General features: G+C 42.9%; 2 protein-coding genes across 2 annotated transcripts; one reads left to right on the top strand and one right to left on the bottom strand.

Moving 5' to 3' along the window:
• Positions 1-599: 599 nt before the first annotated feature.
• On the bottom strand, positions 600-26,004 carry ANKRD13C (ankyrin repeat domain 13C). Its single transcript, XM_035124120.3, has 13 exons — positions 25,376-26,004; positions 21,486-21,527; positions 18,607-18,711; positions 16,420-16,505; positions 15,015-15,060; positions 13,341-13,407; positions 11,513-11,657; positions 10,668-10,799; positions 10,188-10,349; positions 9,497-9,576; positions 7,264-7,362; positions 5,641-5,741; positions 600-4,549 (listed from the first exon to the last, which is right to left on the bottom strand). Exons 1-13 carry the CDS (start codon positions 25,731-25,733, stop codon positions 4,419-4,421), a joined length of 1,554 nt encoding a protein of 517 aa, XP_034980011.1. The 5' UTR covers positions 25,734-26,004; the 3' UTR covers positions 600-4,418.
• Positions 26,005-32,446: 6,442 nt separating this feature from the next.
• CTH (cystathionine gamma-lyase) lies at positions 32,447-55,746 on the top strand. The gene is made up of 12 exons (XM_035124127.3): positions 32,447-32,815; positions 37,547-37,628; positions 38,184-38,279; positions 40,700-40,809; positions 41,628-41,759; positions 44,264-44,321; positions 45,676-45,753; positions 46,542-46,694; positions 47,499-47,620; positions 50,380-50,432; positions 53,073-53,211; positions 54,887-55,746. The coding sequence occupies exons 1-12, from the start codon at positions 32,648-32,650 to the stop codon at positions 54,911-54,913; spliced, it is 1,218 nt and encodes a 405-aa protein (XP_034980018.1). The 5' UTR covers positions 32,447-32,647; the 3' UTR covers positions 54,914-55,746.
• Positions 55,747-60,948: the final 5,202 nt, after the last annotated feature.

Below are 60,948 nucleotides of genomic sequence, written 5' to 3'. Positions count from 1 at the left end.
GTGTGGTGGACTATATTCTGATACCCACTAAAATGATGCCCTATGTGGTTGAATTCTACATAGGTGATTCTATGCTTTGTGACCATCTCCCTCTACATTGCAAACTTGTCTTTCCACTGAGACAGTACAGTTAATTAATCCATCCCCCCAGGAACAGAGACCCCAGCACTCAAGGATACGAGTCAACGAGCACACACTCTCTCTTTTCCAAAACTTTGTGAATTGCGACCGTGTGATCCAATTGTTCTTGGTATCGAAAGGTGGTCTTTCCCCTGTTGTTGGAGTCACTCGGTTTGAGGAATTTATCAACATTTTAATAACTGAACTGTCCCACTTGCACTTGCATGGGCCACCTAAGGAGAGGTGAATTGCCTTGGCTCCCACGTTCTGTGCCAAAATATAGCTTTCGTACCCATTTTTGAAGCTGTCGTCTTGACTAGAATCCTGCTGAGGGGGAAAAGAGCTCACTCTCCTTTACAAAGTCTCTCCTTGACTAGTCTCAAAAGGAAATAGTGTCAATAGAGTACTGCTCAGCTGATTTCATCTTGACGAGTATAAGGCTCACCCCATAAGGTTAGAGACTGAAAACAACAAAGATGCACTGAAAATTGAGGATTTTATTGAAAAATTGACCAATAAAATGTCCTTGTGAAAGTGATACACTGTAACATCCTTTTTCTTTAGCCTTCCTCTAATAAGGAGGAAGTGTCCACACATGGTAGAATATAGATTTCTGAAAACGTCCATATGTTCAGTCTCAAAAGCAAACAGCATATTTTGGTCTTTATTCTAAGTGGTACAACCAAAAACACTATTAGTGAAGGTGAGTTTAGATTAGACAAAGAACACATGAAATATACCAAAAAAATGACTTTAGGTTTTCACAATTATAAACTGTCAAAAGAAAAATTGCAGCATTATAGGAAGTTTGTTAATAAAGTTTAAATAATGTAATTAACTTTTAATGAATCAAAATCAACAAGTCTATATTTAAAAATGAACTTTTTGAATATATTATGCTTCAACTTAAAGTAGGTTTCCAGCACAGATTTATATCCACAGTTGTACTATCTGATAAAAATTGCTAGGTATCCATCAATTGCAGTTTAAAACTTAAATAAGGAGACAAACATCAGCTGCTTGGAAAGAAAGATTATTCCCTTTGCCACAAGTTAAAGCAATAATTTGGAAGACCAGTAAAACTGAGTTTGGTTAAGGAAGAGTTCAGGGTTTTCTTTTTAAAAGGATTCCATATTTATGCCTACCAATACACATCGCTTGGTTTCTCAGAGGACATACTGTACTTCAGAGAAGTTTCAGAAGCCTCAAAGAAAAGTCAAGTTCATGTATACTTTTGCACCAGTTTAAAATATTTAGGATGCTACTTCCTTTACACTCGTGCTTCCCAAAGATGTTATATCCAACAATGACCTATAAGCATGCAACTTAACCTATAACCTGGCCTCTTTCTGGTTCTTCTATTGCAATACTTTAGCACAGTTTGCATGAATGCTGCTTCACAATGCACCCACCCCGCTTTCCCAATACCCTTGTGAGATTAAAAAAAAATCCTTGAGAAAGATTAAAATGTTCTCCAGGACACAGTAATAATGCCCAACTGAAGTTCCTAGCTGTGCCACTGCTATGTCAGAAAATATAAGTGCTTAACTACTAAGTGCTAAATTATTTTGATTCATTTATGTCTACTCTTCTTTAATAACCAAGCATCAAATTCTCAGATCCAAGACTTCCTAATCCAGCAGTAAACTCTTGGGAATATTACTGCGGGTATGGAGCTCCCTTTACTGAGGTTTCTTTTCCCAGAGTCAATGTACAACATTCCTATTGCATGGGTGGCTAAACTACCTGAATTGACATACCAGGAGCTTGATGCATAACAAAGATCTGCTTGTATATGCATCTGTTTTGCCAGACTGGGACCAGCAACAATGGGCGCTGCTTTTTCCTGAAAATCCACTACTGGAACAAAACCAAACTCCCTTTATGTAGCTACATTTTTTTTTAAACGGGATGAAATACAACATAATAAACTGAAATATTTAAAGTAGGTGTGTAACAGAATAACATTGCTCCGAAATCACTTCTGTCCTCCAAAATGGTGCAGCACCTCCACCCAGTATAAGCCCTTCTTCACAGAAGGACAAGGTTGTGACTTGAATAGCACAAAGTTCATTGTTTGTTACCGTGAAAGGAGACCCACTTGCTAGACATTAGTCTGACAGTTCATGGGCTAACATTTATTTTTGTAGAACTCTATAAAAACAACTTTGGCATTATTTACCCAGTAATTTTACATATGTAGGAGATGACCAATTGCATATTTCCACAGTTTAGTGGCCATCACCTATCAAGCCCATACCACACACCATTTGTGTGAGAACAGCATTGTAAATATCCTTTTAAGCATTTCAGTTGTTTTATGAAATACTCCCAGGATAGGTAACGTGAAGTGTCAAGCACCTTCAAATCCAATGTCTCCTACAGAAATTATCTGGCAGGGGAAACACCATGATTTTTTTATATTAAAAAATATTGACAAAACAGCTCTGCCTTCAAAGTTCATTTTCTATTTACAGGCAGACAATATCTTCTGACAGTGGATACTGGTAGTGAAATGGTACTTTCCACAATATGGCAGCTACAATGATATACTAAGCCAACAGACTGTGCTCACACAGAACTGTCAGTCTTCATTGTCAACATCAATCAGGATTGAAGCTTTAAACAAATTTACAGTATTTGTGGAATTGGGCCCAACATTTGGGCCCCTATTTTATTTAGGTCATGAAGATTTTTCTTCTCGTGAGTTTCCTCTCTGCACACTGCAACAGTACAAAGCTATAGGACTTGGGAATATGCTTGAAACCTTTTTCCTGGCAAAGCTTATGTGGCTCAAGAGCCTGGTTTTACTGTGCACTATGACTCACCTCGGCCCATTTGACATTCCAAGTTATCACCAGCACTGGGTGTGTGAACTAGCATAGTGGCTTAAGTCTGAAAGTGACTTGAGCAGTTTCCAAAAGAAGAAGAAAAAAAGACTAGACTGCACAAAGAATATACCTTTGAAAATATTTACATTTCTGTACATTTACACATCACTGGAAGCTAATAAGCTTTGGAATACAAATGAACATAGTACTGACAATTCTGGACACATTCTTTCCAGTAGACCAAAAAGGCTAGTTTATCTTCAAGTTTCATACAGTGGAACCATATGAAGATTCTAATTTTTTTTAAAAAAACAAAACAAACCCTTCTGAATAAAAATGAACATTCTTCTTTCTGTAGCTACCCGTGCTGGAAATACCTTAATTATTCTTGTACTTTCATTTTTGAACCCCCCCCCCCCCGCCGCCGCCCAATCTATTGCAATCCCTATTCACATCTAGGTTTATGAAAGCATAAACCAAGATTATTGTAGTAATATATTCAGTATATTCCCAAATACTACTGGATAACAAATACAAGTTTAGTAGGTTTGATGGGCAGCTTTTATGACTCTGAGGAACCCAAAAGAATGTCAGTGATTCAACCTGCGGGGTGTTTAATAATCTCCAAGCATGCTCTTCAACCAACACAGCAAGGACATTTCTGACCAGCTTGGGTGGGGTAGGCAGATGGGATATCTGCAGATTTATATATTAGTAACAACTTTCACTGGAGAAATGATAGGTTGCTGGGGGGGGGGAGAGAATATGAATAGCACCACAATGAATTGCACTAAGGTGCTAAACGAGGTACCTTATTCCCTGCAGAGTGAAGGCTCTAATTCTGAAACGTATTGCAGTAAATGAATGCAACTGTTTAAATGCTTACCATTTGGTTCATTCGTCTGCAGAAAAGCAATTCCTTCTACTATATGCTCAATTTACTGACAAATATTACAGAATTTACAATATATGAAAACAATGCTTGAAGGAAGGTTATAAGAGCAGCTTAAGTAAGATGGGTATTTTAAAGGGCTAATAGCCAGGTAAGACATTTTAGTTCTTTATGCTAATGGTCCAAGAGTGCTTTTATTACCGAAAAACGTAAAAAAAAAAAAGAAGAACAAATTACAGTCCTTATAGCTGTTATGTAAGTTTTTTTGGGGGGGGCAGGGGGAACTTACTGAGGTGCCAGGCTATCATGCTTGCAGGTCTGGATGTATAAATGCATGTGACACAGCAGGAGACCAGCTTTCGTTTAGACACTAGATGGATGCTTGCTATATGGTACAACTGATTGAGATTCACGGTGTGTTCCCTTTCTGGATTCATTTTAGCGAGTTCTGTCCCTTCGTACTTCACCCACTTTTAGACAGATGTCTGTGGGCTATCTGCATCCTCTCTCTCCCCGTCTCCCTGTGACATGCTGGTATTTTCTTCTTTTTATTTACTCCCAACTTTCCAGTTAAGTTAGAGATCAGGAAAGCGGCTAGGGTCCTCCTTGTAGTCATCAGGAATTGTGAAGATTGATTCATCAAACTCATCATAGCGAAACTCCTGAAAAGTCACAGTGGCTGTGATGGTTGGAAATACAGGTATATCTAGGAGGAACAGAGCAAAGGATTGGGAGATTAGAAAAGGCACAAGGCACAATGGGAAAAGGGCATTTCTGAGGCAGAAAAGGATTCACCAGCCCACTTGCTCAGCTTCCTGGTAATCTGTCTGGAACAGCATATCAGAGGAGGGGTTGGAGGCACTGTTCACAGTGGTTCTGGTCCTTTCTGGAGGGATATGTGTAGATTGTTTTTAACTTACTGTAAAGTAGCTTGAGATTGCTTGCCCTTAAGGGGCAGAGTGAAAATATATTTTTAAAAAATGTTCATTGTACAACTCTGTTCACACTTCTAGCAAATACTTGCGCTCCTCACTGTTCTCATTTGTTAAGAAAAGAGCACAATGTTAGCCTCCAACAATGTTAAAGCACTGACAAACTCGGTTTAACTCTGTATCATCATAACAAAGCAAATCCCTGGGCACTGACTGTGTGACTTCCGTGTTTTCTATGATACCCAGTAAGCTTCTGCAGAAACTTTGGGTAGCAGGCAGATGAATTTTGTTCAAGAAAACTGAATCGTTGCTTGTGGTGTGTACTCATCCCGTTTTTGGATTTTGGATAAATAGTTTGGCAGGTTTTTGTATATTTGGGAAAACCTACTAGCCTGCTTTATCAGAGGGGACAATGCCCTAAGATATTAAACCACTTTTGCCTCTTGTGAAATGCTGTCTCCAGCCTTACTCTATTGCCACACTTCTCATTGGCTAAATTCACTAGCTTTGAAGTAAGACTATGAAGAAAACAAGTGATTTTCATCAGAGACTATGGGCATGCAGAAAAGGGTTAATCTCCCTTCCATATACACTGTATCTCCAAATGCTAAATGTGTTTCCTATGTTGCCTACTTTTGCTACACATGCAATAACTTCACTTTCTATTATTGTGTACATTCCACTCAGTACACTATGAAGTGGCATGCTAGCTTCTCTCCAGGATCTGACTATCTTCCTGTTAAAGCCTGAGTGAAAGCCCACTGCATTTCTCACCACAAAGATTAAAAGACTTTTAAATACAATCCATGCTCTTGGCAGGGCAGACAGTCACTTTTAATTGATGAAATACAAACTGACAGCTCACCTAACTTTACAGGAAAACCTGGTGGTAGTTTCATCTGCACAAACTCCCGCAGTTTGTTAAAGTGCTTGAAGGGTGCAATTACTTCTAAAACATTCAATAACCTGGAGGGGGGGAAAACACACACACATACGTAACAATTTCATCTCTTAGCAGCTTTAGGATTTACCCACACACTCCTAATCAGTGCACTGTAAGAAAAAGAGAGATGTCATCTCAGCAAATCACTGCAAACCGAGCCAAGACACATGCCGAGGGAAAGATGCTATTGTTCATGGCCACTGAATCAAATCAAGTAATTACATTGAACCATTTTTGTTAGCACAATGTAGGTGAAGAAAGAATAAGCTAAATAGTCTCATATAACTTTGGTCCAATGCAGCTCAGAGATAGTCACAACTGAGCATCCAAACTGCAGCAGGCTTCAAATGACTTGGTGGGAGGATTTCCAGGTTGTTTCTACTTTGGGTAAAACTGAGTTTTAGCACTCATTTATTTTCTGTTAGGTGAGTTTTGCATCTCAGGATTTCAATAGGTTTTGAAACTAAAACTTATTAAGAACTCCAGTAGTAAAGCTTCAAGCTTAAAACAAGCTTCCTTTTGAATCATAACAGGAAGACTCTTCCAAAAATTCCAGTTTAGGGACTGAGAACAACATCTTTAGAGATGTTGGAAAACTTCTCATCAGGGCACACAAATAATAAGAGATCTGGAAAAGCATCACACTTCAAAAACTAGACTTTTCCAAGTCACTATATATTCACCTGAATTATTCCAAATATCTGTCATTCATTTTTTTCACATCTCCTCCACAGCATTGATGTTAAGTGGCTAACTTATTCAGATCAGAAGTACAGTGGTACCTCGACTTACGAAGACGATCCGTTCTGCGGCGCTCTTCGTAAGTCAAGGTTTTCGGATGTCGAAGCGCCCATTCTGCGCATGTGTGAAGCGCGATTTTGCGCTTCTGCGCAGGTGCAGAACACACGCGCGGCAAAAGGACTTCCGGGGTTGTCGACTTCGTAAGTCGAAACCTTCGGAAGTCGAAGCATTCATATGTCAAGGTACCACTGTACAATGAATGTACTAGTATGGGTACACCACTGAAAGGATTCAGAACCCAACATCTTGCTTACAAGGCCTCCAGTGCCCATTCTTACAGGGGTTCATTATCTTCCGTAACTTCAACCCCACCCTTACGATTCCTATTCCTTGTCCCACAATCCTACTAGCCAAAGTTCAACCTCCTTCACCCCAGATTTTTCTTCTACTTGACAAATCTGCCAAAACATGGAAAGCTCTTTGGCTCGTAGATGCAGAATAAATCAATCATACACATTTCTTTTCTTTTCTTTTTTCTTTTCAGATTTGAGAACAGAATACAGAGGACTTGAGATGTCTGGATAAAATTGGAGAACTTTACATTTAAGAATATTGGAGAAACTACAACAAAATTGGATCACTGTAAAGGTGAACCTATGGCAGGCAACATGTTTTTCCATTCATTCTATGGCAATGCATTATACTGCAGTCTTTGGAACAAGCAAAATTTTATACATATCAGCATATTTTAGATTCATCACATGCCCTTTCACAAACTTTTGTAGTGGACAGTTTGAGACTTACGATTCAATTCCTAGAGGAAATTCTTGGCTCATGGCTATTGTGGCTTTAAATGTTTTCTTGCTTTCTTTGCAGACCAGTTCCCTACCCAAATGAGGTGCTCTAAGTTAAAGAAAATAAAAATTAAAACCTCCCTAGAGACATAATTCATAAAAACAATAAGAAATTGGAATGCATTTCTCTTGTGCAGGAAAACAGGTTAACAGAAGTTGTTTAACGAAGCCTGGAAAAGTTCAGATAGCACAAACTGCCAAATTGGGCAAGCTGCCCAGGCACTAACAGATTAAAGCAACTGAATAGAAGTTTGTAAAAAAGAGAAAAATATAAATACACATACACACTTTGGCCATATGATTTCACACAGTTAAGAATCTAGGACTAGGATCTAAAAAGCTATTCAGATGAGCCCAAGGGGGATTTGTCTTTTGACTTTGAAGAGCAAACCCTCATACCATTTCAAAAACATTTTGCAAGTGTGACATGGAGCCCAATGGTCATGAGAACTAGTTTCACAGTTCTTTGGATACTGGCCATTGGAAACTAGAATGGAAATAGTGTGGAAGCCTTTAAAAAAAATGAATAGATACCAGCATATTACTTCCTAATTTCTGTGATCAAACAACTTCTGCTGGACCAATGTGTAAATATGGAAGAAATTCATACTGAAACAGACTGTCTTCCTTGAGTGCAATTTTGTTTAGAAACTTAGAACTGTTCCTTAATATTTACATTTAAACTTGTAAATTTTGGGTTGGATCCAGAGTTATCTTTCCACAAAGAGAAGGGCTCCCTCAAACCTTGGAAGGAAGTGAGATCCAGCAAAAGTCTCATCTTCCTCATGAAGCCCACAGTGCCATATTCCATGGTGGGATAATTTTTGGGTGTCTCCCACCCTCCAGAGCATTTTTCCATGGGGCTGTGGGAGGGTGGGAGGAATTGGCAAAAAGGCCTCCCCCACCCTCTCCAGTTGGAGATGCTGCTGGAATGCTGGAGCCAACCCTCTGAATAGTGTTACGAAAGATATTGCATTCCAAAATTTGCAAGTAAGGACATGTTGAGGCATCTGAAAAATCTCCAGTCATCCAAAGCTCTCCAAGTCCATCAATATTAGAGACTTGTCATCTTATGTTTAGTCAAGCCTTCATTACCATTTCACCCCAAACCCATGAAAGTCCAAAATGAAGAGACCACTTCTGATTTGGTCAAGCATGTGAAAAAGTAAAAACAATGAGGCATATATAATCAGTTTAAGATGTTATTAAAACAAAGAGAAGAGCATGAATTGAGGGTTAAACAGTAGTGTTGACACAGTTAAAATCTAGGATGAAAAAGGCTTTGATTTGATGCCACTAATATTGACCAAATTCGAGATAGCTGCTTTAGCTCTAGTAATCTTATCATACTACTTTTCTTCAAGATAAATCACACCAAATATAAAGGACATATTTGATTCCTGTGAGAAAAGGATTGATTTTACACCATCGAAATCAATGGGACCTAAACGCATTGGGGTCAGTCTAAAACCTGTGTGTGCAACTTTAAGCAGATATTTCTGTTTTCAAATTAATAAGGCTTTACTGCAGCAATAGGAAGAATGGTCTCATACAGGGTCCCCAAACTAAGGCCCGGGGGCCGGATGTGGCCCAATCACCTTCTAAATCCGGCCCACGGACGGTCCAGGAATCAGCATGTTTTTACATGAGTAGAATGTGTCCTTTTATTTAAAATGCATCTCTGGGTTATTTGTGGGGCATAGGAATTAGTTCATATTTTTTTTCAAAATATAGTCCGGCCTGAGGGTCTGAGGGACAGTGGACCGGCCCCTGCTGAAAAAGCTCACTCTGCCTACCCATGAGAAGGGGTGGCGGTGGCAGCCCCTGGGAAGGTAAGCACAGCGGCTGGGGCTGGGGAGAAGAACTACTTGCCCCCCCTCGCCTCTTCTTCCAGCTCCCCCGCCCCTCGTGCCGCTTCTCCGGCCCACCACAAGGTCTGAGGGACAGTGGACCAGCCCACGACTAAAAAAATTTGCCGACCCCTGTCCTAGAAGGTCCTCCTGGGTGACATTTCACAGGAAAGGAGGAATTGGTGAAAAATAATCTCCCTCCTCCCAGTGGAGTGTCCTGTGAAAAGAACCTCAATTCATGTCAAGACTTGATCCACCCCATTATGTTTTGAAAACATTAAGTATATACGTAGCAGCGGCTATATACACACACTATATGTATTTAATACTCACTTTCCATTTTCAGCAGATATGTACTCCTCCCATGTAATTGTGTTTGGTGGAGGTGGAGTAAGGGACTGCCTCCTGACAGGCTGTTAAAGAAAACAAATGGGAATTATTTGTAAATCAAAAGCACTTTACTACTTAGTAAGCTACCATCATCTTGTCTAAAAGAACATCTGTGTCTCGTGCTTTCTCCAACATTTGCCAATCTGAAGAAGAGTAAATTGGGGCTAGTCCAAAATTAGAACACTGCACTCCTGAGAAATGAACAACAACCAATCACTTAGGCATGAAGCAGAAGTCTACACATGTTAGCATGCCTGAAGAGCTGTGCACAAAAATATAAGCATTTCTTAAGGATAGCCACCTGCTAAAGAAATACTTTTTGTCTCCCCCAGATAAATCACAAGCATCAGGACAAGAGCAAACCTTGGCTATAACTCCTGGAATGTCTTGAACAAGACATACCATGTGCGTAGGTTTGGCTGTAATGCTAAGCCAGGCCATGGCTGAAGCTCGAGCTAGTGTGGCAGCAAGAGGACAGGGAGTGGACCAAAGTGATCGCGATTTCTGCTGTGAGTACCTGCACACTTGCATATTCACACTCAGCAATGGCTTGGCTTAGCATTACGTGTGAACTAGGCCAGTAAAAGGCCATCTGTTGTTAACGGTTCAATTTAAACAGAACTTTTAACTGTACCTCAAAATTTTGTTCCATCAAGTTTCCACCTTTACTCAAGCTTTCCATAATAGCCTTGTTTCGAAGAATATCTTCCTCACTGAGATGTTCCCGTCTTTTCCTTGATTCTAAGACAAGTCCATTAACCAGGTAGAAGTCTGCCAAAAAGTTTCCTACCCTTTCCTGCAAACACACAAAAATAAAACACATTTGAGCCAAAATGCAAAACTTCTACTGAAACACATCTAGTCTTTTCATTTATTGCCTACCTGCCAACTGCTTATGTCCTTGCCTCTAATGTCTCGTTTCTATATATTTCACTATTTTTTCTTATAACCGTAACTTTTAACATCCACCCTTCTCCCAATCCGGATGACTGGGAAAGCAAAACTGACAGCCTATATGTTTGTCCCACATTTCACCTGCCTTACAGCCATTTTGTCTAGGGCACACTAGCACAGGATGGATAGATGTCTTAAAATAGTTATTTAAAAGTCTTACTGTTTTATCTTCTCGAAAAAGCCATCCTGTTTGGGCACGTGTGAAGGTGATTGATTTGGTTGATAATGTTGCTGAATAAATATCGCTGCTCATCAAAATGTCAACTTCCTCCTCTGTTTCCATCTCAGATTCCTGAAAAAGCAACAATATAATTCTGTGGTTTGGGGTTTTTTTAAAAACCCAAATTATTTAAACAGATTTGTTATCCTCTCCCTGTCCAATTTCTGCCTGAAATAAACAGAAGCCTTCCAGTAATAATTCCATTAGGTAGCAGTCTTAACCACTGCAAGTATGAGTACACCATGTCTCCCACTGATATACATTCTCAGGTACAAGATTACTTTCCATTTGATTTCAGCTTCTTTCTAAAGCTACACATTCACATGTTCCCTTTGGAAACCTTCAGTGTAAATTAGTCTTCTGCAGCCTTCTGAATTCTCAAACCCTAGATGTACATCATATTACTGTCACTGCTACGTAAGTAATAAATATATTTTGGGAGGACAATAGCAATCTATACAGAAAAGGGGTTTAATATTGTTTGCAGCAGAACTGTTAACCAACTACGTATCCTGCAAGGCAATATTAAACATAAGAGAAAAAACGGCAGTGGAATTATAGCCCTCCTCCATACATGTCTACTATGTTCAATGGAAACGTTCCCAAGTAAGGGCACAGAGGACTGCAGCCTTACGTGTCTGATACCAGACTAACACTATCTTGCAACTACCTTGTACATTTTTAAAAACAAATCATTTATTTGGGGCACAAAACAGCAGGAAACATATTTTGCTTTGTTTTTGTGTAGCGTTGTGAAATATTTTACTTGCGGTGCTGCAGCTTACCTCGTGGTGTATTCGCTGGTAAACTTTTTGTTCGTTGTCTAAAACTACAAAGGATTCAGAGGGTGCAGCGTCACCATTGAAAATGAAGCTCAAGTCCCCTCGTTGGCACTTCATGTCAGTAAAATCTATGAGTGTTGTGTCAAGCCTGGGGGAGGGGAACATTCCAATACTTCAGCTGATCCAGAATATTAGTTCGCAAAATTGTACAAGTCAAGGAACCAGTGAGATATTTTTTTTTTTTAGAAGCAATATTTGAACCAGAGATCAGCCCTGTCTGGGTGTGCTATTTGTGTGCAAAGGCAACATACAAGCAGGGATGAGTGTGCTAAGATCTGCCCCTTGTATCACTCTGCCCATCACCCTCCAAAAGAAGAGGGTGAAGTATGAAGCAGGGAGCCTCCTCTACTCATGGAGTAAACTTACTACTTATAGAGTAGACTTACTGCTCATGGAGTAATTTAGAACCCTGCACAACCAGGGTCACCTACAACCCTTGGAATGACTTTTAACCATCTGCTGAATGGGATGGGCTAAAATGTGACAGAAGCAAGCAAAAATTGTGTGGCCACCTTCAGCAAGAAGAGCTTCTGCTTACAAGATACCTCTACCCAATTTTCAGCAATCATTTCCCTTGCCTGCTTTCCCCACAGCATCCTGTGCTACAGCCCAGCAAGTTCTCCTGACTGCTGGGAGAGGCAGGGATGGGGCAGCTCACTCCCTTCCATGTGCATTTCATTGCGTACAACCTAAAATAGACAACAATATCTTGTCCTATCAAATCTTTTGAGTCTCCACCAAAAGAGAGAAAATATTCCTACAACAGAGAACTTCTGCCACCACTACTATGCAAGTTCTGTTCAGAGAATTCTAGTGAATTCACAAGATCAAAGCAGGTAAGTCTGAGAAGTTTAGCTTTAGCAGAAGAACAAACTTGCTGATAGTACATGTCTGAATAGAGAATTCCTGTATATGAAAAATTCTCCACACACAGTACAATAAGGTGAATTTTAACAGCTAACAGTAGTGCTGAAATCTCACTCAGATAAGAAGGTAGTGCAAAATTCCCATTAGATTAAGTATGTAGCCAGACTGAAGAGTTTATTTTGCTTCTTTCAGTACTACACAGAATATATATTCCATTTAATTTAAAAGTTAGCAAGACGTGGAAATTTCCCTTTGACAAAAACCTGCTTAAATAGCAACATCTTTAGTTAAAAAGAAACCCAAAGTCATCTTCACTTGTTTAGAATCATCCAATCACCTAACAGGCAGCTATGCCAATATTCGGCTACAGGTAATCACAGCTATGCAGACCACTGGTAACTCTTGTAGACTTATCTTCTTTAAATAATGTTTTTTGTAATAAACTCCAATACTTGTACAGTTGTTCAAGCTCATGAGCCCAACTCCACACATGCAGGTGGCTGTGCAATTTCCCCTCTTAGTTGCAACTCCTTGCACTATGTTGGATGTCACTCTGCAGGGCAACGTTTTGGAACATTAAGGCGACTGCAGAGGAAACACAGATCAAAAGGCTCTGTGAATGTGCATCTTATCCTTTTCACCCACACCACAACAGGGTCTGAAATTTGGAAATACATGACGACATTGGCAATAGAATTAAAACTCAATATTTAAACATCATTACGTTTAGTATAGTCCAGGGATGGGTAATTTGTAGTCCTTCAGATGTTAACTACAACTCACATCAACCCCAGTAAGCATGCTTTGTGGTAAAGGATCATGGGAGTCGAATTCCAGTAGCATCTGGAGGGCCACAGGTTCTCCATCCCCGGTGTAACCCTTCCAAGGTGAAGACTATTCTTACCTGATATTTATACCTTGTTTGTATATTTTACATGCATCAGAAGGCAGGATTCGGGAAAGTAAAGGCACTGCATTTAGGGTAAAAATGACACCCTGTTACCATTAATGTCCTTCTAATGTATCCATTCAGCATACAGCACACAAAATAAAAACTATCAACCAAATCATATATAAACACACCCAACAAAGCAACTAAAACAGAGCCATCTGTAAAGCTATTAATCATGATAGCTGTATAGTACACCCAATCACTGGCGGAGGAAGAGGAGTGCGGGGGGAGCGCACCACCCTCGGCAGCGCAATCCCGGTGGGGTGCCATCGCGGCTGTCCCCCACCCGTGCTGAGTGCCACGCCCCCAGGACGTGCGCCAGCCCCGCCCCGCCTGCTTTCCACACCCCCGGGTGCTGGAGCATGAAGCTCTGCCACTGCATGCAATGCCCACAGGCACCCTTCCTCCAAATACCAGTCACTGCAGATTAACAACACAAGGGGCCTGTTGCTCCATGGCCTGCTTATGGGGTTCCTAGAGGTTGACCACTGTGGAAAGCAGGATGCTGGATTAGACAGGCCTTCAGTCTGATCCAACAGCTCCACTAGAATTGAAGCCGATAGAACTGTAACTGATTTAAAGAGTGTAATCTCTTCCACCAAAGAGTGGCAAAACACATTTCAGTTGTTTGAATTCTGACAAGCAGGAAAGCACTTTTGATATTTTATGCTCAGCTGTCCACGGAGGGGCAGCTCAATTCTGTGTCCAGGGCGGCTGTCTACCAGCTCCATCTGGTACACTGGCTGAGACCCTACCTGCCTGACCCTACCTGCACCACTCTGCCTCGCCAGAGAGGTGCATGTTCTGGTTATCTCCTGCTTGGACTACTGCAATACACTCCACATGGGGTTACCCAGAAACTACAACAAATCCAGAATGTGGCTGCCAGAATGGTGACTGAGTTTACAGGGAATCTAGAGAATGCTCCCAATCTCTTAACCATGGTTCGAGGATCAAGAAATATTACATCACCATCAAGCACTACAAAAAGTAACAAACACAAAGGGGCTGGATCCAGATGTCTTCGGTGGAACTCAAACTACTTGATGGTCCTGCAGGGAGGAGACTCTTCTTTTCCTCTGCAGCACCCTATGCCCCCTGAAAATATGATCCAAAAGGTTGGGTGACCTTCTGAAACAGTGTAGGAAGTGGAACTGGGCATGTAGGGGAAATCAGCAAAAATTACATTTTCCTTCCATCTGCAGGTATAACCCAGCCACGAGTCCCCACGGGATCAGAGTCCCATCTGTGAACAGAAAGAACCTTTCGATTTGTAGAAGATGTCTGGATTAAATTCCAACTATGTTTGTGCTTTTGCATAACTATGCATGCACACAAAAGCTCATACCAAAATAAAAACTTAGTTGGTCTTTAAGGTGCTACTGAAGGAATTTTTTAATCTACAACCTGTTGAGTGCTGAAAATCCAATCATTCCAAATAAAAAGTCTATTCTGGAGAAATAAGTATTTAGACTGGATAGCTCAGTCGGCAGAGAACAATACTCTTAATCTCAGGGTCATGGACAAAAAGATTCCTGCATTGCAGAGGGTTGAACTAGATGACTCTCGTGATCCCTTCCAACTCTACAAATTCTATGATTTCCATAAAAATCTTTAAAATCTTACCCCAACTTTGAAAATCCCAGTGAAGTTCAAGATAGAAGTCACCTAGCTGGAGAGAAACAGGATTTCTGTTAAATGTTAATAAACTGATGACGACTTTCATGTCCACCCACCCAGGAAATGCTAGCAACCATAACTTTCATTTGGACATGCTAAACTTTGGAGTATGTGTGTATTAACTGAAGATTCGATTTGCACACCTTTCACATTAACAGCTTTTTAAAGAAGAAGAAAAAGTGTAAATTCGTTTTTCTTGTTTTATCTACTGAATTACAGAAGTAACACACTCATAATAACAGCCCAAACTATACAATATCTGAATCGACCTAACCTTGCAATCAGATATAATGTGTAAATTATTCTACTACTACAACTACAACAGCTTGGTTTGATTTTTCAAAGAATAACTATTTTTTTAGCAATACATTTCTCCTTTGAAAGCAGTCAGTGTAGGTGATAATTTTTGATAGCTGCTCCTTAACTGAGAGCTTATGTTTGTAGAAAACATCCTTCTGTGCAAGATAATAATCGCTATATGAAGCCATTCTTCTGAAGAACTAGTTATTTCTGAAGCAAGGGAATTAATCATGAAATGCTAGCTAAGCTTTACAACTTTAAGCCAGATCAACAAAATGAGGAACCTGTGGCACCTCTTAAAGTACATGGGTGAGGAATACCCAGAAGCAGCCCTTGTAGCTGGAGAACGCATGATGTAACAGAAAAACCTGCTTTGAATTGGAGCCACTGAGTTTATGTACCCAGTTTATGTACCCAGTTCCAAAACAGGCCTTCTCTGTCCATGGGAATTAGCATGACAAATGGAAACTGTGCAAATGCAGTTTTTCCTTCCCTCAAATGGAAACTGTGTCTCTCCTTATATCAATAATTATGGTATGTTAGGAACTGATCTCTGGCTCACAGTTTAAATGCTATTCAAATATTTTAACATATTTACATCAGCTTCCAATTTCACTGTAACTTCAAAATGCAGAAGCTACATACAGTATAAACGAAGCATTATGAACCCAGCTTGACTTTAAAACCAAAATAGAAACATAATTTTTTTCACAATGAAGCTTAATTTTTAAATTGTGATCCATAGCAGAGACTTAACACTAAAACTCTACACCCCAAATTTAGAACATACAACCCATAGGCCACATCCAGTCACCAAACTCTTTCTCTAACTAGGTAGGGGTAACTGCTGCAAGGTAAGTCACCTATTTTCAGTCATTCTAAGACACAACTAGCAAGCAATATGTAATTCAGCCAGCAATTCCCAGAAATAAAGGCCTGTGTTGAGTTGTTTGCACTTAATGAAGACACAATGGCAATCACACACAAATTGTTTGAAAAATAATGACTCCATACTCTCCAATAATGGATGGGAAAATCCTTACAAACTTACCTCTTTCAGAGCTTTTAATAACCGAGGTCGCTTTTCCTCAACACTTTCCCTAGACTGTTGTTTCAGTTTCCTTAGTAGTGCTGTAACTAAATAAATATACTGTAAGTCCAATATAAAGGCAATCATGTTAAGCATCCACTAAGCTGGGAGCTGCCTTTACAACCTTTAGTAATGGCTGGTGGCAAAAGAGAAATCAGCATCAATTGCAGGGACGGTGTGTCCTGTTATGCAGCTTGAGGCAAAACAGGAAGTGCCACCTTGTCTTGCCCCTACTGCCATACCTGCTGGTGGTGGTGCCACTTATTCACTCACTCTGCCGCCTCTACTGCTGGCAGAGAAGCAGCATCAGCATCAGCGACAATTACAGGTGAGATCCTGCTGAAATCGCACAAGATCTTACACCCTCCACAAGATTTCACATAATTTTGGATGATACCAGCGCTGCTTCTGCACTTTGGGGGCTTCTGCCACCTGAGACAGCCACCATAGTCTGCCTAATGGCAGAGCCGGCTCTGGTCAATTAGTACCGGTAGTTTTTCGAGCTTTTTGTTACGTAAGAAGTATTGTCAAATAAATACCAGTAAATAAAACAAATTCAATCAAGTAAACTGACAACAATAAGCCATATACTACCATTCAGAGAAAAATATACAAAGCTTTCATAGGGGCAAGTGAAAGATCTCAGAATACTAGATGTTCCAGTGTTACTGAAAGTGTGATCTAATCAGTAATCTGGATCGGAGATCATTCGGAGTCTCATAAACACACACAAAGCCAACATGTGTGCTTTTCCTGAGAGTTTGCCTTTTGGAAATGATGCAGTTACAGCAATGTTGTTTCCTCTTCAAAACCTCTGGCATACAATTCCCAGACTGTTTTCTGAAGGAATTTAAACAGCAATTTGGGGCTTCTGTAGAGGAGTTTTCATTAAGACATTTCCAAATTCAGGTACAAACATGCTCCTCTCAGCTTTGACCATAATGCTAATGCTCCTTATGCTTAAAATAGTCCCTTGTTTAAGTTCTGGAGCTGTACATCAACACACCATTGATCAGGCACACTCAGCTGCTAACCTACAGCGTAACATTTCATATGCCGTATTCTGTTGCACTTGTATATAATTAAATGAATAAATCACCCATCCTGAACATTATATGTAAGTAGCAATGCAAAAGTTGTAAATATAGCTTTGGAACGATACATGTAAATAAATAAAAAATTGATACGTACGTTATATTAAGCAAGAGTAACTTGCATCTTAAATCAAACACTCAGTAATTTGTGCCAAATAAAACTAAAAGTTTATATTTGAACTGAAAATGTTATTCATAAGTCATGAAAGACTTTGTCTTTACAAAAGCTTGAGAAGCAAGGTAAAACAAGCAAGTCAGTTTTTTAAAATTTGGGAACGTTTCAGTTGAGAAGCAGGATAATATAGCACCACCACACTGCCTTCTTAAAGAAGAACTCCAAACAGCATAGATTTCAACACTTGTTGGTTGACCAACTCCTACCTAACAATAACAAAAGTACAATGCCACTCTTGATTTAGTCATACTTATTGCTAGTGCCAGTATAAACCTTAAACTATGATTATGACTGGGGATAATAGATGAATGAGGAGGAAAGCTCCTGTGAGCAATTCCTGATCTAATAACCATAGTTAAGTGGTAGACAGCTTTACCCTTGCACCTATCCTAGTACAGTGGTACCTCTACTTACGAATTTAATGCGTTCCGAACGCACATTCGTAAGTTGAAAAAATCCTATCTAAACCACACCCAAGATGGCGGACGGAGCTCTGTTCGTAAGTAGAAACATTCGTAAGTAGTTATTCGTAAGTAGAGGTACCACTGTATTGGTATTGTTGTTGCAATTTATTAACTGCCTTTCACTATGAGGTCCCAGGGTAGGCTACAGCAATTTAAAATACAATAATAAAAACAGAAAATTGGAGCCTAGATCATTTAAGGCTTGAATCACTAATGTGAGCAGCTTGAGCTAGGCCTGGAATTATCCCAGACAATCTGCAGCAAAGCCTAACATGAGCACTGGCCTTTAAAAAATATCTCAAGATCAGATGTTCATGATCTGCACATTTCAGTCACAATTTGCAGTAAGCTGATCTTAATGACTAAATGGATTTCCTGTATTTATGTCCAGACAACCAGAGTGACAGTTTCTTACTCATTTGTCTATCTCCATAGCTGATGGCTTCTGCGAGAGGACTCCATCCCTGAGCGTTTTTCACTTTCACAGGAGCATTGTGGGCCAAAAGCAGGTGGGCACATTCTATAACAAAGTATGAGACAATAATTATTTTCCAAATAAGACCATCAGATTGCTTCTCTGTGAAAAGCCACTTAACAGTTTGACAAAAATACTGATGTAAACAAGTTTTGAACTTACTGAAGTTTGAGCAGCACATAAAATCAAGCTAACCAATGACCTATTTTGTATTTGAAACCATTTATGTAGCATTTGGTGCAAAGCAAAATCTATTGGGTGGTATTTAAGTAAGTCATACTCATGGCTAACATTAAGTGAATGTGACTTCAATACATCTGTTCTATTACTCAGGCTGCATTCTTAACTGTATCTACTCAGAAGACTATTGAATTCAATGGTAGTTACTCACAAGTTAAGTGGGGTTAGGCTTGCAGTCACAGCTAGATACAACCTAGTGTTTGAGTTGTATCCAAATGATGTTGTTCTGCTGACAGAAGTCTCTTTGATCCAACAGAGCAGGCATAGGCAACCTTGGCTCTCCAGATGTTTTGGAACTACAATTCCCATGATCCCTAGCTAACAGGGGCAGTGGTCAGGGATAATGGGAGTTGTAGTTCCAAAACATCTGGAGAGCCAAGGTTGCCTATGCCTGCAACAGAGGCTTCCATCAGGAGGACAGGGAGGTAGACAGACTTTCAGCAATTCCCAGAGTCCCCAGAGCAGTGTCCCCATCGCACAAAGTACACTGAGCAGATGGGATTGTTTGGCGCTATATCTTAACTAGGCAAGTAAACCAACGAGTCCAGTGGAAAATGAGGAATGGAGACAACACTTATGGCTTACAGTTTTAAATTAATTGGGAATTACAAAGAACTTTATATCCTATACTACACTGCTATTCTACTTGAACAAGAAATAAAAGCTGCCATTTTAAACAAAAAAAGTAAACTCAAAACAACTTAAAATGAAACAAATATAAACCTAAAACAAAATAAAAGCCATGGTACACCTGCATCAGCACAACCAGACACTTTCAACTACCCAAAACAAAACATGCCTCTCCCATATTGATTTCCAATGGTTTGACTTAGTCTTGATGGCGTACTCTTCCAGTGCCTCCCAAGACAGGCGGATGCCAACCAACATAAAGGGCAGTCAAACACATCCCACCCACTAAAGCCACAGTATCTTAAAATAAGATGCTCTGGTGCAAAGACTAAATATGGGTGCAAAGGAGAGAAAGGAATCAAATAAACCTGAGTAGCACAAAAATCAACAAGAGGGTGGGGTGGTGACATTGGCAAAAAAAAAAAAGGCACACGCAATGCAAATCAGAGGAAAGATAACAGAGCACGTAGAATGAATCTTAGGTATCAGACTGAGAGGGTGAAAGCAGAAAGTGAGAGCTTCTCCCCAGCGGAAATGCTGAAAGAGTGATTAGATTAGTAGGAAGAGTCAGAGAAACCTCAGGCATGAAGAGTGTTAGGCACAAGAGGGTAATCAACAGTATCAAAAGCAGTAAAGTCAAGGATAAGTAGAAAAGGGAAGACAAAGCAATTTTGCTGAGGTCATTTGACAATAGGGTACTAAGTGCACAAGACAGACTGTAGTGGCTCTATACAGAGTTGAGCCTCATAAACCAGTTTGATCCTGGAGTCTGAGGGTAAAGGGTGGAAAGGAAGTTAATGGAGAGCAACTGATTTCACAGTAAGGGATCTACTAATCCAAGAATCAATTCCCAAAGAATATCCGCTTTCAGTGTTGATTGTTATGACAGCAATGCCTTCGGGATAATAAATGAACTTTCCACTAAAATTGCTTAACTGGCAAATGCAGGAACCTTTTTGCCCAATGTTCTTCTGACTGAGCTATTCTGCAGGGTCTGCATTACAAATTTCTAATAACCTGAGAATCTTCTATCCAACACCTATTTAATACTGAAAAGGCATTTCAGTAACTGGAGAGGCAGAGGGTTAGAAGCTTCCACATCTGCCAGCAATGTACACTGCATTATGTTGCACTGGTAGGGCTTGAACAGAGAATGAAGGCGCTTGTGCACCTGATAGTAGCTATCTTATCCTCTCTGAAACAGCCTCTCTCATAGTCCACAGTCCCCTGCTCTACAAAAGCTCTGATATGGCCTTTGTTGAATTCCTTTAATTTTAAAAGAGGGAACAGTCTTATTCCATTATTAATATTCTAGCTTTTAGGACCAATTATTATAACTAGCCTGGTTCCTAACTTGACTGGATCTGGAGAAAATGAAATGAAGGCAGCAGCCTTCATTAATTTTTCTGAACTTTTGCAGATAGTTCTGAATAGCATCTCATAGCTTCTCTGCCTACCAAACTTTGTTCCAATTTACTTGGAATATTCTCTTAAGCAAGACAAGCAAGGGGCAATACGGACCCTTTTCTCCGTGCGCCTTCTTGCCCCTTGCAATAAAGTAATAATGGCAAGGATTCAGGACTGGGCGTGGTAGACATGTGCAGGGAACTCCCCTCCCCATAACCTTCTGAGCAGCTCTTGCCATTCAGAAGCAAAGGGCACTGAAAAGCACAAGTGTGACCATGCCCCCAGCTCACAGTAAAACAGCACTGGCTGCATTTTCACATGAGCTCTGTGAATGAGATGTATTTCTCCTTTATCCAACTGCAGTTCCCAACAGCCACGACCACCATGATCTAGGGAAAGCTGTGAGAAGGTGAATTCTCCCCTTGTGTGCTCTGTTATTCCTTTTTCCGTGTTTTGAGAAATATGATCTGGAGACTCTAGTTGCTACGTTTGATGCTGCAAACATATATTTTTTTAGCAAATATAAATGAAGTCTTACCAACCTTTATGCCCCAGCATCACAGCAAGATGTAAAGGAGTGTTTCCTATTTAAACGAATAAACAAACAAAAAAGATTTTAAATCAGTAATCAGACTGAATAAAACATCAAGTTTCACACTGATAAATGATCCTAAAATCAATTATGAGTTAAATATAGCAAACCTACTATTGTAAATTTGACAATAAAGAATAAGCAGTGTTAAATCATATGACAATTCACTTTGATACATTATCTGTATTGGGTCAATCTTCAGTTTTACTCCTGGGCAATTAAGAGGACAGGAATAATTAAAGAATATTGGAAAGAAAAAGAAAGAAACCAAGTGACATTCCGTCACTCTAAATTAATTAAGGCCCGTAAAGTCTCCAATGTTATCAAAACTGATGTATGTAGGTCACTACACATAAGGGATATATTCTAATAAAAAATTAAACAGCACGTTTTATTTATTCATTGCATTGATCCAGTTTTACAGACAAGGTATGTTATTAGAAGTACCTTAATGAAAACCAGAGAGCTTGAAGTCACTCAAAATACATAATTACTATAAAATATTACAGCTTACAGTTATGTAAAAACAGAATAATGAGTATTGTATTGTTGCAATATACTTGTACAGAATTTCACACTGGACAGAGAAATCAGCTGCTTCAGAACCTTAACTTTTATTTTTATGGCAGTTAAGAAATGCAATGGCTGGAAAAATCAAACAAGAATGATAAGATAAGCAGGACGCTTATACCACCCTAAGGGTGGTGTCCAATATTGAACTGTGATGAAATGCCATCTGCACAAGCATTGTAGTTTGCCAGACAGAATTGTCTCCCCACTCCTTCTCTGCATGCTGTTCTTGGGTATCTGCTGAGCCCTCCCCCCAAGGGTTTCACTGGGGGAGAAGAGGTTTTACAAGTGACAGTACTTGAGCAGGGATTCAACCAATGGTCACATAAAATAACCTGCCCCCAGTTAATAATATCCGTAATAGCTGCTGATAGCTCATGCCGCTGATCAATCAGCAGTTTATTAAAATATTGTCTAATTGTTCATACAAGTTATAAATGACAAGCAACATCTTAGAAGATATATTTCCCCTTCTCTCACACTATAATAGTCATTCACAACTGACACATTTAACTTACGTTTTGATTTTACGTGGTTGACAGCCAGCCAGTTGAATTTGCACAAATTAAATGCACGGAAGGCGGAGAGCTTAAACTTTTGAGTTCTCCGCTTGCTTACCAGGTTCTGGGAGGCTCTGGGAAGATTTCGCAGGAACACAGGTGACTACATGAGATCTTGCAAGGGCCAGCCAGAGCCCAGTAAGCAAGGCAAAGAGCTTAAAAGCTTTCTGCCTTGTTAAGGGGGGCAGATTTTAAGACCCATTTGACACACCGACTCCGAAAAGTAAGATTGCTAGCATGGGGGTGTTTCCAAGGGAGTGGTTTGACTATACTGTACACATTTTTGCACATACACACCACCCCTGGAATATAACCCTCTGTCTCCCCTTGCACAAGATGTGAGATGCTGTATATAAATCAGAACATATAAACACTTTTCTTTAAGACTATTTTTAGTAATACATGCAGATTTAATTACTTGATGAAAATGTGCAATAGGCTAAAAATCAGGGGTCAGTTTTTGCTGGAATATCATTGTGCACACAGCCTCAGCAGTGCTGATTTAACCCAGGGCAGTGTTATAAACATTGCACATGCAGCTCTCTCTCTCTCTGTGGCTGTCAGATGTTCTAACACACACTAGTACAACAAGGCAGGTCAGATTCAACCACATTAAGCCATCTCTAGTCTAACCAAAAGGCTAGTCTATCTGATTATCAAGCTCCCTGGGTTACAACTACTGGTAAATCATCTTGTTATGTGCGAAACAATCTTTCCAAATATTTCTTTTGTTCTGAAACTGTTTTGATTGTAAAGCTTTTGCTCTGAAGGGCAGTTTGAAGTTCATTACAACTCCAACCGATTATTTTTTGGCATCCTGGGGCATAATTTTCTGGGGAAATTTCTAAACAAGAAAATGCATGCTGCCAGGTCTTCACTGTAATAGCAATCTGAGCTTTTTACCCAACAGAAAATCACCTTTGTGCATGCAACACTAATGTCTCACAACAAACGAAACTAATCTGTGGAAAACATAACTTGAAAAAAGAGACAATGCATGTATTTTTGTAAACTAAGAAATCTTTAATAAAAAGAAAGAAAATCACCTTTGTTTCCCTAATCCAGGCATAGGCAAACTTTGCCCTCCAGATGTTTTGGGACTACAACTCCCATCATCCCTAGCCAGTGGTCAGGGATGATGGGAGTTGTAGTCCCAAAATATCTGGAGGGCTGAGTTTGCCTATGCCTACCTTAGTCCCTGTGATATATTATTGACCAAAGACCTCAAAATGCCAGGGTGCATTTGATGTAAAGGAATAGTTCCTAATCTATATGCTTTGTCCTCTGGCTTTCCAGATGTTTCTGAACTATAAGTCCCATCATCCCTGGCCACTGGCCATGCTTGCTGGGGTTGGTGGGAGTTGTAGCTCAGAAACATCTAGAGGGCCAAAAGTTCCCCAACCTTGTTTTATATGAAGGTCCTTCCAATGGGAAGAGAGAGAAGAGATTGCATGTACTGTACTCCAATATAACTCAGAATGCAATGAATTCAACAGGTAGTACTTCCGAAGGTGCATCTGACTGCAGCAGAAGAGCCTCCCCAAATAACACTATTTGCGCATTGGGAATCTCTTAGTAAAGGAAGCATTTCTGCTAACAACTATGGTTGACTACAACTGTTTCAGATCAGAAAGTGTTCATTCCTACTTCAGAACTAACATGATACTTCAAAGTACTGTATATTGTTATTAGACTCACACAGGCCTGTACAAGAATCAGAAGCATCACAAATAGAGGGGGGTGGATGGAAAATAACCATGTCTGCACTTTTGATTGGTACATCCACTCTGAGAGAAAGGAGAGATCCTATACACATTAGCTGTTTTGTTTACATGAAAAAATAATTCCTCCAGTTCCGCCTTCAAAGGCAGGGAAATTGTATTCATTCGGATAGCCAATGACTAAGTGAGTCGTCAACCTTTACTCCAATTTCCACTGGATAAAATAAAAGCATAATATGTTTTTCAAGTTCAGGAAGTACACTGCCCCATCAGCATTCTTGTAGGCAATTTAGAAATCAGCACAGGAGCCAATTCCTCTCTAAAGCGTATTAAACAAGCATACGTGTGCATATACACATACCATAGCTGCCAAGTTTTCCCTTTTCTCGTGAGGAAGCATAAGGGAATTTCCCTAAAAAAAGGGAGAACTTGGCAGCTATGACACATACACAGGTTTGATCAAAGTTTCTTATCACATTAAGAACTGGGATAGCAGTAGTTCTGTCACTTACTTCGTGCTATTTAAAACAGGCTTATTAACATCCCCCCCCCCCATTAGACATGACGCTCCAGAAGCCTTTCTGAACTAAAGCTTCTTTACTGGGTCAGGATCGGTTTAGGGCATGAGATGCCCAAGCGTAATAGCAGACACAGGTGCCAAGGGAGGTGAAGAGAGATCTCAGGTCGATCCACATCTAGGATAAGATGATCGCGGATAGAGAGGTTTAACCGGTAGCAAGCCGGTGCGCAGCCGTCCCCCGCCACTGCAGAAAAGATCGGGATGGGGAGATGCAGTGCCGAAAAACACATAATAAGGGCGATGACCAGCGGAGGGGGAAACACAAGGCGCCTATAACGGGGGCGTTAGACACACAGCGCGCTGAGAACGCGCTGGAAACAAAACGGAGCTCGAGAGACCGGGCAGGAGGATTTCCTTAACTCCGGGGAGGCCCAGGGATGCTCGACCTTCTCCCAGGGTGGCCGCTTACCGTGGCTGTCCTTCTGACCGATGCCCTGCGTGCGGATCAGAGCCGACAGCCGCCTGACGTCCCCCTTGAAGACGCACTCGTGCACGGGGAACTGCGCCGACGGGCTCTTGTCCAGTTCGGCGGCGGCCGACCCGCCGGTTCCCCCCTTGAGTGGCAGCCGGTGGTGGTTGGTGGTGAAGATGCGGTGGCTCCCGGCGCGGCCGCTTTTGCCGGCCCCCGGCCGGCCCCCTGTGAAGGCGCCCCCGCCGCCGCTGCCTGGCGCGGCTGCCGCCTCTTCTTCTCCGGGCGCCAGCAGGTCCCCGTCCTCCTTGCTGGGCTTGTGGTCCCTGCGCAGCGAGCGCAGCTTCTCTCCGGTCATCGCCAGCGGCGGCTCCGGGCGCTGGGGGGCCCCGGCGGGGAGAAGCGGCGCCGCAGTCGCTGCTGCGGGGGGCTTGGCGAGCTCAGAGCCTCAGCGGGGGGTCTCTTCCGGGCTGCATCCCCCCTTGCCGCCACACACACTCGCCGCCCGCCGCCCAGGGACTCCCCGTAGGCCGAGGGGGCTTAGCGCTCCTTCCGAACCGTCTTCCACCTGCCGCTCCTCTCAGCGGCTAGACCGCGCCGCCATCTTGTCGGAGGGATCTCGCGAGAGCGGAGCGGATCCGCCGGGCGAGATCGAGGCGCTCTCGCGAGATGGTGACCTCCGGCGCCTGCCGTGGGAAGAAGGCGAGAGTCCCGGCGGGACGGGCTGGGCTGTTTTGAAGGCTCTGAGCGGCGAGGTGGGACGGAGGGGGGGCAGCCCTAGTGAGCTTATTGGGGAGACGCCTGGGCTCCCCCCCCCCGTTGAGTCCTGACAATTTACCGGCCGTGTTGAGGTTCTGGCTAGCTCACCTGTGGCCGTCCAGGTGTTGCCAGACTCGCAGTCCTCGCCACGTGTATGCACGTGGTGTGCTGGTGGGAGCCGGAGCCCAGGAACAGCTGAAGGTCTTGCAGGATGGGAGCCAAATGCAGGGGCCGAGGTCACTTTGCCCCACCCCTAAAATATTTAAGGGACCGGGGCCCCCACAAAATTAATAGCCATTGCCAATCAAATGATGTTCGTGTGCGCAACATCTTGTGATCGATTATTCAAGTTGGCGCCCCTGATTTTGCAGATGAGTCTCTCCCAGGAGAGGAAGGGATGAAGGTTGCATTTGCCTGCTTTTCTCCGTGGCACAATTTTCATGGGAGAGGGAGACGTGCACATGGCCAGTGGCAGTGGAAACGGGTGCAGAGTGGGGCTGCGGAATAGAAGACAGGAAAGGCGTTGGGGTGGGGAAAAGTGAGCTTAGTAGGTAGTCGCATGGTGTGGGAAGGGGAAAGCTCTGGCGGTTAGTGTTGGCGAGTGGAGTGAGTCCCCTAGTTTATTCAACATTTCTTCTCTCTCCCCCCCCCCCCTTTTAGGACTGCAATACGAAACATACAGTACTGGGAAGAAAGCCTCATTATTTAGTTATTTTCTACACCACGCTTTATCCGAGAATCACAGGGCTGTTTGCAATATAAAAACACAGAAATGCATAACATAGGAACAAATAAAAACACCCACACCCTTTTAAAAGTCCTGGGAGAAGAGGAATGTTTTTGACTGGTGCATAAAGATCTGATATCAATATGTAGATGTTAAGATTTCAAATGCTATTATTCCTTTGGTTCCAAGAATCATCCTTCAATAAAACTTAATCCTGGTTTTGTTCATTTTTAATACATTTGAAATGGTCTATTCTTACTTGGAAAATGGTTGATTTTATCCATGCTAACCTGGAAGGGGACGCGGGTGGTGCTGTGGGTTAAACCACAGAGCCTAGGGGCTTGCCGATCAGAAGGTCAGCAGTTCTGTCATGCTGGCCACATGACCTGGAAGCTGTACGCCGGCTCCCTCGGCCAATAACGTGAGATGAACGCCGCAACCTCAGAGTCGGTCACAACTGGACCTAATGGTCAGGGGTCCCTTTACCTTTAACCTGGAAGTACCACTTGGTTCAGTTTAATTTTCTTCCAGCTATGTATCATCAAGTTGCAGTCTATACAAACTTACTTTCAATAAAGTCCACTAAAATCAGTGGGACTTTTGTAGTATCTATGTATCAAATCTGGTGGTTCTATTTTTTATGTAAACCAAAAAAAATTGTATTGAACTGGCACTCTCGAATCCCTCATTTCATTACTCAAAATGAGTTTTGAAACTGTACTAGAATGCTCCATTTCCAGTTTATCCTAGTAGATCACAGGCAACATGATTTCTGCAGTTTCCTGAGTCATACAAACACCAGGAGATTTAGAATGCTGACTCTGTGGCAGGTTGATGCATCCACTAGAAATATGAGTCAGCTGAGATAAAGAGGTTCACCTCAGAATAGTCAGAAACAAACCTGCACTTACCACCTCGCCTGTAATTCATGGATGCTCATAATGCATTAAAGTATTTATGAATATCCTCCCATGCACATGCAAATATTGTATTCAGATATACAGAAGCATAAGAAACTGCCTTATACAATTTCAAACCATTGATCCATCTAGTATTGTCTACACCAGGCACCCCCAAACCCAGCCCTCCAGATGTTTTGGGACTACAATTCCCATCATCCCTGACCACTGGTCGTATTAGCTAGGGATGATGGGAGTTGTAGTCCCAAAACATCTGGAGGGCCAAGTTTGGGGGTGCCTGGTCTACACTGACTGGCAGCAGCTCTCCAGGGTTTCAGATGGGGTCGCTCTCAGCCTTGCCTAAAGATGCCAGGAATTGAACCTTGGCTCTTCTGCATACACAGGAGATGCTATACTACTCAGCTATCCTGTTTACTGGTTTATGGAATCAAAGAGATGGAATCATTATGTCTGCTTTATAGTTTCTTCCAGTTCTTCACCATGCTATGAACATAGGCCATGTGATACTTGGGGACTTAGGGGCTTCAAAGGCCTAAAAGTTTTTAGGATCATTCCAGAAAGCCAAAGAACCCAACACAGATACAGCACCTAAGAATTGCCACTTTTCCCTTTGTTTTTTTTACTCTACTTTTTCAGCTGGGGGTCGGTCCACTGTCCCTCAGACCTTGTGGGGGGCCGGACTATATTTTGGAAAAAAAAAACAAATTCCTATGCCTCACAAATAACCCAGAGATGCATTTTAAATAAAAGGACACATTCTACTCATGTAAAAACATGCTGATTCCCGGACCGTCCGCAGGCCGGATTTAGAAGGCGATTGGGCCACATCCGGCCCCCGGGCCTTAGTTTGGGGTCCCCTGCTCTACTGTGTTGCAAACCTCAGCTTCAGCTTCAAGCATTAGCAGGAGGCAACTTCTGATTTCTTGCAGACCAAGCTGCTGTTAAATGCACAGGAACAAGCCAGAGTTCTTTTCTGGTTAGTTGATGGCCTTACAGATGTTGAATCTCAGAAAAGTAGATTTGTTAAAGGGGCGTGTTATTAATAGAATAAGAATTTGTCCAGTAAACAAACAAAAACCTAGTAGCTCTTAACTCATTTTCAGTTGGAACACACCTTGAATTCAGCTCAACAATGCTGAACCCCTGCATTCCCCCCCCCAGTATTTAGATTAGATTAGATTAAAGGTTAGATAAGTAGTAATTAATAAAAGTACACCTAAACACGTGCATATTGCCTTTCTCTTAGCGCTTAGTAACCACAGCTATTGCTAACACATCTGAGGTTAGAGGAAAGGGATTTAATATCAGAGGCTGTTGCTTAAAGACTTAAAGTTTTCCAGCACTGCTCATTGTCATTTTAAAAATGAAGTAGTGAGCTGGACAGCACCCAATAGACAAGAGAACAGCATGGTCATGAACAAAGCTACTTTTTAGAACAATCCTGAAACAAACTCACCTGCTTGTTCACTAAAGCTGCAATCATTTAACCAAGTCTACAGGATTTGAGTCCCAGTTTGCAATGCAAATACTGTATTGTTAATGGAAACAAGCTGGCTGAATTTGCCTCATGATGACATACTTAAATGCATGTAACTGCTTAAAAAAATGTAATCCCATTCTTTCTATCTTTTTTAACTTTGTACTCCAAATAGCAGGACGCAGGTGGCGCTGTGGTTTAAACCACAGAGCCTAGGGCTTGCCGATCCAAGTAGATAAATAAGTACCGCTCTGGTGGGAAGGTAAACAGCATTTCCGTGTGCTGCTCTGGTTTACCAGAAGCAGCTTAGTCATGCTGGCCACATGACCCGGAAGCTGTCTGCGGACAAACGCCGGCTCCCTTGGCCTATAGAGCGATATGAGCGTGCAACCCCAGAGTCGTCCACGACTGGACCTAACGGTCAGGGGTACCTTTACCTTTTTTTACTCCAAATGGCAAAATTGTACAGAGAAACAGCCCCACCCTAACCATGTTTACTTGGAAGTGAGTCATGGTGGGGGGGGGGAGTGATTCATTTCCAAGTAAGTTTGGTTAGTATAAGAGCCAAAACAATTTAAAGCACAATTCTATACATGTGTTCTTAACAGCATAAATGAGTACAGTACGGCGTACCCCCAGATAAGATTGCAGTATGAAGGTTTTGTGTGTGTGTGTGTGTGGTAAATTGTCTCTTATCATCAAATGACTGGCGGGATTAGTGGTTGTGGGCATTGAACTCCCATGGTTCCTGCATTGCTGAGAGGCTCTAGAAAAGGGATGGGGAAGTTTTTTTAAACCAAGGGCTGCATTGCCTAAACTTTCCACGCTCCTGTGTTAATATCTACGTGAAACTTCTGGGCATGGGCATTCCGGGATTTGGAGTGGATTATCAGTATTATATCCACTTTTCTTTTCCATGTGAACCACATGAACCAATCTCCCTACAAAGCTCCTTCTAAGCATCCTTTAGTGGAGTGGTGAAAATGCCTGTCTGAGATGAGCACATACTGTCCCCCAAAATATGGGATTTGTAGATTGGGATCCACTTATCCTTGATGGTTGGGTTAAGGCTGTGCCCAAGACCATGTTCTATCACCTAACCTGCAATAATAAGCTTGCTTGTTACTGATCCCCACCAAATTGCTAGTGGGCTTCCTATGAGCCCCCGGCTGGCCACTATGACAACAGAATGCTGGACTTTATAGGCCTTTTGTGTAATGCAGCGGGAGTCTTCTTATTATGATTGCCAGGTTGTTTACTGTCCCTGGTTCATATTCCTTTTATCTCCTCACATGCTGTTTCCTGCAGTCCAGCCTCCTGTTAAGAACACAGGAGCAGGAGAGTAATTTTCCTCCTTGTTTCTTGATATTTGGAAACCTTGCTACTAGGTAGTAAGTGCCATTGAACACATTTTGGAGCTACAATTAGAGGGGAAGTTGCCATTTTTAAGGAACAGAGACTTTAAAGTCTTGGAAAATGTGGCTGTATGGGACCATATCAAAAATCCTCCCCATCTCCCCTCCCAACAACCAACACCATTAGGCAATTTCCAGAGGGGTAGCCATGTTCATCTGTTGCAGCATAACCAGTCCCCCCAAAATAGGCTTGGATAGATCCATTGAATTCAATGGATATGCTAGGGTTGCCATACATCTGGAAATTTCCAGACACAGCTGGTATTCAGTGTCTCTGTGGAAATCGCTGAAATGTCCAGGAAAATCCAGACGTATGGCAACCCATGTCTGAAGTATAGATTTTGCAGAATTTCCTTAAAAACAGCTCAAAAACTTCATTTCCCCCCAGGTTTTGCAAAAAAACAAACAAACAAAAACTCAGTAACTTTTATTTTAAAAAAAAGTGCTCCACAACTTTTGTGTCCAGATTTTCACTTTTCGAAATATGGCAACACTAGGATATGACCAACATTGGTCAGTGAGTCTGCTCTAACCTACCTGGATACAACTAATATGAACAAACTGATCATAGCAGAAGCTTTTGAGAACTACAGTCTATATATACATATAAGGGTGGTGGTGGTGGTGTCTAACTGTAAGCAGTGGGGTCAGAAGCAAAGGAAATGCAGGAAAATACATGGCGAGAAAAACATACCGGTAGTTCATTTCCTTTGTTTTTAACGTCAAGTTTAAGAAGCAGCTTTGTCATGCTGGCCACATGACCCGGAAGCTGTCTGCGGACAAACGCCGGCTCCCTTGGCCTATAGAGCGAGATGAGCGCCGCAACCCCAGAGTCGGACACGACTGGACCTGATGGTCAGGGGCCCTTTACCTTCAGGCCTGGTCCCAGATTGGGGGTGGGGTGGGGTGGGGGGCTTGGAACAAGTTGCTCCCCCAGTACTCTCGAACCGCTTGCAACTTGTGAACTTGATTGGTGCTGGTGTATATTTCAAAATAGAAAATTCCAGCACTGCATTTGCCCTTTTCTTTTTCTAGGAGTTGGGGGGGGGAGGGGGAGGAGAGACACATGTTCAGAGAATTCAGGGAGGCAAAGGAGCCAACTCCTAGCGTCGGAGACATAGCTGTCAACTTTCGGATTTGAAAACAAGGGATCAGCAGCAGCCTCACCTGTCCCGGGGACAGTCTACGGTATATCTAACAATCCAGGATAGCAGTGGGAAACGGCGCTGGAATAAGGGAATTTCCAGCAAAAAAAAAAAGGGAAGACTGACACCTATGGTCCGAGATCCCAATAAAATATTTGAGGGCGACGGGGTTCCCCCCAAAGTTGATGGGCAATGTCATTCAAATAGTGTGCGTCTTGTGATCGGTTATGGGAAAGGGGCTTACCTAGCCCCCTCCCCTCAAACTTTTATTCAAGATTCCCTTACAGGGAGGTGTTCAGGGAGTTCTCTTGCCGCGATTGGACGGGCTGTTGTTCTCCTTCGCCAAAGCTTGCTTGGCTCGCTGGCGATGGCAGGCAGTGCACCTTCGCCCCAGGCCCCAGCCGACGGCCCCGCGGCGCCCTCTCCGCTCCCCGACCCCGAGTCCACCCCGGGCGCGACGCGACGCGCCTCCGCCGCTCGCCAATGAGGGGCGCCCGCCGGGCTAGCGCGTGGCGGGATAGGGCTGCCCCATCTCCACCCACCGCGAGGCGAGGCGACTCACTGGCCGGGCGGCTCGCCGGGGTGGAGCTTCTTCGCCCGCCTTAAGGCAGCTGCCCCTGCCAGACACAGGGAAGCCGGCGAGCCGCGGAGGAGAGAAAAGGCAATTCCGCCTGGAGATTGCACCAGCGCTCAACCTCGCCCTCGCCCTCGGACGTGCTCGAGCCAGCAGCATCCGCAGCAGCGACCCCAGCTCACCCCGCGGAGCCAAGATCCCAGTGCCGCCGCTCCTCCGACACGCAGGAAGGAAGGATCGCTTCTTGTCGCCGAAATGGAGAACGCGAAGCAGAGGCACGCCGGTTTCCTGCCGCCTTTCAAGCACTTCGCCACGCAGGCCATCCACGTGGGGCAAGAGGCCGAACAATGGAAGTCGCTGGCCGTGGTGCCCCCCATCTCCCTCTCCACCACGTTCAAACAGCAGGCACCGGGGGAGCACAGCGTGAGTGAGGAGGATGGGGCCAGCAAGGCTTCAGAGCCGGGGATGTGGGGGGAAAGGGAGGGACCTGGAGGGGGGGTCCTTCGCTGTCTTCACAGAATCGTAGAATTGGAAGGGGCCTCTAGGGTCATCTAGTACACCCTCCTGCGATGCTGGAATCTTTTTGCGCCACGTGGGGCTCGAACGCAGGACACTGAGGCCAAGAGTCTCATGCGTCTACCGACTGAACTGTTTGCTTTAGTTAGGGGCTACCCTGCCTTATATGCTTCTGGATGCAACCTCACAACTCCCATCTTCTTTCTGCCAGCTCTCCGAAAACATCGCCCCCCTCCCCATCTAGTCAAGCGGACTCTTTCTGCCTCCCCCAAGCATCACACCTGTCTGTTCTGTTCAGATGTCTCACACACACACACACACACACACACACACACACACACACAAGAGAGAGAGAGAGAGAGAAAGATCCTAGCTTGCAGTTTATGAAGATTTTCAGTATATGTCTGTTACTGATTCCTACATCAAAAAGGCTAGCCCGTATTGGCTGAATTGTACATTTCATTATGATAATCCTCACTGAATTGTGAAAGTCCAGCAGAAGCACCTGTTGCCTATTTATGAGGCAAGAGGATGACATCGCCTCCTTTTTTTTTATAATTTTGCCTTCCCGCTTTGCATTTTGAGGGCCAAACAAGACAATCCTGTCTCTTGTTTTTCCGCAGAGCAACTGCAGGTGTGTGATCATGATAAGGACTTTGGCTTGTGGGGAGGACCTTGTACCACAGCCCTGGTGAAAATTGCTCTCCTGCACCTGCCTTCGAAGCTGTTGTGCTTTGTTGCATGGTTGGCCCCAGGGGCAGCTTCCCTTCTGGGACAAACAGTGCTTCAAGAGGGAGAGATTTTAATTGGGACAGTAATATTGGGGGTGAGGTTAACCCCAGTCCTAACCAGGCACACTCTGCTGCTAGTTTGAAAAGCAAGAGACATGGGCATTTCAATGTGCATAGGAATGTACAGTTGTATTCAGCACACTTGAGTAAACCCACTGAAATTAACTGACCTAACCTACTCAGAGAAGGACTAACTTTGGATACAAACTTCAATGTATCCTTTAGTGTGGAACCTGGCGCTGGGTGAATGCAGGGGGGGGGGGGAATTTGCAATAATTGCTTTGATCCCCTTCCATCAGTGAAAATCATTTCTATGCTTGGAAGGAGCGCTTTCATTAACTAAAGGCCAGATCAGGATCCAAGCCAAAGTCTTCTGAAGTAGGCCTATGTCTTGCTTTCCCAGAAAGGCAAGCTGAGGCGGCTTGCACACCTATGGAATTGACAGTGCTTGTTCACTTAGAGAATCTAGATAGCATCTTTGCATTCTAGTGTTTTCCCTGTTCTATCTTTTTTTTAAAAAAACAACCCACCCATTCTGTAGCAATGCGTTTCCAAATGTGGACTGGTATAGATAGCTCTGTTGACACAACTGGCAGGAGAAGTGACCTGTGATGTTCCACTTATCTGAATTACCTGTCCCACACCTGTCTCATAAAGGCTGAAATTCTGTAATTGAGCTATTCAGAAGATGCAGGCAGCAGTGAACTGAATAGGACTGGATTCAGCCTCTTCTTTTCTATTTCCCCACCATGGCTGATGGACAGAATCTTAATCTCGCCCTGTTGGATGGTTTTTTTCTCCATTATTTTTCCACAGCTTTTTCTTAATTTGACTCCTCCCCCATTTTTGCAGTAAAGTACAAGTGAGCAAATGTTTAACCTTTAAAGAACAAAAAACAAACAAACTTGGAATTGCTGCAAAATAATGCACTGTCCGTTTTTGCCTTTGCACAGACATGCTAGAATTCAAATGGGTAGTATGCAACACTATTATTAAGTGTCATGTGGAACCTCTGATATATTTTGGAAGAGTAAGATGCTCATGTGTGGAAGGGGGCTACAAAGGGTGTGTGTGGGTATAAATGTAAGTGTAAGCAAGCAATGGAACTCCAGACAGGAAGTGTGTTGCATCTGTACTATTTCATACACAGTTCTGTGTATAAAGTAGATACTGATTCCCTCTTTCTTTTTTCTTTTTCTTTCTTTTGCAATTTAGGGGTTTATTTGCTTTCTTCAGGCCTGTTTTGTTCTTCTAGGTATGGCAAATTTGGCATGTTATTTGAAAACGTTTTAAAAGCAGATCCTTGATTTAGTTTTGCCCAGCACATTCAGGCTGTGTTGAATTTCTGGACTATCATCCTAGTTGGGTTGCAAGAAAAAGCTGACTCATTTTTAACTCTGCAGATTCTAGTGGGCAGGGCCAAACAAACCCGCCTTGCTACACTGTCCTCTGCATGACACAAGACAATATGGAAATTGCATAAGCAAGCCGGCAGCTTTCCAGAGTATTGCATTACTCATTATGTATCTTGGGTTGAAAAAAACCTGTGTGTTTTAGAAGCAATGAAATGCCACGTTTCATAAAACGAACGAAGAGTCTCATGACATCTTAAAAGACTAAGTGGTTTATTTTAGCATAGTCTTTAAAATGCTACAGAACTCTTAGTCCATTGTAGCAAAAACAGCTATTCTTCTGTATACTGTATTCAGTAAGATACTTCATACTTTACTAGTTGACGTACAAGAGTTTAGCCAAGCAGGAAGTACAAAACCACAGGCGGAAAATATGTACAGTACATGACGTTCTGTTCAGAATAATTTGTTTCACTAGAAAGCATTGCTCTCTCCCCCACTCCAAGGCTGGTCAGCTTGGATTCCTAATTTGTAATTTTTCCCATCAAATATATTCAGGCTTTCAAGTAATCAATGCTAAGGCAAGAAGGCACTGTAACTATAATACAGTCGTACCTCAGTCTAAGAACAGTCCTTTTAACGAACAATTCAGGCAACATACTCTGCAAAACCGGAAGTAGCTACAGAACTTTGTTCCGGAAGATGAACGGAAGACGACCGGTGGAAGGGGACTGGTGGTGGGGTGGGAAGCCTCATTGGGGAAAGTGCGCCTCAGTTTAAGAACGTTTCCAGTGTAAGAATGGGCTTCCGGAATGAATTTAGTTAGTAAACGGAGGTACCACTGTGTATATATGGCTATAATGCAACAAAGCAACACAATGTACATGTGTGAAGATTGACCATGCAGCCAGAGAATTCCTTTGAAGTGTTGCTGCTGCAGCCATTCCCGTTGGCCAATGAAGGAAGCTGGCTGTGGTAGAAAACTCTGGAGATGATTCAGTTGCCTGTGGTTTTTGGCTGCTCTTGCAGTTCTCACCTACCTGCATTTCGTGACCCTGCCAAGGAAACAAATTCGTATGAAATTCATAAGCTGTTTTAGTTTTATGATTAGTGGACAGAAAAGGAGGCAATTAAACATTACGGTCATTTGGTTCCGCTCCTGCTCCTATGCTAAAGTCCTCCAGATGTTGTTATTCTACAGATCCCATTATCAGCTGGAGGTGATGGAAGCTGGAATCCCAACAACATCTGGAATTCCTCATCCTTGCTCTGAAGAGAATGGATCTGACTGGCTTGTGTGATAACCTAGAAGACAAACTGCTTCCCTAGCAGTTTTACTTCTGCCGCATTAAGAAAGCTTCCGCTGAGTCTCATCTTGGCCCTGAGCTCTCTATATATGTATTACCCCCCTACCAGTCACAGAACACTGACTTGCAGTCTAGGTCTTGTTTCAGTAACCCATTCCAATACCTCCTGTCCACTCTAGGAACACGGAAAGCTGCCTTCTACTGGGTCAGTCTGTCTAGCTCAGTTTTGCCTATCCTGACTGGCAGCAGCTCTCTGGGATTTCAGACAGAGACCGTTCCCAGCCTATGCTGGAAATCAAACCTTGGACTTTTGTGCCATGCAAAGTCCAACCACAGTAATTATAGCATTATCTGCAGGGCATGCAAGGTGCCTTACAAAACACAGGAGATTCAGCCTTGTTTTTGCATCAAGGTGTGTTTTCTGCATCCTCTTCCTTCTGCATCCTCTTCCTTCTCCCTTCTCTGGTCTCCCCCATTTTATACCTGCAAGAGAATTGTACTAGGAATGTGTGCTTTTTGAAATAAATCCTCCATTAGCTCTGCTGATGTTCTGAAGAGCAAACATTTCAAATGAGCCTTGCTAGGGGAAATGCAGGTCTTATAAATTGTCAGACTGGCACATGCTGCTTCCACAACCTGTCTTTGAGCCAAGTGATTGTTTGGTTTTGCTTTCATCCCAGCTGTCTGCCATCGGTATGGAAATTTCTTTCGGGAGAAAACTCAAGTGATAGCCATAGGACGCCCGGATGCAAAGAGGGATGGAGGACTTCTGTACCTTTAGTTGTTGTTTAGAACTGTTAAAGGGGCAGTAGCCCTGGGACTTTCAACTTAACTGTGTTGAAGCATTTATTAGATTGCAAGATTTAATCTGTTTCCATGATTTGACTTTTCATATAACATATTTTTTCCAGGTAATAAAGGTAATAAATATGGTAATAAAGGCAAATGGAAGGAAATATATGGAAACATTTTCAGGATTTCACAACAAAGAAATCTTAGAAGCCGCTTCCTTTCTCTTTTGATTTTTTTAAAAAAAGGGGAAACAGAATTCCTAATTTCATCTTCAGTTGGAGAGTCAGTATTTGTTTGGCCAAACTGCAGGTGTACATTATAAATAATTTGATCCCTAATAATTTGATCAACTATTGATGTATATTTACATTATTTTATTTTTGTTCTCTTTCATAGGGCTTTGAATATAGCCGCTGTGGAAATCCAACCCGCGATTGCATGGAAAAAGCTGTGGCAGCACTGGATGGTGGCAAGTATTGTAAGTTGTCAATATTTTCATTACAAAAAAAAATGATGATTGTCTTCAGCCAACAGTACACATAAGGTGCAATCGTAGTGTCTTGGAAAAGAGAAACTATTGATTTTTGGTTAGCTCTGATTCTGGTATCATGCTATGCAACAATGCAACTATCTTTGTATTTTATCTGTTTCATCAAACCTGGATAAATTACTTTTGGCCACGTTATTAAGGTATAATCCACATTTTCAGGTGTGGAATGCTTAGTTTGACACGGCTCATAACGTAAATGTCCACAATTATCTCCATAATATAGTGTTTTTTTCTAGACTCTTGAAATTATGGGTTCTAGATAAAATTGTTTGTTCTAGATAAAACTTTAATGGTTCTAGATAAAGTTGTTGTTACCTATTGTGTCAAAGCCCCATATCTAATCCTAGGTTTAGGATTAGATATTTAGGTATTCACAGTAAACTCTCCTTTGAAAGTGAGTTAAGTGCCACAAAACTGAAATATATTGAAGAATTCATTTGTTCACCTGTCAGATGTTCTTTGTTTATTTCCTTTTCCCGTTAGGTTTATCCTATGCGTCTGGGTTAGCAGCTACGGTGAACATTGCACACTTGCTGAAGGCAGGAGATACTGTTGTTTGCACAGACGATGTCTATGGGGGTGAGTGCTGTACTTGCATATGGCAGGTCTTAACTGTCCTAGATGTAATCTCAGGGTTGTAATCCAGAAGCATTTCGAAGATAATTAGCCGGAGCCTGCACACTTCAGCACTAAGGATGGCTTGAAAGTCAGAGTTATAACAGGTCAGACACCACAGGTGTCACTTATTATCTTAATTAATACTTCTTAGACAGAGCTAGTTGACACACCCGGCAGTGAGGCACTAACTGGTGTTCACATATTTGTGAATTAGTCCTCAGTCACATTGCATTCAGAGTCAATATTTGTCCCTTTCAATTGCTTGTATGCCAAATAAAACTTCCACTTTGGACCCTTCAGTAGCCTGTTTCCTGGGCATAATAATGGTTTCAGTTATTTTGACACCCAGCACTATCTAGTCCTCTGTCACACATGGATTTGCTGCACCTATTGTGCCCTTGAAATTAATAGATTTTTGTGCTCTCTCTTTCATTTTCCAAAGTCTTTAGATTGGTGTTCTTTCATGCAATGCATTGCTTCGTCATTAGTTGATCTGAACTTGCTCAGAAGCTTTTTTCTTTTTAAAAAATACTTCTTAATAATTCAAACCTATGCCCCATTGGGTTTTATTTTCTACATTGTATATTTTGCAAAGTATGGCTTGCACCATCCTTTCCCAAACTAGTACCCTCCATATGTTTTTGGACTGCAGTTCCCATCATCCCTGACCATTGCCAGTGCTGGCTGGGGCTGATGGGAACTGGAGTCCAAAACATCTAGAAGCCACGAGTTGGGTTTGGCCGACTTTAGATGCTATTGTAGCATACAACCCTGAATCTGTCTCTCTTCCTTCAGCTGCCAATACCAGGTTCCTTGACTTCTACCTGACGTGGAGTTCTCAACCCCAGTTGTCCTAGAGAGCCAGTGTGGTGTAGTGGTTAAGAGCGGTAGACTCGTAATCTGGCGAACCGGGTTCGCGTCTCCGCTCCTCCACATGCAGCTGCTGGGTGACCTTGGGTTAGTCACACTTCTCTGAAGTCTCTCAGCCCTACCCACCTCACAGGGTGTCTGTTGTGGGGGAGGAGGGGAAAGGAGATTGTTAGCCGCTTTGAGACTGCTTCGGGTAGTGATAAAGCGGGATATCAAATCCAAACTCCTCCTCTTCTTCTTCCTGGGACACAGTGGGGTACATTACACTCTCTAGATGTTGTCCCATGTATAGGTGTGCCCAGGAATTGGATCACCTATAGCGAGTTGCCTACCATTATTTGCTGTGTGAATCAGGAACTACTGATAATTACTGATTTTCACCTAAGACAGTGTTTTCCCTTTGAAATAAAGTGGTGTCACTAATGTGTGTGAGGATACTGTGAATAATGCTTTAATATGGCTAAAGAGCTGCTTAAAACATAAATTGTCACAAGGTTTTGCTCTGCTGAACTTTAACACATACCCTTTAAAAACAAATACCTCGTAGGCAATAAACAGGAGTTGCAGGCGTTTACTGTATGATTTCATTGGGTGAAAGGTGGAGATCCCTTACCCGGAATCTCTGTGCTGTTGACTTTGCAGCTGCTGGTGCATAAACTTTCTGGGAGGACAGCCAAAGATAGCTTTAGGGGTAAGCAAAACAGGTATCCATTTACCATAGCTAAAAGCGAGGGGTAATCTAGGAATGAGTTCCCTTGTGACTGGGCCTCTCACATAGCAGTTCAAGCAGAGAAACATGTTTTCTACAAAAGCGGAAGATGGCATGGCTAGCCAAATGTTTCCTTCTGTCATGTGATATCGGTGGTTGTGCCAGTTTTATTCCAAGGAGCTATGATAAGTCAAATAGGGTAGGACTGAAGTCTAGCATGGCAACAGGAAGAGGGGATTTATGTAATCTTCTAAATTCTCTGTTAAGCAAATTTGTTAGCTTGGGAAACAAATATTCTTTCTAGGAATACTTAATGAAATCTAGAAGACAGGCAACATAGAGAAGCCAACATTCTTTGTTTAGACCAGTGTGGCTTGATAAAAGGATTCCATCCACGTTTGCAATGTTTGCTGAACTTTCAGAAAAGAAGAGATGCAGGTTGCAACCCTAAGCATTTTACCAAGGAATTAATCCTGGTGAGATTTGTTTCTTGATTTATTTGATGAAGAGGCCACCTTAGAACAGAAAGCAACCTTGTACCAGGTCACACTATTTACGCATCTCTTTTGAGACACAAAGGCAGGCTGCAGACATATTAATAACAAAAATATTTAGGATTGGGCTGTAAATCTGCTTACATGGAAGTGAGACCCTTTGCAAACCAGTGGGGCTTGCTGTCAATGCTACTCTGGACACAGCTGTTGCTAAATGCCCTACCTTGTGTTGGTCCTTCTCTTTGTTCTGGTTTCCATTGCTTTCACCTTTAATTAATTGATTAAATGTGGGTCTTTTCATATCTTAGGTACCAATAGGTATTTCCGGGGGATAGCATCAGAGATGGGCCTGAAAGCTATTTTTGTTGACTGCACCAAACTGGAAAACCTCAAGGCTGCAATTACACCAGAGACCAAGGTAACAGAGGAATGCTCATAAAACAGTGTTTGCAACATGCCTGGGATGACTTTATTATATCAAGCCTCCTCGGTTTACAAGGTTTACAAGATTAAAGTGATAATGCTACATATCACTTATACTGACTGTGTTGGAGCAAACTCTTCTTTGCTTTAAGAGGCAAACACAACTGTATATCATGTAGCTGTCACTCCTGATCTCTGGCAAGTGCATGGTGGGCATTTGCCAATGTAAGCAGGTATGGTGTAAGTAATATGAAGATTATTTTTAACAAAACATTATTGGGTATGATAGGAATTGGGGCAGGATCGTTTGGATCTTGTCCATCCCCTCATGACAGCCTTTGGAACTCATTTGATGAACAAAACATGCACGATTGGTTCCTCAATTCTGGCAACAACAAGATGATCATTGGATTCAACCCAGGGAGTTTTCTGGGTTGGTTCCAGACACTTGAGGCTAGCACAGCTCACATCCAAATGGCTGCAGGTGAAGTTGAAAAGCAGGTTTGATGCCCAGGATTAAAAGTCCAGAAGTTATTTCCATGGAGCCACTTGTGATTGATTAATATGGAATAGTGAATATGCCACAACAACAGAAAAATTTGTTCAGTGGCGGGGTGGGTGGGTGTGCACACATGGATGGGTGTGTAAGCAAAAGACAAGCTCAGATTCTAACATATGTGATAACCTTTCCGTTCAGTGTTTCCTTGAAACATAGAAGAGAAAGGCAAGTTATTGGTGATATCACCAAAATAATATACACTCGTGTATCGTTGCATAACTTTCACTGACTGTCTGTCTTCTCAAAATAAACAGCTTGTCTGGATTGAAACTCCTACAAATCCAATGCTGAAAGTTGTTGATATTCAAGGTTGTGCTGACATTGTCCATAAGCATAAAGGCGTTATTCTTGCAGTAGACAATACCTTCATGTCTGCATATTTCCAGGTAAGCTGATTACCCAGTGCTGTCCCAGAAGTGCTTCATGCATATAGTAATTTTTTCCTTCTCAAAAAAACGGTATCGCAGGAGGGAACTAGCAGTGATGAACTCTTCTGTGTTAAAGTGACTGGCTCTGGTGCTGAATTTTGGGTATGTGGTTGACTTTTCTAGGGTGTGTAGGCATTTAATGGCTCTTCCGCATGACATGACACAGCCTGAGACATTTTCTGGCACACAAACCTGCTCAACAGGGGACACAGAGTTAATCTGGTAGATAGAGGGATATGTTTATTGTTTTCTAGAGCAAGCTGCAGCATAGTTCTATGCATGTTTACTCAGACGTAAGCCCCACTGTGTTTTTACTTTACACCCAAGCAAATGTATTTTGGATTGCAGCCCTTCCATTCCCATGTCACTGATCTGGTAAGAAGATGTGTGGAAGGTGGGGTGGAAATTCCGTAATTTTATGTGGAGTATTGGCTTTTTATTGATGATCCACTGATCTTTCATTTCTTTAATGGAATATCATATTTTTCCTGTTATTAGTAGATGAATACTCCTTTCAAAGCATAAACCAATTTTATATTTTATCTATTACTACAGATATATTAACTTCAAGGAGCTCAGTTAGGCTTACGTGGTTCTCTGCCTCTCCTTGTTAGTTTCACAACAACCCTGTGAATTAGCTTAGTAAAGAGACTGTGGTTAGACCTGAGTGCACTTAGTAGCTAAGTGGGGATTTTAAACCTGGTTTCCCGGGTCCTAGTCAAGAACTCTAACCACAACACCACACTAGTAGCCCTTGAAGTTATCTTCAAATTAGCCATGTGCTGGAGTTCTTGTCTCCCATTTGCATCAGATCTCCCTCCCCCTCTTTGCTGTATATAAGAATCTGCTGAGGAAATGAAGGTGTCCAGTAACCAGCCTAGCTAACATTTCTTCTGTGGCTATACTGAGAGGAGCTGCATTGCATTGATTAACTCTGTAGTGTTATATGGCAGTTATTAATAAGTAATGGCTTTAGCAATTCAATGACCCCCAGAGTTGCTGTGCCAACAACTAGACCTGTGGTGTGGAACAGTCAACATACTGGGCCAACTGCATAGTGAAATGCTGGAGACTGCTGCCGTGTGCACTTCGAGGACTTCACAGCACAAAGAGAAAGTGTTTCAGCTCGATAGTTTCAAAAGCAACAGAAGGGTCACTGCTAGTACATCACGCCAAGTTCATGTTACTGTTACTGTTACTGGTTTTGAGAAGTTGCAAAGTGTTTCGAGTTCAGCAAGTATTGGACTAACATGTTCCTTTTAAATTTTAATTTATACCTTGTGCATGAATTCCAGCAACCACGACCAAAAGATAAAAAAACAAACAATAACCTAGATATTGACCTAGCCATCTAACCATATATTTTAGCACCACTAATGTAAAGCCACTAATAACACAAAAATATCCACAAGAATGGAGAAACTGGTATGATAGAGTAAGAGGGAGAAAACATTATCGATTGAAGAAAAAAAATTAAGCAAACACCTCTTTGATTCATTAACTTAACAGTAGTGTTCATATTGGTTTTTTAAACAGTTGCATATGGTAGCATGTGATCATGTACTTTTAATTCCAATACATGCCAAACATGCACCATATTTCTATTAAGGTACCAACCACCTGTCTTCCTTCCCTTACCTAAGTTAGTGAACCCGATCATACGCAGGACGCACCAAATTCCTGATAGCTGTTGAAAACCTATTTGTATTTTCAGGCCTGCTTCCAGGTTGGTGGAGGGCCTTGGGGTTGGAAGAGCCCCTCAAGCTGCATTAGATGCAATGGCACTTACTTCTGAGTAAGCATGCCCAGGATTGCACCGGGAAGAAACAAAATACAGGGTTTAACTATGAAGGCGCAGAGTCTGTAATTTACCAACCTATTTGAAAACAGGAAGAGCTGTCATGGTTAATAATAATAATGCTACACTGAGACAGTGCTTGGGAAAAATACAAGGGTGGTAAAGTTGAAGGCCTTTATTCCATGGAATTAGAAGTCTGATGATGACGTGGGTCTATAATCTAGCCCCATTCTCCCTTACTAATCCTCCATGACCAAACATTCCAAATAGATTAGCCGATATAATAGAGGGAAACAGTGTCCAATTGTACAATTTCCAGTGTGCCAGAAGCAGAGGATAGAAAAGAGGAAGAGATGCTATGACAGTTACAGTATTTCTTGGGAAAGAATGCAATTATTATTATTAATTAGGTCAGACCCTAATGGTTGGCTAAAACCAGTTGTTCTACATTAATTCCCTATGAGAATTTAGGGCAAAGGGAGAAAGAATACTTGCAAGAAGATACTTTAGCATTAGTCATCTTGCTTAAGAAACTCATATCCAGTTACGTAGGTAGTTCCCAATGAACAGGGATATGCAGTGTAAAATTCCTACAGCTTCTGTTTACAGATAATAAAGCAGTACTTTTTCATTCTGAATTCCTGTGTTTATTTTGTTGTTTCAGCGTCCTTTATCTTTAGGAGCAGACATCTGTATGTACTCGGCAACCAAGTACATGAATGGTAAGTGTCTGAGTGTTGTTGGAGAAAACTTCCATGTTATATTGATATTTACCAATCAACATTACAAACAGTCAAGGCTACCAGACCTAAAAGGCATTCTATTGTTTCTTTCTACTCTCAAGTTTTTATTTTCTTCATGCTGCCTTGAGGGGTGGGTGGGAAGGTTGTTTTATAGTAGAGCCCATAATGCATCTGGCCATCTTCTAAACACAGTAGACAAGGGCGTACCCACCATGCGGCAAGTTAGGGCAGCTGCCCTACTCTAGAAGCAGGGCTGGTGGGCAGAGGCGGAGCACAGCCCGGCGGAGCGCGAGTTCGCCATTCCCGCCGCACCGCGCCGCACCCTCCCTCCAGCTCCCCGGCGCGCCCTCAGGCAAGGCCAAGCGCGGCGGGGAACCAGGGAGCGCGGCGCGGTGGGCGGGAACGCCGAACTCGCGCTCCGCTGGGCTGGGCTCCGCCTCCGCCCACCAGCCCTGCTGCTAGGGAGGGGCACAGCCCGGCGGAGCGCGAGTTCGCTGTTCCCGCCCACTTTGTGGCCCCTCCCCTTCCGTGCCTTGGCCCCTCCCCTTGCCCCTAGTTTTGATCCTGGGTACGCCCATGACAGTAGATGTACACAATGGTTATTGTCTAGACTGGTCTCTCTTCTGAGGACTTCGTTTGATGTTAGTTTAACAACAACTCCACAAGGCAATATTGTATTGGATATATACTTGCCGAATGAGGAGCTCTTTCCTTTGAAGACTTTCTGCATTTTCATTCTTGCCCCGGGGTAGAAAATATTCCTCAAATGTTTGAAAAACTCATTGTGTCCAACTAAAAATTGCACCGTACAGGTGTGAAAGGAATCGTTTTGAGATGCTGAGGGGCTTTGCCAATGAGCATTAGGGTTCCAGCCAGTGCAAGCCTCTTACCAAAGAGTATTCACCATCAAGAAGAAATGTGGTGTCGTGCTTTGCAACAGGAATGCCCTCTCAATAAAAGGCTGCCTGGAACCCTCACCCTGGCCATTTAGGTTTCAGAAAAAGGCATTTCCTGACTTTTAAGAACTAACTGCTAATGTAAGCATTTTTAAAGCTTAGGCCATTTTCATTTGAATGGGCTGTTGTGTTTTAGTTTTCTTTTTGTGTGTTTTCTTTATTGTTTTTATCATTTAAAAGATGTGTGGTTTCTAACCACATGGTTAAGCGCCTTGTCGACATAGATCTATGTTGACATGAAGGCTATAAATTGGGTATAATTAATTACACAGGAAGCACGTAGAATGAAAGTGGGGAAAACAGCTACAAATTTATGTCTGACTTTTCTACTTAGAGGGCTGATTTGCCATTTTTCATCTGCCTCCTTGTTTTTTCAGGTCACAGTGATGTTGTAATGGGACTGGTTTCTGTCAATGACGATAATCTCCATGAGAGGCTCAGGTTTTTACAATATTGTGAGTACACAAAAAGATGTGATGAATGCAGGTTTCTGATACCTGCCTACTTAAATTCAGAACTGCAATTTTTGTGGTTTACGTAGTGCATTTGTTTTACGTGTCTATTTTACCCACAAAAAAAGATTTTGTGCAGCCTTTTCTACCATCCCACTTTCCTTGGGCGCAAAGAGATTTATTCTGACACCATAAACCAGTTTGCTTTCATGGGAAATTTGAAACTGCAGTGCTGAAGTCATGTTTCAGGCCTTACTAAGGCCTTCAGTTGAGTCACTCAATGTAGTGGGTGGATAGATTGTTTAATTTTGGGCCCTGGAGATTTAGATCAAAATCTCACAAAATCTTGATGCTCACTTTCTATCTCTCAATTTAGCCTTTCTCAGAGTTGCTGTAAGGAAGCATACATTACCTCAGAGGCCTTGGAAAAGCAATATGATAAAAATATATATAATATTGTTGTTTCCTTCTTTGCCTGGAGAGGATTCAAAGACCTAAATTAAAAACCACCAGGCAAGGTATCAGTTCCTGAATTTGAGGTTCCTGCTTCAAAACTCGGAAGCCTTAATAGCTGCAATGCTACCTGAATGCTATATTTTAACTTTTTGATTAAAACTCTGCTGGGGTTTGGGATTCTGTTCTGAACATGTGTCTATATTTTGATGAGCCAGCAGTACTGTCTTGCTGAGTTCCTCCTTATACTTTCCCCAACGGTGCTGAAAAACCTATTCAGCAATAAAGCCATTAGCAAAGAGGGTTACCTCTGTGTTTCCTTCTTTTTTCCCCCCTAGCTCTTGGAGCAGTTCCATCACCTTTTGACTGCTACCTTTGCAACCGGGGTTTAAAGACACTGCCAATCCGCATGAAACAACATTTCCACAATGCGCTGGCGATTGCCAAATACCTTGAGTCAGATCCAAGAGTTGAGAAAGTCCTCTTCCCTGGTAAGTTGGCTTTGCAGAACCTGGCAGGGGATATAAGCTCTTGCAAAAAAAGTGCCGCTGGCTGTAATTGGAGCAAGGAGGGAACCAAAGGAATCTGCATGACTAAGTGGGCTCTTCCAGCCCAGTAACTCTGAAGACTCAAATGACTGATAAAGGGTGGAAACAAGAAGTGCTTGTGAACGATTTGCTTCATATCTGCCTAGGGCACAGTTTGTTATTTGAATTTCCCTGCCATGCTCTTCTCCCTTTCTTCCTCTTTCACATATGTTCCCCACACATTCACAATCTTTACATGGTTCAATTGGTTTATTTCTTTACACACACTCATCCCAGGCAAGCCATTCAAAATCCTAGTCTTGTGCGTGAGGTTTTTTTCAATCAAATCTCTTTGAAAGTAAGATTTTATCTCATCTTTAATGAAAGCTCATCAAATTATGATACAGGGAAATGAGGTTGTAAAAAAGTCATCACCCTAGTGGACCCCTTGAAAGGGGTGGCAGCTGCCCCTTGGAATACGTAGTCAGCATGGGGTCAGGGGTTGTAATAGCAGGCCCTTGCTCCACCTTATGGAAGTGAACCTTGCAGAGAGACTTGTATAATGCAATTTATATCACTTTTGTAACCAGAATTCTTTTATTTTTGAATAACAGCATTTTGAAACTTAACTCACTTTGAACCATAGCAATGAACAAAGTACATTTTATGTCTTGGGACTAGCCACTTCATATTTTAATAGATGGTGTGTGTTTTAAAGCAATGATAACCTAAATCTGGGTGCTTTGAATAATGCATAACTCATTTCAGGATTGCCGTCACACCCGCAGTACGAGCTGGTGCAACGCCAGTGCACAGGCTGCCCAGGAATGATCTCCTTTTACATTAAAGGAAACCTTGAAAGTGCCTCCACATTCCTCAGAAGCCTAAAGGTAAGAAAGAGGCCTGACTTGCATTGCTTCTGAAAGAGGAACGCTCCCTGCCCCTCACTTGTCAGGATATGGATGCTGTAAAAAACTTAGCAAGATGCTTCTTCCCTTAAAGGAAGCTTTAAAGGACGGGCTGTCCCCAAATGTAAATAACCCACCTCGTTATGCAAAGTGGCATTAATGACAGGGAAGGAAAAGGAGTATCTTAGAAATGATGTGTTCATTCAGGCAACTGCTGCTTGCCTAAGATATCACGTCGTGCCACCCAGGGCCAGCCAGCTCTCCTGTCTGGAATTTTGGAAGCAAGGGAGCCCTTGCTTATGTAACACTGGCATGGTGTTTTGAAATGCCTGGCATTAGTGCTGAGTCTTCAGAAGACACTTGTCAAATCAATGCCTCATCCGCATGTATCACTGGAAAAGTATGCTCCTGTAAAGACAGCTACGCAGTCATTTCTCCTGAATTTCTGCCAGCGGCGTATCATTCATCCTGGCTTGCGCCTGCTGGCTGTGAACAGGCATACTTTGGTTTCACCAAAAGTTGGCACCTAAATTAACAACAATGAATGAGCCAAGAGCTTTACTGTACTTCAGCAACAACAACCGAAGATATAAACATCCCACAAACTAGGGCTGGTTAACTTTTCCCTCCCTGCTCATTAAATGATCAATCTGATGACCAGGGGAGGGGGGCAGTTTGTATCCCCGTCAGGCACCGGACTGGGCAGATAGGTTTAAATTAGTACCCTACAGTGCGGGTGGCGCTGTGGGTTAAACCACTGAGCCTAGGGCTTGCCGATCAGAAGGTCGGCGGTTCGAATCCCCGTGACGGAGTGAGCTCCTGTTGCTCGGTCCCTGCTCCTGCCAACCTAGCAGTTCGAAAGCACATCAAAGTGCAAGTAGATAAATAGGTACCACTCTGGCGGGAAGGTAAATGGACTTTCCCTGCGCTGCTCTGGTTCGCCAGAAGCGGCTTAGTCATGCTGACCACATGACCCGGAATCTGTACCTCCCTCAGCCAGTAAAGCGAGATGAGTGCCACAACCCCAGAGTCATCCGCGACTGGACCCTAATGGTCAGGGGTCCCTTTACCCTTTACCTTTACTGTGCTATGTCTAGTGAATACCTTTTTGCTGCTTCTACAAAAATTATTGGGGTCTTGCTGAGGAGGGTGTAACGGATTAGCCCTAGTATGGAAGATTTATTACACCCTGGATTAGAAAGAGTTAATCCATCTCCAACTTAACGGACAACGCATCTTTTAGAGGTGGGACGGTTCCCGGTTCAAAAGAGGAGGGGATAGCCATTTGGAGAGGGAGAGGGGAGTGTGGGGACAAAGGAGGGAAGGAGAAGGGTGTGAAGTGAGGTTAGTGGTGGTTTAGGTTAGGCTTAGGTTAACTTGGAGTTAAAGTTTGACAGAGTTAGTGTACAACTGTAACTAAGTTTGTAACCTTATGAATCGTTAATGGGGGGGGGGAAAACCTATGTTCTCAAGAAAATAAAATTCAAGGAGAATCGTCTCAGTTGTTCCAGCAGCGTATCATAACTCACAGAGGTGGAGACTCAGAAGAGGGCAAAACTTACCTCAGGGAAAAGGGAGGGGGGGATAGTTTGTGTCCTAGAGTCACACAAAAGGGGCAATAGGGTGAAAACCTAGAGTGCCACGAAAGCTGGAATTAGACTCTCATTACTAAGAAGCCCAGAAGTAGTGAGGGGTTTATTTTAAGGCGAAAGGAGTTGGGTGGGGGATTGCTCCACCTCCTGGACCCCTTCGTCTCATAATTTACTGACAGCATCGGAGTTTCGTTGCAGAGGGCAGATTGGGCACCCCAAACCAGGAGGTAGCCACGCAGTCCATAAACAACTAACAGGAAAGTCATAATCCACCTTTGGGGGGCAGGTGGTAATATGTTCATCATAGTCATTTACCTCCATATTGCTTTAATTCTATCCCTGGCTGCTATAAACCAACCAAGCAAGAGGAGAATCGTATATCACTCCCAGAAAATGCTCAAACGCAGGTTTTTGGAGAGTCTCTAGGGAACGGAAATTTCACAAAAGCTCCTGAGAATGCCTGTTATTGTTCCCCTGATTGATTGATTGATTGATTGATTGCTCCTAGGTGGAAAAACCTGAAAAGCTTTTCCTGGCCTGTATCTGAGATTGCCATGGCACAAAGAGACAAACGTGGTCTCTGGGGCTGATGGGAGTTGTAGTCACCAGCTTGGCCAAGGCTGCTTATGCAATTACTATTAGTTAACTAGCGAGTTGTGCTCACCCCTTTTGGAATCCTGGGAGCTCAGGGGCCCATAGGATTTAGTAGGGCAGGGCTGTGCTGAATATAGTGCTGCCTTCTCTCCTTGCCACTGCAGACCCATCCTTCCACAGCAGAGCAACAATTCAGTGCAGGCGTGGCAGCTACAGTCTCTTTCCCATGCCCTAGTACAGGCTTGCGGGAGAAGCCATATTTTGCCAAAAAAGATCTCCATGTCATGCAGAAAGGAAGGCACATTCTGGCATCTGCCATTGGCCAGGGGACGAATGCCACTAGGAAGCTGCTCCCCTTCGCTCCCAGGAACAAGTTTGCTTCTGCTCCTCTCTGCCGGAAAGAGCATTCAGCCCCAGCTGACTAGAGAGCCGACAGCAGCAGACTCTGGCCTTTGCTATCTGTATAGGGAATGAGCTTCAAGTGAAAAGTTGAATGAATGAATGAATGAATGAAAGCTGAAATATAATGCTCTGCATTCTTCTTCCTTTCTTAAGCTTTTTACGCTGGCTGAAAGTCTAGGAGGATATGAAAGCCTGGCAGAGCATCCGTAAGTGAAGTTAATCTGAAATCTCTGTTGGAATCAACTATCCTTATTTTATTTTAAATCTCTCTTATATTTAATACAATTCAGACTATAACGAACATAATAATAATTTGGCCACAATGGCCAAATACTGTACTGTTCCCCATCATTCTTTCAGTGAAGGGAGTTTCTTTTTTTAATGTAGTAAATATATAACTTATTAATTCTTTATCTGAAGGGCTGATCCTTCAATGTAGTTGAAAACAATTTTTAAGGTTAAACTTTAGGTTAGGTTAAACCTTATTTATTTTGACTGCCATCATATCTTGCCCTTTTACGAAACAAGATTATTTACATCAGAAGTATTTTTTAATTTCTTTTGCTATTTAAAAGTCTTTATTAGTATCTAATTTCAAGCCATCTGCCAATACTCTTGATGGAGAGATAGAAAATTCTACTAAGCCCATAATAAACCCGTATCTATCCCAGATCCTTAACCAGTTAGATGTTTAAAGAAAATCATCTTGGCATGAACAGTTCTACCATTTTTATTCCTCCATAATATGGCTGTGTAGCGGTACTCAGATGCTTTCTCAAATAATGAACTGGCAATCTGCTGTTTTAAGCTGTGTACAGAGGAGGGCATGCTTGGTACAGGAAACTCTGCTGTAGAGCATATGACTTTGTAAAAGTGTGTGTTTTAACGATAGACATGGTACAGATCAGAAGCGTCACTTGATCACTTCTAAATTACTGCAGCTTTCAAATTACAGGAGTTTGGCTCTAGCATTTCTCTGCCTCTTAGGGAGATTTATAGCCAGGAAAAATGACTGGGCTAGTGAACACAATCTTTTTCCTGGATGTCATCCTGTGGCCATATTAAACTCTCTGGTTAATGAGATTGGCCTGTCCAAATTGGATAGAACCACCGCAGGTTCTGCTGCCGCTGTAGATATAATTGTATGTTTTAATTTTGGAAGTCCCTGTGAGACCTAGATGTGATGGAAAACAAGGTACATTAAAAAAATATAAAAAATTGCAAGCTGGACATACCCTGTTCCAAATCTCGTGGCAGGGCCTCTCATTTATCAGGGAAAACCACATTTATTTCTGGGTCTTCCTAGACCACCACAAAAGCCATGCCTCATAGTGTTCCACCTCTCTGCTGAAAACCTGACAAGAGTTGGCAGACTTGGCTGACAAGACACACCAGTATCCTTTAGGGTCTTGGTAGGAGTGAATATGTTTACTGTTGTCCTTGGAAGCTTTCTTGCTGCGTTCTGTCAAAATGTAACTTTTCCAGTCCAGGGCTGAGCTCTGGGAAAAGCTGAGCTTTATGGCAGAAGGATGAAATTGCTTCTAAAAGCAAGTGTATGGTATCAGTTGACTAACCATCATTACCCCCACCCCCAATTATGTTGCCAAGAAAACTCCCCCATCAAAATAGTAGTAGTAGTAGTAGTAGTAATAATAATAATAATAATAATAATAATAATAATAATAATAATTTATTATTTATACCCCACCCATCTGGCTGGGTTTACCCCAGCCACTCTGACCGGCTCCCAACAGAATATAATAATAAAAAAGCGATAAAATATCAAACATTAAAAACTTCCCTAAACAGGGCTGCCTTCAGATGTCTTCTAAAAGTCAGATAGTTGTTTATTTCCTTGACATCTGATGGGAGGGCGTTCCACAGGGCAGGCGCCACTACCGAGAAGGTCCTCTGCCTGGTTCCCTGTAGCTTCACTTCTCTCAGTGAGGGAACCACCAGAAGGCCCTCGGAGCAGGACCTCAGTGTCCGGGCCTTACGATCTATCTATCTATCTATCTATCTATCTATCTATCTATCTATCTATCTATCTATCTATCTATCTATCTATCATCTATCATCTTCAAGGCAAACAAATGCAGGACTATACTTTAATACAGTTTCTTTAAAGGCAGACAGCTTGCCTCAAGAACAGACTGAACACCACACGAGTGTTTTGATGAGCTGGTGTTTAGGTCTACTTCACTTGCAAATTGGGCTCAACTGCAAAGAATTTGCTGCGAGACATGTTTTCATACTGCACCTGTCCTCTCCCTCTGTTTTCTGTGGCCGCCTGCCTGTTTGATGCAGTGTGCCAGTTCAGAAGCTCTCAGAACTGGCTGCCGTCTAGAAAACTGCTTGCTTCTAGCATAGCAATTCCACAGCCTTCAGGAAGGTGTCAGTGCCATCATCCCAGAGCACTTGGCATGGATTTGAGGCCAATAAGGATCAGAGTCTGTCTCTTAAAGGGAATGCATTGGTATTTTGCCCGTGGATTGATAGCCGCCTCTCTCCTGGTTATGTGAAATTCTTTTTAACTGTTGCATCTGGAATGACAGGCCATACCCTCCAACATTTCTCTCATGGAAATAGGGACATCCCATTCCATGTTGAGAATTTTACTTTTTAGACCCCACACATCTTACTAGGTTGCCCCAGCCACACTGGGCAGCTTCCAACATATATAAAAACACAATAAAACACTAAAAAAACACCCTTCCCTATTCAGGATTGCTTGGAGGTCAGATAACTCCATACCCTCCAACATTTCTGCAGTGAAAATAAATCAGGTACGTCCCTGGAAAATAGTGACACTTGGAGGATCTGACAGACTATCTATTCTTGTTTAGTGCCATCATGACTCATGCCTCAGTCCCAAAGGCAGACAGAGATGCCCTTGGGATCTCGGATACGTTAATCCGCATGTCTATCGGTTTAGAAGACTCGGAAGACTTGTTAGAAGATCTGGACCAAGCTTTGAAGGCCGCGGTAAGTGATTTCAGCTATGGAGAAATGTAGAGGTATGGTTTTTGCTTTTTAGCTCCCCCACAGCTTGAGACGTCAATAGTAATTCTGATGAACCCTCAAGTTACATTTGTCAGATAACTTGACAAAACACAGCTAGTAGCGAGAAATGAAATGTTTTGCAGTAAGCTCCCGTACTATTTCTTACTATGCATACTACTGTGTTTTCCCCTTTTTAAGACACCGTCTTATAACTTTTTTTCTTCAAAAAAACACAGGGTGGCTTACTTTCGGTGGGATGTCTTATTTTTTTATTACTGGTATGGTTTTTACGGCTCAGGGCACTGCTGGGCTCTCTTGAGTGCTCGGCGCTGCAGCAGCCACTGGTTTCGAGTGGCGGGGCGGCAGGCGTCTTTGGCCAGGCGGAGGCCGCTGGCTCAGACGCTCTGCCCGCCACTGCAGGGCACTCCAAGCTCCTTGGCCGGGCCAAACAAGGAAGAAGCAGTGAGCCCAGCGGTGGCGGCAAACACGGAAGCGGCAGGGACGGCAGTGGACGAGAAGGCGGAGCACGGGGATGCAGCCAGCAAGGCGGGAGTGCGATCAGCTGTTAAGCGGGAGCTTTTGGAGCGCTGCTTCACAGCTGATCGCGCTCCTGCAGTGCCGGCCGCATGGAGTGACTCTGTGAGTGGAGGTGCCTGTGGGGGTTGGTTTCCGCGGCGCGGAAGTATGGCTTATTTTCGGGGTATGTCTTATATTTCTCAAATGCTTAAAAACTCTGCCATGGCTTACTTTATGACTACGTATTTAAAAAAAAGGGGAAACAGGGTATATAGCTCCATGATTACTGAGCAGGCTAGCTGAGCATATTAGCGAGGTGTTGGGGTCAAGTCCCTGCCCCACTCCATGCCATGCACACATTCCAACTTATATTCACACACAGCCCATACACTCCTATAAATACGCATGCAGGCACACTATTCTAGGGGCTACCAGCCTTCTGAGGCCAGCAGGCCCATTTTGAATTTGGCTGCCATGGGGCCATGATATAATGGCGGATGCGTTGAAAAGAACAGCAGGCGAGGCACAACCACAAAGAGGTGTGGGCATGCAGATGGGGGGGGCGGGAAGGCACCTACATCTGTCACCACTGGACTTACTCCCAGAGGGAAGCTCTTTTGCACTTCTGCTCTGTTCAGAATAGGAGGAAGGTCGGTGTCCAGTCCTGGAAGACAATGAAATTTGGGCATGTTTCAGGGGCACCCTCAGAGTAAGACAGGCTGAGCCAGTGCAAACAAGGAACTGAGCAGGAAGAGCAATTTGTGGATTTCTGAGGGGATGTTTACTAGACCTGTTGCGGGTGCCATAGGACTTTATGCCTACCGAGCATGAGAACTTGACAAGAAGGGATTACTTGAGTGATAACGGCACTGAAGACTAGCTTTAGGCTAAATGACTAATAAAAAGCCTGCTGAATTTTACCGACAACTACACTTCTTTTGCAAAGCGACCGAGATGCCTTCCTCATTATTCTGCCAGATTCCTTTCCCTTTCACATAGCAGAAAAAGGCAGCTGGGAGTTTGAAAGCTTCAACAGTGGATGAGTAGCACAGTGTGTTCCAATATGAATCCGATCTGCGATTAGGTTGAGTCATTCAAAGAACAATAGCGATAAAATTTCACTTGCTTTCTCTTGCCACAGGTTCCCGATTACAGAATCTATAACTAGGAGTCTTGGCATCACATTTGATTCCTGCACATCTGTAGTACAAATAAACTGGATGATCAGCTGCTCATGAACTTCGATTGGATTAGATTTCCTGATGAAAATGAAAACGTTGGTGTTTTTGGCGCCCGGAAAGGAAGCCTAGGATATCTGTTGACTCCACAACCCCCTTTTTTTCCAAGAAGTGTCTTCCGGGGTCATCTCCTCATTGTCTGGTTCTTCTGATTTGAAAACAAAAAGAAAGCCACCTTTCTTGACAGCAGTAGTTCCCAGGTGACTGTGGTCCACACTCAGGAAGATTGTGCTCAATCATACATTTATATTTAAATATAAATATATTTAAATTCGTGTGGCCTAATAGCTAAAAGACTGTGCTGTGAATCAGGAAGTCCCTGGTTTGAATCTCACCTCAGTTTGAATCTTGCCGTAGGGAAGCCATTCACTCTCGGCCTCAGTTCCCCCCCCCCCCCAAAAAAATCCACAATACTGGGTTATTGTAGGGATCACAACTAGATAATGTTTGTGAAATGCTCTGAAGTATTGAAAGGGCTATGCCAATATTATTATACTTGATTATTTTGATAGAAAATTGGCATTGTGCCAGCATACTTGGTCTCTTCTTGTCACTGTTATACAGGCTGCTGATTTATATTATTGATTTTAAATGTTAATAACCGACTTGGAAAAAAGACTGCTGCAGATGCCAAGTGTGGATTTTAGATTGGTTCCCGCTGTGTTTCTCCTGTGCAATATTGGAAAATGAAGCAAAAAAAAATCGATTGCATGGCACCCTATGCATTAGGTTTTTATCTAAAATAAATAAATATTGAATTTGCTTTGGTTTCTGCTTTTAATTTCTGTTAATATAGATCTAAACGAACTCTACAACCCTATGATTCTATAACCACCTTTTACGGTAGTTACATTTTGTTGTTGACAGTTCTAGTTTTGAAGTCTAAACTTCTTTTTTTTACAATATCCAAGAACGTTTCCATAAAAGACAAATTTCATGGTCATCTGCACTATTTTTGTCGGTTTTATAAAGTTGAATGATTGCTTGGGCCCATTTTTCTGAAGAAACTAAGAGGAAGAAGGCTTGGGTAAAAGCTCAATATTATAGAGGCAGAATATTTTTCTGTGGGTGTGGCTGCATAAGATTCATTTGCAACTGACCTTACATGTGGGTGTGCTTTAGCTAAGCCTGTGGTTCGTCCTGTAGACACACCTGCTGTTCTGGGAGCTGGTTCCTTTGGATGCCTTAGTCCCTTTTGCTGTCTTTCATAGTACACCATAGCCTAGGTGATATAAGTAGGGACAATATTCGATGTCTGTGGGGTGATATTTTGGAGACATCCTAATCCGTAATGCTCTCAGTGGGGAAAAGCTAGGAACGTATGCACACATCTGCACCCCCACCCCATGGATAATTTATATGCTTGCAGAAGAAGAAGAAGAGTTTGGATTTGATATCCCGCTTTATCACTACCCAAAGAAGTCTCAAAGCGGCTAACAATCTCCTTTCCCCTCCTCCCCCACAACAGACACCCTGTGAGGTGTGTGGGGCTGAGAGACTTCAGAGAAGTGTGACTAGCCCAAGGTCACCCAGCAGCTGCATGTGGAGGAGGGGAGACGCGAACCCGGTTCCCCAGATTACAAGTCTACCGCTCTTAACCACTACACCACACTGGTTTGCAGTTTTTGCTGCAAGAGTCAAACCACAAAAATACAGTGGTGCCTCGGTTTGCGACCACAATCCGTTCCGCGGAGCTGGTCGCTCCCCAAATCAGTCGCTCGCCGAAGGCACGCTTCAGTGCATGTGCGAAGCGCCGATAGAGTTCTTCTGTGCCCACACATGCTGCGCAGATCGCTTCTGTGCATCCGAGCGCCACGGAACCTGGATGTAAACACTTCCGGGTCTGCGGTGGTTGGAAACCGAAGCGGTCGCAAACGGAGGCAGTCGCAAACCGAGGGTTTGATTGTATCCTGTAGACAGAGTGACTGGACTGCAAGAAAGCTGATCTGATACTGCGCAAGCCACCTAGGGACAACTGAAAGGTATGTTGCTCACCTCAAATCAGACGCCCCCTTTTGGAACTCCTGAGACAGTGAAGGGAATTTAACAAGTGAAATTCTGTGGGGGGGGGGTTATCCAAGGGAGATGTGGATCATACCACTTACCTTTTGCCAGATGGCACATAGGCATTTGGGCGATGTCTCTGCATCCCAAGCGCAGCAAGCTGAAACTTCAATAATGTCAGATTTATACTTCCAACAAGCTTTTATTACGTCTGCTATGGAGGGCTTACCAAGCACAAAACTGCTTTACAGCAGCATTGTGAGGTTGTATAAACCAAACCAGTGATTATAGAATTACACACACTGCTTGATGAAATGACTGGTGGTGGTGGGGAGAGAGCTTCTTCTTCCTCTGTTTCTCTTTAATGGTACCAAATCCTGCTCAGATTTGCATATCCCTGAGAAAAAAAGCATTGAAAAACATAAGGGAGGAAACAATGTCATTAATTTCTGCTTTGGCTCGCTTCCCTGGAGATGGGCTGCCTAGACAGTGGTGGCTGGGATAGGTCAGGCAGAGAAGGGAAGTCAACAGGAGGTGGAGCCCCAGGCCCAGGCCATGACCGCCAGAGTCAGCTTAGTCTAGCCATGTTCGTCGTCATCCTCCCTACTGAGTTCTGCAAGGGTCAATCCGAAAGCTAAGCAGGAGGATGCTGACCAGCACTGCCACCCCTTTCATTGCTTCCAAGAAAGAAGGCAGGCAAGTAAGGGCTGGCTGAAGGCAGATTCAGGTTAGTAGGGCAGTATGGAAAATGCATCTCTGTGCTAGAGCATCCGTCTTGCATGCAGAAGGTCTCAAGTTCAATTCCTCGCATCTCCAGGTAGGGCTGGGAGAGACTTCTGTTGGAAACTTGGTTGATTCACTGCCAGTCGCTGTATACAATACAGTCATACCTCGGTTTAAGTATGCCTCGGTTTGAGTATTTTCAGTTTAAGTACTCCACGGACCCGTCTGGAACGGATTAATCCACTTTCCATTACTTTCAATGGGAAAGTTCGCTTCAGGATAAGTAACACTTCAGGTTAAGTACAGACTTCCGGAACCAATTGTGTTTGTAAACCGAGGTACCACTGTACTGAGCTAGATAGACCAGCCATAGGCAGCTTCCTATGTTTCTATGCCCCACTTGCTCAAATGGGCCAGCCTCCATTGTGCCTTGACCTGAAATAGTCCTCTTTGGAAAGAGTGGAAGTATTCGGACTGCATCTTCCAGATTATTTGGGGGGGGGGAAATTATATTATTGGAGTAGGGTCCAGATGGGAAACTGTGACCCTCGCAAAGTTAGAAGGAAACTCTAGATGTGAAGGTAAGCTAAAGGAACCCCTGCATGGTTAAATCCAGTCAAAGGCAACGGTTGCGGCGTTCATCTCGCTTTCAGGCCAAGGGAGCCGGCGTTTGTCCACAGACAGCTTTCTGGGTCATGTGGCCAGCCAGGGCCATCTTTACCTGGGGGTGCAAGGGGTGTGGGGCACCCGGGCACTGAATTCTGGGGGGCGCCAGGCACCCGCCCCTGAAGTCGCCCAAGATCTTAACTATCTACCTGTTATGAAATAAATAATTTTGATCAAGCTAGAAAAACAAAATACATATATTACCGAAATGTATACCTACTGTTTCACTAAAGGACTTTCGACTTTGTGTGCTCATTTACCAAAGATGCGCCGTGCCAGCGGCGGTGCTTGTCATTCACAACGGCGGCGCTAGACTCGACGACGGCGCTTGTCATTCTCAACGGCGCTGTGAGCGCGAAATCAACTCTTACATCATAATAAAAGTTAATATGGGGGCTTAACTAAATTTGGGGGCGCTGGGCGGATCTTTGCACCCCAGTGGCGCATATGCTAAAGACTGCGCTGTGGCCAGCATGACTAAACCACTTCTGGCGCAACGGAATACCATGATGGAAACCAGAGCGCATGGAAACACCGTTTACCTTCCTGCTGCCAGGGCCAGTCCTAAGACGAGGCTGGGTGGCCCAAGGCACCCGGCCGCCAGGGGGGTGCCGCGGTGCTCCGCCCGTGCGGCAGCCGCGCTGCGCCCACACGGCAACCGCACTTGAAAACAGGAGGGGGGCCACCGGAGGGATAGTTCGTGCTAGGGCGCCAGCTATGCTTAAGACGGCCCTGCCTGCTGCAGCGGTACCTATTTGTCTACTTGCACTGGTGTGCTTTCGAATTGCTAGGATGGCTGGGACAGAGCAACGAGAGCTCACCCCATCACGGGGAATCAAACCACTGACCTTCTGATTGGGAAGCCCAAGAGGCATGGTGGTTTAGACCACAGTGTAGATGATGAAGTCAGGTTTAGCAGGCCCAACCAATTTCAGATGAATCCTTCAGGAACATTATAAAGGGTTGGTTTAGTTTATTAGATTCATTTTTCACTTCACACAACCAGAAATGGCCCCAAAGCAATTCATAAGGGAAGTCAAATGCAAAATGACACAATAAAAATATCAGTTAAAACTATATACTAAAAAGCGTTCATCCAAAAATCATGGTGAATCACAGAATATTTGGCACAAAAGCAAACACCAGAAACTGCCACTAATTGAAAGTAGAACGTCAAAAAAACAAACCCGCCCTAAAATAAGGAAAACAACTTTTCAGTGACTCAGGACTTAACCAGTCTGGTGGCAACTAATTCTAGCATGCATCTAGGAGCCCTCGTTGTTGTTGGGGGGGGGGCTTTGCCAATAAATAAGGCAGCGTTGGGAGGGGGTGATTTTCCTTAGGAAGACAACGGAAGGGAACATTGAAAAACTCTTCTCTCCTCAAACCTGCCCCCTGTGGTTCTGCCACTGTTCAGGACTCCTTGCTGCTGCTGTTTGCATTTTTAAAATATGCATTAAGTAGCATCTCGTTTGGCCCACAGAGTTTTTTTAATGCTAAACCATATCCGGAAAGCTGCAGAACAGTGCCATGTATATATGAATTGAAGATGTATTAATAATGTTTCTAACTGGCTGGCATGAGGTGAGATTAGTGAGGGATTGCTACGACGATCTTGCCATAACTTGCCATGCTATATTATTTTGAGCAATGCAAATGTAATCATATTTTAATTGCTCGCTGAAGCATGCAAAGTTAACGAGGCTTGCTTTTTCTGCCTCTATTCTGTGACAGCTATTATTGCTCAATGAATTTCAAGCTTTCTGGGGTATTTCATAGCTGAGTAGCATAGCATCCTGTTACCCAATAAAAAAATGGCAAATGTAACCTAGATAACTTGGAGTTCATAATGCCTTTTGTTTTTAAATTGGTTTGATAATGGGGGATGTTTATTCCTATCAGCTCCGTTTCCATGGCAGCAGAAAGCACTCTTTAAACTTGGAAGGCATATAGGATAAATTATTGAAGCTCAGAGCCTATGGCATTACACTAATGGCTTTTACTAGTACCAGTAACTTCAGAGACTATAGGACCACTGCTCTCCTACTAAATGTGCAAAGTAAGCCTGGTTCCTTTTCACTGTTGAACTCCTGGAGTTGAGCGTGATGCTTGTACGGTACCATGCATTTTACAAAACCATAACAGGTCTCTATAAAACCCAGTAGAGTGTATTCCGGTAAATTTCCATCTGTGCAATTTATGCAGCTATGCGGTAATCTCAGAGCCCATGACTCATATCCATGACTACCTAAGATAAGCAGTTACCAAAGCTTTGGGCCTTTCCTACCTGGGAAGGAAAGAAATAAGTAAATGCTGTTTTTTACAGTCAACACGATGCTTAGATTTTACAGCCTGATCCTAAATAAATGGACTTGAATGCAGTGATGCCTTGAGCAAACAGAAACACACTTTTGCTTGCAGAAGACAATTCTGCTAATTTCTCCCTTTCCTCTTGCACCCCACCCCGGTCCCCATTTGTCTCATCACATGCTGTTCAAGAGGGATTTCCTATCACATAAAGTGATTTTAAGTTCTCTGTCTTGCTGACAGGGCACTGGGAAGGTCTCCTGAG

The sequence above is a fragment of the Zootoca vivipara genome, chromosome 7 (genome assembly GCF_965207765.1).
Source record: "Zootoca vivipara chromosome 7, rZooViv2.hap1.1, whole genome shotgun sequence".
NCBI classification, from domain to species: domain Eukaryota; kingdom Metazoa; phylum Chordata; class Lepidosauria; order Squamata; family Lacertidae; genus Zootoca; species Zootoca vivipara.
Note: the sequence above shows the minus strand (reverse complement) of the source record. Positions and strands in the feature narration are given on the sequence as shown.

Excerpts from the sequence above, each read along its gene's own strand:
- ANKRD13C (XM_035124120.3), bottom strand. The coding sequence starts at position 25,733 with ATGACCGGAGAGAAGCTGCGCTCGCTGCGCAGGGACCACAAGCCCAGC. Across the intron at positions 10,800-11,512 it reads ACCAGCGAATACACCACGAG|GAATCTGAGATGGAAACAGA; the intron begins GTAAGCTGCAGC and ends TTGCTTTTTCAG. Across the intron at positions 7,363-9,496 it reads ATATCTGCTGAAAATGGAAA|AGCACCTCATTTGGGTAGGG; the intron begins GTGAGTATTAAA and ends TCTTTAACTTAG.
- CTH (XM_035124127.3), top strand. The coding sequence starts at position 32,648 with ATGGAGAACGCGAAGCAGAGGCACGCCGGTTTCCTGCCGCCTTTCAAG. Across the intron at positions 46,695-47,498 it reads TGAGAAAGTCCTCTTCCCTG|GATTGCCGTCACACCCGCAG; the intron begins GTAAGTTGGCTT and ends AACTCATTTCAG. Across the intron at positions 50,433-53,072 it reads GAAAGCCTGGCAGAGCATCC|TGCCATCATGACTCATGCCT; the intron begins GTAAGTGAAGTT and ends ATTCTTGTTTAG.